The sequence below is a fragment of the Podarcis raffonei genome, chromosome 2 (genome assembly GCF_027172205.1).
Source record: "Podarcis raffonei isolate rPodRaf1 chromosome 2, rPodRaf1.pri, whole genome shotgun sequence".
Classification (NCBI taxonomy): domain Eukaryota; kingdom Metazoa; phylum Chordata; class Lepidosauria; order Squamata; family Lacertidae; genus Podarcis; species Podarcis raffonei.
This window is the reverse complement of record NC_070603.1, coordinates 87,801,120-87,862,067: the sequence shown is the minus strand read 5'-3', so window position 1 is coordinate 87,862,067 and position 60,948 is coordinate 87,801,120. Positions and strand designations below refer to the sequence as shown.

Below are 60,948 nucleotides of genomic sequence, written 5' to 3'. Positions count from 1 at the left end.
TCATTCAAAATGGCAACTTCAATTACCGTACTTTCATGAATCACAAATGTCGTTTGGAAATGAGTTTGAATGGAGATTTCCCCTGCGAATGAGTTCTGGCGCTGATAGTGTGTTGCAAACCAGCTGCATCCATATCTCCTAACTTGGGCAGCTCATGTAAGACGATTTCCCAAAGAGCACGTGAGTTGCCAGTTTGAAAGAGAAACTGTTATCTTCATTGGCTATCCTTGAAATACCACCCAGACTTGAAATACTGTATAAGCTGTTTCAATGTATTCATTTATCGCTTGCAACGGTATATCTCCCTTCGATGATGGAGAGAACAGCAGCTGGGAAGTTCACACAGCGTGTGTTGAGTTGCCCCCCTCAACTGACACCACCAATATCTATCTGTCGCTTAAATTGCCACCCCGGTGCTTTTGATATTGAACAAATTCATCAGCCCGATCCTTGGTCCATTCCTCAGAATTGCCACTGACTTTGAAGGCACATTTGCTTGAATAAGGGGAGGGGAAACCACTGAATGCTTGTCTTGTCAGCCCACACCTCCCAAAGTTAGGCTTCAGATGCATAAACAATCCTGGACTCTGCATTCATCCTCTGAGGTCCTTCTTCATGTGCCTCCTGCATGTGTGATCCGGAGGGTGGCAACATGAGAATGGGCCTTCTCTCTGGTGATTCCCCATTTGTGGGATGCTCTCCCCAGTGAGGTTTGCTTGGCACCTTCCTAATATAATTTTGGGCGCCAGGTAAAAACGTCTCTCTTCAACCAGGCCTTTGGCTGATTAATATAGTAGTATCTTGGTTGATGAACGCCTTGTGACTCGAACGTTTTGGCTCCCGAATGCCGCAAACCTGGAAGTGAGTGTTCTGGTTCTTTGGATCCTGAATGTCTGGGGCGGCTTCTGTGGCTTCCGATTGGCTGCAGGAGCTTCCTGCAGCCAATCGGAAGCTGTGCCTTGGTTTCCAAACATTTTGGAAGTCGAACGGACTTCCGGAAAGGATTCCGTTCGACTTCCAAGGTACGACTGTATTCTTTAGCCTTTTAAATGTGTCTGTGGGAAGCAGGGGTTATTGGTTCACTGTTTGGTTTTACTTATTTACTTGTTTTTATCCAGGGCTTTTTTTCAGCTGGAACGTACTGGAACTCAGTTCCGGCACCTTTCAGGTGGGCGCCATTGCCATTATAAGAGAACAAGGGAGGCATTCGTGGTGAGTTCTGGCACCTCTTTTTCTACAAAAACAGCACTGTTTTTATCCTGTATTTTGTTCTGTGAACCACCCTGAGATCTTATGAGGAAGGGCAGTATATAAATCTAATAATTAAATTAAATTAAACTAATGCAGGTGAAACTACATTGAGCCTCGGTAGGTCCAAGGCAGGACAATATTTTATTTTATTCATCTATTCGTAATTAGATAACCTGCTTTGCAGAGGGAAACCTGAGGCCCTTCAGATACCTCTGGCCCACAGTTGTCATAATCCCTAACTGCTGGCCATGCTGCCTGGGGCTGACAAATGTTGAGACTCCAACAAGATCTGGAAGTTCCACAGCCCTGCTCTGAAGGTTGTATACAGCACAAAAGCACCGATAACTATAAAACAGCAGCTTTTAAAGTAAAGTAAAACCTGAATAATATAGCAAAATAATGCATCGGATATGACATTTGGGTGGTGGAAATACCACCAGCCAAACCAAAAGCCCCCTGCAACAACCACATTTTCTGATGGCACCTAAAAGCTACCCTGGAGGCATCTGAGTGGATCTCTTGGGGCAGAGAGCTCCATATCCTGGGTAGCATTTCTGGAGAATGCTCTCCATTGCATCTCTCCCAATGTCTGGGAAGGTGAAGAAATGAATGGAAGACCCTTCCCTGATGTCCTGAAGGTGTGGCCAGTTTCATCTGTCAGGAGAAGGTCCTTCGAATAACAGAACCGTGGCAGTTTTAAGGCTTTATTTTTAAGTTTGTTTCTGACAGGGTGGCAGACTGCACTGCAAGTTAGGATTATGAGTAACAGGGGGAGAAGGAAACGGGAAATTCCGTAGTCCAGACTGTAATCCGAAGGAGAAGAGATTGGCTAAAAAAGAAGAAGAAAAAGAGTTAGGAAACACATGACTTAAGGTTCCTGTCCTTTCTTTTTTCTTTTTTCTTTTTCTTTTTGACACAGGTGATTCACAAGAAGTGAATCATCAAGTGCAATTTCCTTTGCTGGGTTTGCAGTGTTTTGTCTCTATTGGCAAGTCCAGTGCAGGCAGGCTTGAGAAAGACTTGAGAAAGCATGGGACAAGCTGTACATTTTCAACGAGGGACAAACTGATGTAAGATGATGCTGAGCTAGTGCTGTTCCTTACACGGTGCAGATCCTGATGCCTCAGGCATATCCATCTGCTGACTGCATGCATTGCTGTACACCAGTGCATATCAAGGGCAGGAAACTCACTGATTTGAATCAATCCACTGGACCATCTAGCTCAGCATTGTTTGCAAGTCTTTCCTAGACCATTCCAGAAATGTCAGGAATTGAACTTAAGTATTTTTGCATGCATATGCAGTAAATATATATATTGCTATGAGTTTGTGGGTGCCAGTCTCCCCTAAATTCCTGGGTCTAGTATGTGTTAGAATTTACTCAGTCCTCTGAGTGTTAACCTGGGTGCCAGACAATGAACTTCTGGATTCAGCAAGGGTTAAAATATAAGCCAGGCCAGTTTCCTAATGAGGTAATCACCTGGGAGATGAGCCATTAAAAAGACAAAGGGGAAGAGCCATTAGGAAAGCCAAGGAGAAGGGGCTCTGTGCCAGAGGGCAAATGGATGAGGCCCCTCCTCAAGCTCTGAGATAGTTTGAAGACAAAGGTAGAGTTTTGAAGTAGAATTTTGTATGGTCTTGGCTTTTCTGGTCAGAATTGACACCTGACTGAAAAAATGAGCTACAGAGAACAATGTTTCAAAGAAGAACAAGTTATTTGTCTCCCACTAGGATTATGGATGGATCCAGTTATTCTGCAAAGGACAGCCATTTGAAGTGTTACTTTTGTAATGATTTCTTACAATTTAGGAGGGTTTTCCCCCTAAATTATTATTATTATTATATGCAAACTTAATGGAAAATCCAGGGCAACAGAGTTACTTGCCAAGTTAGATGTTCCCTTTCCTCTTACCTCAACATGCCTAGTGAATAGCACGATCTGCCTCAGTAACATGAAAGTCTACCCCAAATCACCCCAATTCACCAGATATGATGCACACTCCTGGTCATATGGGCCAGTGGAAGTAAGAATATGGAAGGATGGGCCAGTGTGTCTGGCTGTTAACAAGAAGGCTAGTAACCCACCCAGGGTTATCTGTGGCAGGATTCTTGCATTGCAGGAGGTTGGACTAGATGACCCCTGGGGTCCCTTTCCAGTTCTACAATTCTATAATTCGAGTCTAAGTAAGCACCATTGAAATCAATAGGAACTGCTGCTTTGTTTCAGATTAATGTGTAAGAAAAACATTTTAGGAACTTATAGTGCGCTCACTCTAAGACGATCTAAAAATGATAGAAGCTAAATAAGGGCCAAACTCTGTGCTATTTAAAACTCCTAGTTTGCCATTGCATTCCCCCCCCCTTTAGAATACTAGCCATATGGAGTGATCAGGGCCCTGGTGTACAGGGAGGTGGGTGTTGTCCCCTCCCAACACACCATCACTGTGCTCTTAATGAGAATCACATAACCCAGAGGCTGCCATTTGCAGGGTGGGCGGAGCTTCAAGGAGGCAATTTTAATTTGGATTGCAGCATGGAGGAAGGAGTCAACCTAATCCTCTGTGCTGTGGTCCAGATCCACCTCACCCCAACTTTTATTTTAAAGGGAAAATGCGCCCCTATTCAGTGGCAGATTGTGCATTTAGAATGTATGATTTGCCCCTAAGGGTGTTGTCCTGCACCAACTTACTAGTGAGTAAGCGCTATGGAACAGAATGAGATCTACAGCTGAGAAAGCAAGCTCAGGCCTCCACTGCACAAGAAATTTGCTTCTGATGAAAGATGCATAGGATAGACACACCTAACTTTTGCTGGTTTAGGGGACTAAATCTTTAAAACAACAGTGAATGACACCGTGAGATTAGGTTTGGACTGTGTGAGCATTGCACCATTTCTTAACCTCTCCCCCACCACACACCCATTTCCCAGATCACTGTGTATTATGACAGTCTTAAAGTCATCTCTGTGTTCTACATTTTGGCATGTGTGCTTCCCTTGATCACACTGAAATGCTTTCATTCAGGCTATGGCCCATTTTGTTTGAAATCACCCAGCATGATTTAATCTTGCACTCCCCTTGCATCATGTCCAAACAGCAGCATTTGAGAGCACTTCACCCAGACAAGGGATCAGGCTACCTTAAAATGGGTACAGCAGGGCAATTACTCCACCAGTGGACACAAGGTCAATTCTCTTGAGTAAGCAGAAAAAAACAAAACCCAAGTCTATTATTTTTGAAGTGTGTGTGTGTGTATACAGTGGTACCTCAGGTTAAGAACTTGATTCGTTCCGGAGGTCCGTTCTTAACCTGAAACTGTTCTTAACCTGAAGCACCACTTTAGATAATGGGACCTCCTGCTGCCGCTGTGCCGCCGGAGTACGATTTCTGTTCTCATCCTGATGCAAAGTTCTTAAGAGCCAGTGTGGTGTAGTGGTTAAGAGAGGTAGTCTCGTAATCTGGGGAACCGGGTTCGCGTCTCTGTTCCTCCACATGCAGCTGCTGGGTGACCTTGGCCAGTCACACTTCTCTGAAGTCTCTCAGCCCCACTCACCTCACAGAGTGTTTGTTGTGGGGGAGGAAGGGAAAGGCGAATGTTAGCCGCTTTGAGACTCCTCAAAGGGAGTGAAAGGCGGGATATCAAATCCAAACTCCTCCTCCTCCTCTTCTTCTTCTTCTTCTTCTTCTTCTTCTTCTTCTTCTTCTTCACCCGAGGTACCACTGTGTGTGTATATATATATTATATGCAAGCAAGGTACCCCCCTCTCTCTATATATATGTATTTTAAAAATATGCAAGCTTTAGGATTTCAAATGAGCATGCTTTTTCCAACATTATGTCTCATCCAGGGATGATATGGGGTTTTCCAAGCCAAAGAAAATGACTGTGAAGAAGCCAAGGTGAATCAAAAGCCAAAAAGAGAAAGCACTGGGTTTTAACAAAGGAAAAGCCACCTGTACAGCTCTTCATAACAGTGAAGTATGGTCACCCATCCTGGAAGCAGCCTCCTGCTGAGTTAGACCCCAGGTCCTTCTACCTCAGTAGTGTTATGAGTTGGGGGGGGTAGGCTGTAAGTGGAGACCCTTATAATACCTGAGACCTCCTTCTAATTCCCTGATCTAGCACAGATTCAACTGCAGGAATAGCCAGACCAGCCAGGAAGTGGCTCTGTGCCAGAGGGCAAATGGGTGGGCTTCCCTCCTTGCTTAGTTAGAAAGACAGAGGCCAGAGTGGATGATCTGAGCTAGAAGATGGGTTCAAAAGTGGCAGGCTGGAAAAGGTGGAGGGAGAGCCATGGCTGAGATCTGTTTGTATCCAAACTTGCAGCTAGAAGAGAAACAAGACTCTCTTCGGAAGTATATGCTGCAAACGCCTCCATCGCAGACTCACGTTGCATATACGTGCAAATAAACCATATATCATCGAGACACCACCGTCTCTGCTGCCCTTCATTCCAAGGAGACCAAACCCTGGTAAGTACCTGGAACCCCTGGAATCTTTCACCCCTGGGAGACTGGGGTGGCCTGCAACAGTATTATCTAGCTGGGGCTCCTCTAGCAGCTGCGGGGATCACTCCCAGCTTTACTTGGTGACATCAGGAATCGAACCTGGGAAGAGGCAGATGCTACAGCCCTTTCCTAAAACAAGACCAATTCAAATGCCAAACTATTGTCAGAAGGACATTTGTCCCCCGGGCGGGGTGCTTCTTCCAAGTTAGAACAGCCTTCTAAATATACGCCTGAGGGATTTCTACCTCGCCTTCACATGATCTTCTTTGTCATGGCTCAGAGAGAGTAAGCAGAGGGGAGCAGAAGCCAAACATTCCTGCCTGGGCTTTGATACAAAAATGGACCGCGCGGTGGGGAAGGGGGGGAGTGGAGGGAGAGGAGCGGAGCGGGGGGGGGGGACCAGGGAGAGGGAAGGCGAACGGAGCGAGCATACCAGATACTTCCATTGACGACAAAACCTCAGGCCCGCCCCTTGCCTTTCCCTCAGCCAATGAGGGCGCCACTTTGGGTCGAGCCTCCTTCAAGCCTTCCCCTGCCTTTTACTGTGATAACCTCCCTGGCAGTCATGTGATGGGGATATAGTACTACGCGAGGAGAGCGAAAGGACACATCGCCGGCCGGGTTGCTGGCCGCCCATCGGGACCCTGTTTGCCTGCGGGAGATTCTCAAGGACGCCGCTTGCCACCCAGCCCATCATCTCCTTGGAGGGGTTTAATCTATCCGTTTTATTTTTTGCTTCTCTCTCTCCTCCCCCCCATCTCCTTTTAAAAAAAAAGAATTAAATGTCAAGAGGAGCTGCTGCCTACTGGGATCTTTTTGCAGTTTAAATTGTGGGGGGTGTGCTGTCCCCCTCCTCACGCTCACCCTCGGGGGTTGACTGAATAAATTCAGGTAAGAAGCAAATGACACGATTGTGACCCATAATAAGTGGTTGGTGGTGCACGATGCGGGACGGGAGTGGGGGGAGAAGGAAAGGAGAACGGGGCGGGGGGGGGGGTAAACCTCAGTGGAAGAAAACGAAGAAGCAGCCAGTTTCTAGTCAAGGAACCGGGCAGCATGCTTGCTTTATTCTGCGCGTGCAGGAAACGCTAAGCAAGAAGGCGATCGGTCGGCGGCGGCTCTAGCCTGGCGGATCAATATAGAGGGCCGCCGGATCGAAGGATCGATTAGCTGGCTTGGCCGCCGGGGCGACTTGCGCGCAGAATTCGAGGAATGTGGACGGAAGGGAGGCGAGGCGAGTCCTCTTTGCGGCAGCAGATGGAGGCAGGACGGGGTGCGTGTGGGTGCCTGGGCGCGTGTGCGCGCCTTCAGATGTTTACAGTGATCGGGGGCGGGAGGGAGAGAGGGCAGAGACTCCTATTCCGGATCCTGGCCGTGAAGGGCGAGAGATCCTCGCTTGTGCTGATCCCGATCTCCGCTTCTGGCGCTGGAAAGAGGCGGCGCTCCCCACCATATGCGAAGGCTGCCTGGCTGAGGAGTTTCAGCAGCAAGGCAACATGCGGCCAGCGCTTTCCCTTTAATAAGAAATAAATGTGCAGGTACTTCCCCGCTTCCTCTCTTAGCCCACGGCGTGCATTTCGCTTGCCACGCTGGAAAAGATCCGGTTACTGATCCTTCCTCCTGTACTGTTAGGGATGCCCTCCTTTCCGCCCCCCCCAAACCCCGCTTTGCCTTTAACTTGCACGCTTGACTCCTTCCAGCAGGTGTTGGTTTTTTAAGTGACTCTGGTTTGTTTCAAAGCTTCACCGCTGGCTTTCTCTCTGGACCCCCCTCCCGCTCCCCCAGGGGGTGAAAGGCAAATGCATGGCTATGGGACAAATGGATGGGCGCTGCAGATGGCGGTGGCTTCGGAACTTATGTTAACGTGGAGCGCCTAGACAGGGCAAGACAGCTGTGGTTGCCGTGTTAAGTCGAGAACAGGGCAGAGATGACGAAACCAGCAGGAGGCTGTCTTTGTACGTGGAGCTAATTTGTGTCGTGGTAGGGCAGCAGCTTCCGAGCTGCAAAGAACCTTTCGTTGGATGAAGGATTCTGTGCGATTCCAAAGCTTGCACAGTCTGACATCAATATTGGTATAACCGAATCAAGAAAAGAGGCCACATTTTCTCACTGGGAAGCAAAGCATGCAACCTGACAGCTGGAAGGGGCTCCATGTCCTGTAGTCAGTCCCAAATCCTGCCTTAGGAGTAGGCAAAGTTGGAGCAGCTGTATCCCAACACATACCTATTGAGTACTCCTCCCCTTCAGTGCATCTTACAAAAAGATACTGCACACCCTTCTTAGGAAGTCCAGGACTGTTTCCCATATGGAACTTCTCCATGGAGAGTGCAGGGCATGGGTATGTGAGACCACTGTATGCCATCATGTGAGAAAATCATGGGTTCATTTGGGCCACATGTCTATGGCATGGCTTTCAAGCAGATGGCAAAAAAGACACATTGACTTTTAGCACATGATGGCGAATCAAAAAACTTCCCTTGTTTTGCCTCTGAGGCACATGTGGGTAACCCAGGGGCCACATGATGTGGCCCTGGAAGGCCTTCAGCACTACCTGATGTGCATGCCCCAGCTGCTCCCACTGCCAACCCCCTCCCAAAAAATGCCACAAATTGCTTGAGAGCGTGAGTGTGATGTGAAATCATAGAATTGTTGAGTAGGAAGGGACCATGAGGGCCAATCTAGTCCAACCCCTGCAATGCAGGAATCTTTTGCCGGACGTGGGGCTCAAACCCACAACCCCAAGATTCCGAGTCTCTTACCAGTGGAGCTGTCCAGTTTGAAACATGCATCCTCCTCATGTATAGCCCAGCCTGCCAAACAGCTGTTTGGGTGACTGGAGGAGAGCATGACTCTAATGGGGACGAAGGGTGCAGTTCTGTTCCCGAACTGCCGTCAGAGTTAGGAAATGTTTCCCCTTCACTTGCAACGTTCTGCCTCTTCTGCCACGCTCTTTCTAACAGCGAAGGGGCATCTGCTTTGCAACCCAGCTTCAATCCTTGGCATTTCCAGGTGGGAATTGGGAACACCCCCTCTCTGAAAACCCTGGAGAGCTGCTGCCAGTCTGTGTGGCCAGTGCTGAGCTGGATGGGCTTGGAATACAAGGCAGCTTCCTATGTTCTCAACTTGAGGGTGTGAGATATTTGACATACTGGAGAGAGAGGGGGGGGGCAGAAGTTCTGCGGCACACAGCACGGTTCTGTTTACTGGTTTCCCTGAGCAACTTTTGAGTGGCTTGTGAGGATGTAATGTTGGGGAAGCAGCAACAGGAGGAGGCAGCTGTGCGCTTTGCTCTGCTATGGCTGTTATGGTAATGTTGAAAGAAAGGAGAGAGAGAGAGAGAGAGAGAGAGAGAGAGAGAGAGAGAGAGAGAGATGGTTGCAGGGTTACTGTCGGTCATTGCAAACTTCAGAGGCCAAAGGGAGGGAGAACTCCACCAGTCACAGTGTGTTCAGTCAGCCTCTTTAATACCCAGCCTTGTGAAGCTGAGGTTGGGTTAAACACACTCGGCTATTTAGAGGAAGCAAAAACAACCCCCCCCCCCGCTCCGACTCCTCGCACTAAAACCACAGCCTGGTTCTTGAAGGGATATGAAATGTATCCCTTCTCCCTTTCTGTGCCGCCCCCCTCCCATGCTTAGTGCAATGAATCCCGGAGCTTTTATCCATTCACCTCTTGACAGATTAGCACAGACAGGCTTGGGACTCCATGTGTGTGTGACCAGCATGAATGTCAAAGCGGAATGTACACAATCTACCGCCCGGATTAAAGTCTTTGGCCATTATTGCTGTAAACAAAGTCTTTCCTCCTCTGGAAAACAAAGGAGAATGGATGCGTTTTAAAGCCAGTTGGCTTTTGGAGAGAAAGGGGATTTCTTGCCCCCCCCATCCTCCTCTGCTCCTGCAGAAATTTTGACAAGGCTGTGAAAAAGAGGTGTGTGTGTGTGTGTGTGTAAGTGTGTGTAAACATGGCTAACTGGAGCATGTTTTGATCTCATATACTGGAGCACCTTCCTCTCCTTTATTATCAGGGTTCTTGACGTACTGCAAGGCTACCAGCCTATAGATAAGTTATGTATTCTTAATGTCTAATTGGGAATAGAGGGAATCAGGAGAAGGGAAGAGGTCCCAGAGAGAGAGAGAGAGAGTGCACTCAGCTGGTAGAGCATGAGACTCCTACGTTGGGCAAAAGATTCCTGCATTGCAGGGGGTTGGACTAGATGACCCTTGTGGCCCCTTCCAACTCTAAAATTCTATGATTCTTTGGTGGGCAGTAAGGTGAGATAAAGGTTCTGGGAGGGTTTTCCATGGAGATAAAGGAAATACTTTGAACCTTTTTGTGTGTGCAAGGAACTATTTCTTATACCCAGCTATCTCAGAGTAGATCCATTGGAATTAATGGACCTACGTTAGCCATATCCATTAATTCCAATGGGTCTACTCTAAGTAGGACCAACACTTTATACAACTCAATTTGCAGATGTGCTCCTGGTTTTGTTTGTTTTGGGTTGTGTTTTTTTAAAAAAATCTTTCCAGCCATGAGATCTAGAAACTTGCCCTGTGTTGTAAAATGATATTTGGTGCTGGCCAGAATCGAGAAGCTGCCCTTGGCACTCTCTGCAGCTGCAACCGTGTGCAGTGAGAGCAGACCCTGAAGTTGTTGCTGTGCGCTGCCCAATGTGCCTTTTCTCTTAAGCATTTAACTGGCACCACCAAGCAGTCATGTGCTATGCAGGCTGGAGGCTCCTTAATCAGGAAACCTTTCTTGCCGCATTTAACAGCAAGCGTATTTTTAAACCAGCCTGACGGCAGATGACAGTAAAGGATGACGACAACGCTGATGATGATTAGATGCTATATGCATCTCCTTCATCCCTTTATGCTGACCCAGTGCACACAGCAGAGCGTATGATGGGGCTGTAAACATACCTCTTTTGATGCCAGATTGTCAGCTAGGTTTAAAAACAACCCAATCTGTAGTCTGGGAAGTTCGATTTGGAACAACAACAACAACAAAAAGACTTTGGCTCAAAGCTCTGCTCAGCTGTGAAGTTCTCTGGGTGGTTTGAGGCACGTCCAGTCTCTTTTTTAAAGAAACAAAAGGTGCCGGTACTTACCATGACGTTGCTGTAGTAACTGCCCCGCTTTTAACATGGGGGGGGGAGGTGCCGGTACTGCTCATCCTTGAGTACCCCCAGAACATGTCAATATTGCTCAGACAAACCTACCTTTCAGGGGCACTGTGAGGATAGAATGGGATAACCTCATGTTTGCTGCCCTGAGCTGATGGGAATAAGGCCGGGATACAAATCAAGGAATTAAAACTGGCTCATCATTCGCAGTTGCTGCAACTCTTCTATCCTGTTGCATTTCTTCATTGCTGGTAGTCCAGTACTCCTCCATTCTGCACTTTGATCTGTAGGCTTTTTCTCAAGGTCGTAAAATCCTACAGAGCATTACAATAGCTGCTAATAAAATACGTTATCAAAGGCAAGATTATTTCTAGAGGGTCTGTGTTTGGAAAGATTCCTAAGAGGTCCACTCTGTCCTTGTGTCATACATGAACACATGTGCCTATGCACGCACGCTTGCCACTGTGTGCCTGCTCCCCAAGGAATCTGTAGGATCTCAGCCATCCAGGTGCAACAGCGGAAGAGAGCATTGGTTCTTACTGCCATGCAAGTGCAGCAGTTCAGGTGTCTCTAGAAGGAAACTGGTAGCTACTGAAGAATAGCACTCCAGGGTACATTGGTGTTTGGTGTGCACAGGACTATAACTGTTTCCTGCTGCTGGTGATGCCATCTTTGGAAATTGAGCCTACTTTTGTTTGCCTGGTCCCGCCTCCTCATTTGCATATTTCCATCCAAATGTTTGCATCTTGGTCATGCTGCAGATATCCCTCCAAATAACCCTATTTTCCAGGGATGTCCCTCATTTAGAGAAGCTGTTTCAGTTCTGATCTGGTCCCAGAATGTCCCGCTTTTCCTTAGGGTGTCCTGAGAGACCTACATTGGCTCCCAGTACATTTCCAAGCACAATTCAAAGTGTTGGTGCTGACCTTTAAAGCCCTAAACGGTCTCGGTTCAGTATACCTGAAGGAGCGTCTCCACCCCCATTGTTCAGCCTGGACATCAAGGTCCAGCTGCAAGGGCCTTCTGGCGGTTCCCTCATTGTGAGAAGTGAGGTTACAGGGAACCAGGCAGAGGGCGTTCTCAGTAGTAGCACCTGCCCTGTGGAACGTCCTCCCATCAGATGTCAAGGAAATAAGCAACTATCTTACTTTTAAAAGACATCTGAAGGCAGCACTGTTTAGGGAAGTTTTTAATGTTTAATGCTTTATTGTGTTTTTAACATTTGGTTGGGAGCTGCTCAGAGTGGCTGGGGAATAAATAATAAATAATTATTATATTATTTTCTTTGGAGAAACATTGGAGGGTATGGAGTTTTCTGACCCCTGAGCTGTCTGAAAGCAATCCTATATAGGGAAGTTTTTTTAATGCTTAATGTTTTATTATATTTTTATATATGTTTTATATATATACAGAGCATGTATGAGAAGGCAGAGAAAGAATTGAGACTGGGATGTGGTCTAAGGGCGTAGATCACAGGTATCCTACAGGCCATGTAGAATGATAATAGGCCCTTTTGTGCATGCAGAGCTACACACATAGGTCTTCTCCATGTGAGGGGAAATCCTCACGTGAAAGAGCCCTGTGGATGTTCACCTGTGCACAGATATTAGGGTCCAGTTAGGGCAGTGGAGGGAAGCAGAGCTAGCAATGCAGCACCCTTAGATCACAAGGGATGGAGGGAGTTAGGTCTACCCCCCTACAGTCAAGCAGAGGCTGGGACTTGAGTTCCCTTGGTGGAAACAGATCCAGCGTTGGTCCACACTGGCTTCTTGACTTGGCACTTTCCCTATACAGAAGCAATGACATTTGCATGCAAAGTAATTCTGCTGTTTATTGGGATTCCTGGGCTGTGGCATTCCAATGCCCTGATGCAAGGACTTTCTTGAAGGTGCATTGATGATGTCCCAATGGGACTTGTGCATTCCATCAGCAGGTATCCCTCTTGGTGCAATCGGTTGTAGTAGGGAGAACATAGGTTTAGGGGATTACGTTGCATCCAAGAGAGGAGATGTTGGCAACCCTGGAAAGTAGCTGTCAGCATATCCACAGCTGTTTAAAAGGCACCAAATCGGATTATACTGTTAGCAGCAACATCTCCCTGCTCCCCAGTCGTCCTCTAATGTTCCCTGGAGTGACAAGCAGCTCAAGTTTTGCATAGCTTTCTGCATTCTCCTCTGAATGCTTACTCTGAAATACAGCAGTGCACAGGCATGCAGTACATTTGCTGCCCTTTTAATATTTAGCTGGTGACCTAAACAGGCAACTGTTGTTCCCAAAACAAGGCAGCTCTGAAAGATCAGTAGCAAGAAAACAATATTGTGAGGATATTGCGGAGGTTTGGAGTACTGTGGGAGAGTCAATGTGCTTCACCCCAGAGCTGACTGCATTTCAGTTGCAGAGGGGGGAAAAAACCTTATAAAAATACATAATAAGAACAAGAACAAACCAAACCAAACCATAGCAATAACCCCCACAAAACTTATTCATGGATAAACTGTTGAAAGTGGGCAGGCCTCAGTAAATGAAAATACAGCTATGTATTTTCCCCATGACTCTAACATTACTATTACATACTGTATTTTTCGTCCCATAGGACGCACCGGCCCATAGGACGCACCTGGTTTTTTTGGGGGGAAATAAAGGGGAAAAAATTATTTTCCCCCCAGGCGCTTGTGGGGCCAGCAGCGGGGAGAAGCGCTTTTCTCCCCGCCGCCAGCCTTCAGACCAGGTCCGGGGACAGCGGGAAAGTGCGCTGCGCCTCCCCGCTGTCCCCGGAGCTTGTGGGGCCAGCAGCGGGGAGAAGCGCTCTTCTCCCCGCCGTCAGCCTCCAAACCACATTGGGAGACAGCGGGATGGCGCGCTGCGCCTCCCCACTGTCCCCCGAGCTTGCGGGGCTGGCGGCAGGGAGAAGCACGCGTCTCCCCGCCGTCAGCCTCCAAACCACATCGGGAGACAGCGGGATGGCGGCGTTCCGCCTCCCCGCTGTCCCCCGAGCTTGTGGGGCTGGCGCTGGGGCTCTCCTGAAGCCTGGAGAGCGAGAGGGGTCGGTGCGCACCGACCCCTCTCACTCTCCAGGCTTCAGCGAAAGCCTGCATTCGCCCCATAGGACGCACACACACTTCCCCTTCATTTTTGGAGGGGAAAAAGTGCGTCCTATAGGGCGAAAAATACAGTACTTCTTTAAAAATTTCCAAAAGAGAAAAGGAAAAAAAGAAGGATTTGATCATTAGCAGGCAAGTGATGAATCCAGCATGTTTCTCCAATACCCAGAATTCCCTTTGGCTCCAGTGACAGCTCTGATAGGGCAAGGAAAGTGGTATAAGTTCTCACATCTGCCTACTGACCTCTGTGCCTTTAGGGTTTCACCCTTCTGCCTCCTGTTGGCATTTCTTCTCTCACTGGAGGAGAGAGCACTGATTTGCGCCATATGGATATGGGAATGTAAGATGAATAGCAGCTGGCCCTGCACTAGAAAGCATTCTCGTCATCTGCCGACTCTCATGTCATTCCTCCCCCCTCCCTCCTCCCCCACCCCAGAACCTGATTCAAGGACCCTGCATTCTGATGAAATCACGGATATTAACATTGCCCTTATCACTGCTTGAAATGCTAGCTCCTGAGCTGACAAGGACAATTCGAAACAGCGTTGGCTGACGATTCTCCAGATGTGGTTGGCTTCCAAGTACCCTCAGTTCCTGCCAGCATGGCCAATGGTCAGGGATGCTGTGGGAGCTGTAGTCTAGCAACATATGGAGGGCCACAAATCAGCCATTCATGGTTTAAAATGTGCCCTGAAGGTGCAATCCTATACATATCTGTTCAGGACTAAGCCCTACAGCATTAGCTCCCAGGATTTGCAAACCTGATAGTTTCTGCCTGTTTTTCTACCTATTTCCCTGTCCATTCCATTCAGCTTTGTTCCATTTCCTGTATGCTTGGCATGCACACTTTCCTTCTAAAATGCTCCTTTTTCCTGGCCCTCTGCATAGCAACCTGTATACAGTGCTGTTTTCTGCACTTTGGTCATAGTCCAGCACAGAGTTAGGTAAGATTTCAGTCCGTTTGCATGAATGGGCATAAGCATGGAAGTCTAAAAGAGAGACGTGCAAACCAAATACCCTGGGACACATCGTAGGCCCTTGCCAGGAAATATTAGGGAGGCCACGTGTCCTACGGAGGACAGCCCTCTGTTGAAGGCGTCCGAGTCAAGTTTAAAGATAAAGAACCCATCAGAAGGAAGAGCAGGAAGAGCCTTGAAGTTGCCCGTCAACAGGGAATGCCTAGACAGCAGGCTGGGCAGGCAAACAGGCCACCTTCCCCACTGTAGTAAAAGGTACTGTATTTCTACTTAAATTATAGTACAATGGTTTATTACTTTGTATCTATGCATATGAATTGAATTCATGCAGATTTTATGCAAAGCAAATGCGTGCCCTCCTTTGGTGAGGCATAGACTGCCATTTGAGAGTTAAGGCGCCCCAGCATGCATTCCCTGCATTTTTGGAGACATATGTTTCCCATTTCCCCTCTCCCTCCTGCATGCCATCTGCAGCACACCCCAGTGGAACTTGTGAACTGTGCATTTCTGCTTGGAAGCAAGTGCCCTTAGCTTCAGTGCGGGGCTCTCTCCCTGGTAAGGTTGCAGCTTTGGACTGTGACCAAACTGGGGCAGGATTCATTAATGCATCTCTACTTTGAAATGCTTCATCCCACCACGTGGCACTCGAATGCCTGCAGAGGAGCTAATGAAGATCATATTAAAATGCCTAGCACTGCATTTTGATGTGTTTCCCTCCCAAAAAGCTTTGATTCAAAACGAGAAAAAGAACAAGCTGGCAGCTTGCTGGGCGTCTCTGGGGAGGAGATTCTGTAAGGAGGATGCTATTACTCAGAAGACCTTCCTTACGCCAGAAAGCATGGCACTCAGAGCAGGGTGTCTTCCAAAGATCTGAACATACTGAACTGGTGTGTGCATTCACTTGTGTATGCTGGCAAAGTTCCCTTAGGACATCATAGATTAAGACAATCCCTTGTACAAATTGTGCCCAGAAATCCCTGGTTGGTCAATCGCCTGCTTGCTGACTGATTTGATCAATTCATTGACGGCGTATTATCAAAACTTCTGTCAGGGAATAAGGAGGATATTACTCAGAATACCTTTCTTAAGCCCATTATCAGGGTGATTCCTCGTCCCCCACAATATTACAGGGAGTATGAGATTATAATTTTATAAGGAAATGCCATCTTTTGTATCCCCCCCCCAATATCCCTATTACACCAATATACCACAGCCTGAATAAACACATGTATGCTCACCTTTCCCTGCTGGTTAATCAGCTAAAGCTTTAGTTGATTAATCTATCAAGCTGATTAAACCTGCAGTCTTGGGGTGCAAATCCCATTTGATTCAATGGAACTCACTTATCAGTAGACATGAACAGGGTTAAACTATAAACCTAGAGCAGTACAAAGGAGAAAACTCTGGAGGTTCAGATCTGATCTGCAGCATCCTTAGGTAATTAACCTGTGTAGGTGAAGAATCCCCTTCATGGATCACTGCCTTGCCGTGGCGAAGGGGCTTGAAGAACTCAGAGAAGCTATGAACTACGCCGAGCAGGGCACACAAGATGAACAGGTCATAGTGGAGAGTTTTGACCAAACGTGATCCACCTGGAGGAGGAACCGGCAAGCCACTCCAGTATCCTTGCCAAGAAAACTCCATGGACAAAGACAACAGGCATATAAAAGTTATGACGCTGGAAGATGAGCCCCTCAGGTCGGAAGGCGTCCAACATGCTACTGGGGAAGAGCGGAGGGCAAGTACAAGTAGATCCAGAGCTGATGAAGCGGCTGGGCCAAAGCCGAAAGGACGCTCAGTTGCGGATATGCCTGGAAGCGAAAGGAAAGTCCAATGCTGTAAAGAAAAATATTGCATAGGAACCTGGAATGTAAGAACCATGAACCTAGGTAAGTTGGAGGTGGTCAAAAATGAGATGGCAAGAATAAATATTGACATCCTGGGCATCAGTGAACTAAAATGGACGGGAATGGGCGAATTCAGTTCGGATGACCATCACATCTACTACTGTGGGCAAGAAACCCGTAAAAGAAATGGAGTGGCCCTCATAGTCAACAAAAGAGTGGCGAAAGCTGTACTGGGATGCAATCTCAAAAATGATAGAATGATCTCGATACGAATCCAAGGCAGACCTTTTAACATCACAGTAATCCAAGTTTATGCACCAACCACTGGTGCTGAAGAAACTGAAATAGACCAATTCTATGAAGACTTACAAGACCTTATAGAAGTGACACCAAAGAAGGATGTTCTTCTCATTATAGGGGATTGGAATGCTAAAGTAGGGAATCAAGAGATAAAAGGAACAACTGGCAAGTTTGGCCTTGGAGATCAAAACGAAGCAGGGCAAAGGCTAATAGAGTTCTGTCAAGAGAACAAGCTGGTCATCACAAACACGCTTTTCCAACAACACAAGAGACGACTCTACACATGGACATCACCAGATGGGCAGTATCGAAATCAGATTGATTATATTCTCTGCAGCCAAAGATGGAGAAGCTCTATACAGTCAGCAAAAACAAGACCTGGAGCTGACTGTGGCTCAGATCATCAGCTTCTTATAGCAAAATTCAAGCTTAAACTGAAGAAAGTAGGAAAAACCACTGGGCCGGTAAGATACAATCTAAGTCAAATCCCTTATGAATACACAGTGGAAGTGAGGAACAGGTTTAAGGATTTAGATTTGCTGGACAGAGTGCCTGAAGAACTATGGATGGAGGCTCATAACATTGTACAGGAGGCAGCAACGAAAACCATCCCAATGAAAAGGAAATGCAAGAAAGCAAAGTGGCTGTCCAACGAGGCCTTACAAATAGCGGAGGAGAGAAGGCAAGCAAAATGCGAGGGAGATAGTGAAAGATACAGGAAATTGAATGCAGATTTCCAAAGAATAGCAAGGAGAGACAAGAAGGCCTTCTTAAACGAGCAGTGCAAACAAATAGAGGAAAACAACAGAATGGGAAGAACCAGAGATCTGTTCAAGAAAATTGGAGATATGAAAGGAACATTTCGTACAAAGATTACCATAATAAAGGACAAAAGTGGTAAGGACCTAACAGAAGCAGAAGACATCAAGAAGAGGTGGCAAGAATACACAGAGGAATTATACCAGAAAGATATGGATGTCTCGTGCACCCCAGGTAGTGTGGTTGCTGACCTTGAGCCAGACATCCTGGAAAGTGAAGTCAAATGGGCCTTAGAAAGCACTGCAAATAACAAGGCCAGTGGAAGTGATGGTATTCCAGCTGAACTATTTAAAATTTTAAAAGATGATGCTGTTAAGGTGCTACACTCAATATGCCAGCAAATTTGGAAAACTCAGCAGTGGCCAGAAGATTGGAGAAGATCAGTCTACATCCCAATCCCAAAGAAGGGCAGTGCCAAAGAATGCTCCAACTACCGCACAATTGCACTCATTTCACATGCTAGCAAGGTTATGCTTAAAATTCTACAAGGAAGGCTCAAACAGTATGTGGATCGAGAACTCCCAGAAGTGCAAGCTGGATTTAGAAGAGGCAGAGGAACCAGAGACCAAATTGCAAACATGCGCTGGATTATGGAGAAAGCTAGAGAGTTCCAGAAAGACATCTACTTCTGCTTCATTGACTATGCAAAAGCCTTTGACTGTGTCGACCACAGCAAACTATGGCAAGTTCTTAAAGAAATGGGAGTGCCTGATCACCTCATCTGTCTCCTGAGAAATCTCTATGTGGGACAAGAAGCTACAGTTAGAACTGGATATGGAACAACTGATTGGTTCAAAATTGGGAAAGGCGTACGACAAGGCTGTATTTTGTCTCCCTGCTTATTTAATTTATACGCAGAATACATCATGCGAAAGGCTGGGCTGGATGAATCCCAAGCTGGAATTAAGATTGCCGGAAGAAATATCAACAACCTCAGATATGCAGATGACACAACCTTGATGGCAGAAAGTGAGGAGGAATTAAAGAACCTTTTAATGAGGGTGAAAGAGGAGAGCGCAAAATATGGTCTGAAGCTCAACATCAAAAAAACGAAGATCATGGCCACTGGTCCCATCACCTCCTGGCAAATAGAAGGGGAAGAAATGGAGGCAGTGAGAGATTTTACTTTCTTGGGCTCCATGATCACTGCAGATGGTGACAGCAGCCACGAAATTAAAAGACGCCTGCTTCTTGGGAGAAGGGCAATGACAGGCCTAGACAGCATCTTGAGAAGTAGAGACGTCACCTTGCCAACAAAGGTCCGTATAGTTAAAGCCATGGTTTTCCCAGTAGTGATGTATGGAAGTGAGAGCTGGACCATAAAGAAGGCTGATCGCCGAAGAATTGATGCTTTTGAATTATGGTGCTGGAGAAGACTCTTGAGAGTCCCATGGACTGCAAGAAGATCAAATGCATCCATTCTTAATGAAATCAGCCCTGAGTGCTCACTGGAAGGACAGATCGTGAAGCTGAGGCTCCAGTACTTTGGCCACCTCATGAGAAGAGAAGACTCCCTGGAGAAGACACTGATGCTGGGAAAGATGGAGGGCACAAGGAGAAGGGGGCGACAGAGGATGAGATGGTTAGATAGTGTTTTCGAGGTTACCAGCATGAGTTTGACCAAACTGCGGGAGGTAGTGGAGGACAGAGGTGCCTGGCGTGCTCTGGTCCATGGGGTCACGAAGAGTTGGACACGACTAAACGACTAAACAACAACAAGGTGAAGAATCCCCTTTACTATTCAAAGTGATTATTATGCAAAAAGAGGTGAAAATGCATTGTGGAATGGATAAATTACCATACACTGAGAGGGTCAAAGCTATCTCTTGTGAACTGAACCAACACAATGGATTAAAAAATAAATAAATCACCCTACATGCATTATTTAACTATTTATATGTGTGAATGATCATTGTTAATAAAATGTCCTTTTTTGGGGCATTACCTTTCCTTCTGATCTCACAGTATACCATTCTGCTGCAACCACATATGTATCTAGAATTCTGCATAGCATTTAATGATAGTCGCCCATGAAAGCTTATGTCATAATAACTTTGTTCGCCTTCCTCTTTTTTTGCACCGTGAAGCCTAACCTTTGATTGAACTTCCTCCCGTTCAGCACATGTGAGCATTTCATAAGTGTAGTCATTTGACAAGAAGAGATGACTGGCGTTTGTGTGTAAACTAGGAAAGTGTGCAGCTTGGGAAGCCAACACATGCTTTTTTTGCTTCAGGACTCGCCATCCACGTCCCCAGCCTTGCATCAGTCAGGAAGCTGCTTTTCAAAGAAATGTACTTTCGCTTGTTCAGGCTTCCTGTGGAATGTCAGTGGGCTGGTGCTGATGGAAGATGTGTGCAAAATCCATCTTTTGCCATCTCAGCTGTGCGGTGCGTGCTTTGGATTTTATTTCTTTGAGCGGAACGAGACAAAGATGGGGCGAGTTAAAAGATGCAGTAAAAGCACAGATTATACAGGGAATAGTAAGCATCTTTTGCCTACCCCTGGACAATATCAGCAACAGTTTGTGGCAAAGCAGCTGCGGCAACAATACTAGACGAGCATGCTAGAAATGACTTTGCAAAAGGTGTGTTTGAGATCTCCTTTGTTTTCCATTGCCCCTTCTCACACTCTCACTCTTTCTTCCAAACCCAGGTTTTATAAGTTTATTGCATTTATATTGCACCTTTTCCTCCAAGAGGTTCTCCCTCTTCTCATTTCATACCCACAACAACCCTGTGAGGTAGGATAGGTTTGAGAGGCCGTGACAGACCCAAGACTACCCAGTGAACTTCATGGCCAAGTGGGATTTGAACCCTGATCTCCCAGGTCTTAGTCCAACACTCTAACCACTACACCAGCACTGGCTCTTAAAGGATCTGCCCCCACAATTCATATACCCTTCCCCAAGGCAAAGTAGGTTTGCCTTGACTGGAAGAGCAAATAATTGTCTGCCCGAGACTGTATCTTTTCCCTTTCACAACTGAGAGCATAAGCTTTGGGTGTTTTGCTGTGAGAGTTTTGCTTGGGGCAGCTAGAGCGGGAAAGGCCTGTGCATGATTTCAACCCCCCCCCTCACCCAGATGTGCTTCTGTAGGAAATTCACTCCCAGGCCTTCCTGAGGCTAAGTGAGTTGATGGTGCTTGTCAGGAACATGGCACAATGAGGCTGGTCACAATGCTTTGAAATCCAAAGCCAGAATTGAGATGCTAATTCTGACCGGAGTCTTCCAAATTTAGAAGCTGTCACATGCTTCAGTTCATCCCAAAGCAGTGCTTGAAATGAAAGGCAGGAGAATATGCTGGAGAGAAGTTTTTACACTGGACTTGTGGGCATGCAGACCAGAGCTAAAATGTGCTAGTAATCTTTCTTTGAGGGGTGGGGAACGGCCCCCTCTTTGCCAAGGTATGGCGATTAAATAATCAGGCTTGGTTCAAGCCTGTATCAAGAGCAGCACAACAGATAATGGCAGTAGAAAATTTGAATCATTAACCCGGAGAGGAAAATCCTCACTGTCAAAGTCTAGCCAATATTTTTAGCTCCTGCTGCCCCAAGCTTTGCATTACGCTGATTAGCCTATATTTGTATATGTGAGAAAGTTAAAAATAAAGCCAGTGGAAAGCGGCAACCTAGTAATAAACACTCTGCTTGATATGGAGGTTTGGGAATGGTAAAAGTTTCAACAGTTCTCCTCCCTCGGCCTCGTTCCCGGCTCTCTCTACCCTTTAGCATTGGCTGCAAGATCCACGGCTACGGAAAAGGACATTGAAGGACATATTTCTCCTCACCAGCAATCCTTTGGAAATAAGTAGGCTGTTGTAAATCTCCAGAACACATAGTTGTGAAATGGCGTTTCAGAGAGAATTCTTTTGCAAGCATGTGGTGCAATCTTGGAAAAAGAGTGCTCAAGAAATCCTCTTGGGTGATAACAGGCAATATCAAAACATGTAGCAACATGAGCACGCAGCAAGGATTGTGGGCCAGGCTAGAGAAAGCTTTGTAGTTTTAGTGCATTGAAATGAATGATTAAACCTGACTTCTGACTCTTGGTGTTTGTGTTTCCCATATCCAGGCTTTCGCTCTGTTGGTACATGCTGGTGGGAGACCTATAAAGAGATTATCCCGGGATGGTGGATCACTTGCTTCCTGCGGATGAGTCCTTCTCATCTGCAAGGCCTCTTCTCGGATACTTTGGGGACATGACAGCAATCGGCAGGTCGTACCACATGCTGCCGTCCCCCTTGTCGGAAGATGACAGCGACTCTTCGAGTTTTTGCTCTTGTTCCAGTCCTGATTCCCAGGTCCTTAGCTCAAGCTGCGGGAGCTCGTCAAGTGCCGAGAGTCAGGACAGCATCTTGGACTACTTGTTGTCTCAGGCATCCTTGGGGAATGGCCATGCCTCTTGGTGGGACAAAAGGAGACTTCAGCCTATTGTGAAGGAGGAGCATTATAGGATGCCCGAATTCACAGTGGAGATGGAGGATTCGGGACCATTTCAGCCCACCCTGGAGGAAATCGAGGAGTTTCTGGAAGAGAACATGGAGACAGAGCTCAAGGAAGGACCCAAAAGCGAGACCAAAGACATGAGAACTTGTGGCCAGATAACTGTGGCTTCCATGCAGCCCAAAGATCACATGGTACCCAGTAATAGTTTAAAAGATAGCAAAAGCGAACAGTCAAGCAGCACGATGGATGCATCAAATGGAGCCACGTCCCTTGATGGGGGGATCCCAGTCATGCTCCAAATCCAACCAGTGCAAGTTAAGCAAGCATCAAACACAAGCCCTAGTTCACAGGGACCTGCACAAGAGAACATTAAAATTGCACAGCTCCTGGTCAACATCCAAGGGCAAACGTTTGCACTTGTGCCACAGCTTGTTCCGTCGTCCAACTTGAACTCCTCCTCCAAATTTGTCCGCATAGCCCCAGTTCCGATCGCTGCAAAACCAATTGGGCCTGGAGGTACAATCCAGGGGCAAACAGGGGTCATCATGGGTCAAAAGTTTCAAAAGAACCCTGCGGCAGAACTCATTAAAATGCACAAATGTACTTTCCCCGGATGTACCAAGATGTACACCAAAAGCAGCCACTTGAAAGCCCACCTGAGGAGGCACACGGGGGAGAAACCCTTTGCGTGTACATGGCCCGGTTGCGGATGGAGGTCAGTATTGGGGTGTTGTGGCAGGCTGGGTCGCATAATACTGCCATTCTTTCCACGTTATTTGCCAGCCGGTGATTTTGAACCAAATTAATTGAAGCATGTGCCTTCTTCTCTAGTACCTGGCGATCATTAGAATTTAAGCACGTTGTCTCGAAATGAGATGACTCTAGGAACATCTATGAATCAAATGGCACAACCTCTTGGGCTTTAGTGGCAGAAAAGGTTTTGTTTTTCAACAAAAACAGTTGTCATCTCAACTCATAAAAGAGAGATTGAACTTGTCAGAACAGGCATTGCGAGCTGTATACTATGGGCTTGGTTGCGATGCATTTCCCGCAGTCAGCACCAAAGGAAAGGATAGGTGCCAAGAAGAGTTCAGTGGTGAAGCACAAGATTTGAATACAAAAAAGTCCCAGATTCAGTCCTCTCCAGTTAAATGGTTGGGTGGCAGGTGAGATGACAATACTAGGCTAGATGGGCAAAGTATTTTGACAGCTTCATATGTTCCTATAATTGCAGTTAGTGACAAAAGAGGGAGGGGGGAATTATCAATTATCCACACTCACTATCTTTAAGTGAATGCATACAATCAGACCCATGGAAATCTCTGCTTTCTGAATGGCTTCTGACTGAATCAACACAAATTCCACAAGACTTTGCAAATCTGGTCTGCTAAATGTCTGTTGACCTGCATCTCATCCATGTGAGATCTTTGTTGCGGCTTCCACCCCTGCACTTGTGAGGCGACGTCAAATGCCATCTTGCAGTGGGTGGTGCCTACTACATGTTGCAGTTGGGCATGGATACTTGAGGATGAAATAGGCATGCTTCTTTTCAGGATGGGGAAGGCTTAGTCAAAATGCCTCCAAACCCTCTGTTTTCCGCAGGCTGTAAGTAAGAGAGACTAGGCAGATGAATCGCTGTGTAATCGCTGTGGTTTTCCTATGGCGTAGGATCCAATGTTGGTCATGCCTGGAGGCATGAGATTCTTGGTTGGACATTTGGCTTGACTCAGTATTTATGTTCTTCAATTTCCATATCTGTGACACTTCCCTAGGTTGATTGCCCTATGCCTGCAAGGAACGACTCATAACATTTCTCACCTGTGGTTTTTAGGGAAATAGTTGATTATTAACTACGCAGTTGGCCTCCCGTCCTGGTGGCTTCCTGTCATGGCATTTAGAATATTTGCTCTCCCTAACAGTGAACCCTAATGCAAATATTTTTGTGGAAAATTTTGTTTCTGTGAGCGGGGGATGTGAGGAAATTATGACAAATGTTCAGATTTTTTGAAAATGCTGGTGAAGGAAAATGATTTTGGTATTCTGTAGCCAATGGACTTGAAATCCCAGCAAGCCTATCTGAGGACTCTCAGTGACTCTCCAGTCCTCTTTGCTTTTCCATCCTTTCTTCTGAGGATGTATTTTATGAAAGCCACAAATGTATGTCATTTCCCTAACTTCAAGGGAAGTGAGAATGGATAGCATGAGCAGAAGATGTCAAGAGGGCAGTGGGTGAAACTGTCACAAGTCATAGAGAAGAGCCTGAAATCACCAATTTTTAAAATTTATTTTTAGTATGCTTTAGGAGAGGGTTTCCCAAACTTGGGTCTCCAGCTGTTTTCAGACTACAACTCCCATCATCCCTAGTTAGCAGGATAAGTAGTCAGGTATGATGGGAATTGTAGTCCAAAAACTGCTGGAGACCCAAGTTTGGGAAACTCTGCTTTAGGGCATAGGTGGGGGACCTTTGGCCTCCAAATGTTGTTGTACTGCAGCTCCCATAAGCCTTGAGCTGGGGCTGATGGGAGTTGTAGCTCAGCAACACCCAGAGAGCCCAAAGTTCCACACCCCTGCTTTACAGCAAGAGTGAGGAACCCTTTTCAGCTTGAGGGCCACATTCCCTTCTTGGCCACTGTTCAGAGGCCACATGCAAGTGTTGGGTAAGTCTGGAAGCGACTTGGGTGGAGCAACAAATGCAAATATTACCTTTGTGGAGTAGGTGAGTTTCTACACCCGCTTACACAGCACAATCTATCCTCCATCCAGACAAGCAAGGGGCATTGACAGAATTCAAGGATACTTTCCAGCCCTGTAAAAGCACTCATGAGAAGATGAGCCAGCGATGACTTGTGGCTAGGGCAGGATGTGTGGCCTGAGGGATAGAGAGAGAAGCCCGGAGTGCCCAACCCTTGAACAGAGTAAGAACTAATATCTAAGATACCTTCTTTATGAGGTTCGGCTTTGTGGAATGTCACAAAGTTCAGAAAATGGCAGCTGTACAGTTATCACAAGAGAGAGGGCAGTGGATATGGCCCAGGCGATATGTTGCATTACTGGGATGGGGAATGTGCTTACATTGATGACTGTCTGCGTCCTTGTGAGTAACAGCTGACTAACATGAGTGATGTACACCAGCCATGGATGATTGTCCACCAGAGGTTTGATAGACCTCTCATGTTTTTGCTGCCTCTGCAAAAACCAGGGGAAGGGACAGCATGCACCTCGTAGGCCACAGTGCACAGCTGTGATCTGATTTGGTGTATTGTGAGTTGTGTAGGCCTGGTACTGTGGCATCCAGGGTCTAAGTGCTGTGGAGATCAATAACATACATCACCAGAGGTCTTCCCCTTTCTTTACTCGAGAAACTACACATCCTGCAGATCCTTATGCCCTTTAATCTTTTTGGGCGGGAGCTATTATTTTGAGGCAGTGTCTTTGTTAACTGCATCAGCTGATATGTACATTTGACAGCTCTAGCTCATGGTCAGTATGAGGAGGAGACTTATGGAAGACAGCAGATCAACAGATCAGAGGCAGATTGCAGGTAGGCAAGATTATTCAAGGAGATGGCAGAGTACGGCCACTGCAGGGTGTGGATTGCGTGTGAAGGGCAGGGCTTGCGTGGAACATAGCTTTCAGAGAGTCTTGAGGGCCAGAGAGGGCTCAGGGTTTCCCACCCCACATTTGCAATGGGTATTTGTTATTAAAAGGAAGGAAGAGGCGGCCGCCCATTTTCCAAGGAGTTTGTTTCTTCCAGTAGACCTCTCTAGGATTAGTCCAGGATTTCAATGCACACTTATGTGGTGTTTTTGGCCATCAAAGTGAGATTGGCAAGTGGCTGGAGGTAACTGAGCCCAAAATTGCACAGCTTCCCTTTTATCAGCAGAGAATGTTTACTTTCCAGAAGTTCAGAGAGAGCTGGGACCTCACATGACTTGTGTGTGCCGAGTACACCTGGAGCTTCTGTTCTTTTCCATTTTTCTTTATCGCCCTGTATTGAACACACAGGCCCAAGAGATACACTTCTGGTATTTTTCCTTTAGTTGTTTTCTTTTCCTCTTTGTGTAGGATTCCTTTTTCCAAACAGATGCATTTCAGGTGTTTGTTTGTTTAAAAAACCCTGCATCGAGAGCAATTAAAGAAAATTGCCCTGGTCTGTGTAAATGGAAACACAAAACTTAGAATCAAAGAACTGTAGAGTTGGAAGGGACCTGAAGGGCCTAAGGCATCCATGACAGATGGCCATCTAACCTCTGCTTAAAAACCTCCAAGAAAGGAGAGACCACAACCTCCTGAGGGAGTCCGTTCCGCTGTCAAACAGCTCCTACTGTCAGAAGGTTTTTTCTGAAGTTTGGTCGGAATCTCCTTTCTTATAACTTAGCTATGGACAGCACTAAAGCTGCTCCTTCTTTTAGATGAGACAGTGAGGTTAAAAACAAAATGTCATGCTGCTGAATAGCTTCCCTCAAAAGAGAACCTGGGTATTCAAAATGCACAAGGAAATCTGATGTGCCTATATTCTAATACATCTACTACAGATTGGCTTCTCCATTTCTCCATTCTTCTGTTGCAGGGGTAGTCAGTGTTGTGCCTTGCAGATATCCTTGGACACCATTTCCCATCAGCCCCAGTCAGTCTGGCCAGTGCTCAGGGAAGTTGGGAGCTGGAGTCTTACAATGCCTGGAGCCACCATGTTGGCTACCCCATGCTGCTGTGTGGTACCACCCTCCTTCTGTCTGTAGTATGATGGCTGCAGCAACAGCAATGACTTTGCTTCACAGGCTGTTATCTAACCACACTTGCTCATCTTACAGTAGTGCATTACTACCGTAGTAGAACATCAAAACACATTTAAAGTAGGCAAGGCAGAATCAAATGCATCTTTCTCTGCTCCTGCTCCATGGGGAAGGACCAAACCTCAGTAGAGTCAAGTAGATGCTGAAGGAGCCACGTTTAGTGCCTGGCACCTCCAGTAAAGGCCCATCAGGTGATGGGAAAGGTCTGTGTCTTGAAAACCCAGAGAGAGAGAGAGAGAGAGAGAGAGAGAGAGAGAGAGAGAGAGAGAGTCACTGCTAGCCAGACAATGCCAAACTGGTAGGATAAATATATGGTCTGACCTGATGCAGGGCAACTGAAAGGTCTTGCCTGAAACCCTGGATATCTTCTGCCAGTCAAGAGTAGATAATACTGAGCTAGGCAAAACATTGGTCTGAATATAAGGCAGCTTTCTATATTTAGAGCCAGACCAGTTTCGCTTCACCCGGGTGGTAGCTTCCCTTGCCTTCAGACCATACCCTGGGACCATTTATCGTCGTTGTTACTGTTGTACCATTATGAGAGCCTACAAAATAAATAACCTGTTGTGTAAAGCAACCAAACAAGCCCTGCAGGCAAATGACAAATATCTCCCATTGGAACGGACGCTTTCCCACGATTGCACTGCATCTCCTCTATGAATGCAGTTCAAGGTGTCTGTTTGCTTATTTATTTTATTTAACAAAATTTATATACCACATGATTGTAAGAAAACCTCTTATGCAGTTTACAAAAAATATAAAATAAAACATTCAAATTATCATTAAAAACAATTTAAAACCGGCATTTAAAAATATTATATTAATGCAACACGTGGTTAGCAAGAGCTGAGTGTTACCAGAACTTGGGATGAAGCAATCGGCAAACACAAAATGTAAGTGAGCTGTGGACTTATAATTTGGAAAGCCATCAATACACTTATAATGGCTGGACCACCATAATTAACTCAGAAATGCATTTTTCATTCAAAAATCCAATTTGGAATCTGCTACGGTTCACATAGTTGAACTCAGATTTCATGCTGAATGCAGATATCCAATTCCTGGGTTGGTATTTGACCTATGAAATCGATATTTAACCCCCCATCTTTGATATTTTAGGATGTGTGATACCTGAAATTCTATATATCAGTCCTTGGAACTTGAAACATACCAGCTTTTCCTTCAGAATACCATTCCTTTGTGTGTATATAAATCTGATAAGAAAATAAAAATAAAATAATGTTTGTCAATCAAGGTGCTATAATTCAAGGGTGGGAAACGATAATAGTTTTAACTGAGAAGCATTTGAACCTGGGTCCTCAGATGCTGTTGAACTACAACTCCCATCACCCTTGACCATTGGCTAACCTGACTAGGGATGCTGGGAGGTGTAGTCTAACAAATGCCTGGGGATTTGAGGTTGAAGAATACTGATGTAGGACATATGGAGTCACAGCGATGCCTATTGGCTACTTCTTGTACCTTTTCTTTTATGCAAGGCATTCAGCACAGCTGCACTAGAAAGCAGACACAGTCCATTAGCTGCAGTCTGCACACTTCTAAAGCACCCGCCATCACATAAGAAAATGTAGGCAGGTTTTTGAAAAACAAGGAAGCTGGACTGGCGGTGCATAATATGAAGGTGCTAAAGAATACTGCAATTGACCGACACAAAGCAAATTGTGTCTCTTGATGTAAAGTTAAAGATAAAGGTAAAGGGGCCCCTGACCATTAGGTCCAGTCGCGGACGACTCTGGGGTTGCGGCGCTCATCTCGCTTTATTGGCTGAGGGAGCCGACGTACAGCTTCTGGGTCATGTGGCCAGCATGACTAAGCTGCTTCTGGCGAACTAGAGCAGCGCACAGAAACGCCGTTTACCTTCCCGCCGGAGCGGTACCGGAGCGGTACCTATTTATCTACTTGCACTTTGACGTGCTTTCGAACTGCAGGGACCGAGCAATGGGAGCTCACCCCGTCACGGGGATTCGAACCGCCAACCTTCTGATCGGCAAGTCCTAGGCTCTGTGGTTTAACCCACAGCGCCACCCGCGTCCCTGTCTCTTGATGTGCCTTACCGTAATAAAAAAAATTAAAAGGTGTGGGGGTATCTGTCAAGTAAAGAAGATATATGTGGTATGAAGCACATTTCTGCATGTGAATAATGTGGAGCACTCCCTCCTCCAACAGTTCCAGAGGGTTCTCCCCTCTCAGTCAAGGTGCTTTAGAAGTATCCGAGGCACTTGAGACAGAAAATCCACAAGTACCTCTCCCTGGGAGTAAAGGCACAACATCCAATTAAATAACTAACAAATTGCTGCCCTTCTATGACACCCCTAAACCAACCTGAGGCAGTCGCTTCACTCTGCCAGCAACCCTCCATTGAAGCATGCTTAAATCCCCCTGAAGCACTTTTTACTGAGCAATTAACATATGGGAAGAGATCTCCCCATTTCTCACTTTCTGGGCTCAGCTAATTGCTGTGAAACTCAGGCAGCTTGCTACCATGATTCCAGGGTATATCACGTGTCCTGCTTGTTTGACCCGAGAACCACCGGTGATTGAATCAAACTCTTTAAGGATATGTTACATCATTCCATGTGCACCATGACACGAAGGCCAGCCAAAATGATCAAACAAAAGTTGGTAAGTCTAGTGTGTGGCGATCGCAAGGGATTCTACGTGCTTCACATGTTCACCTTCCGAGTCTTTTCTTTTGTATAAACACGCAGGGAGCAGGGAGTGTATTTCTGCTGGTATAGTAAGCTGATCTTTCCCAGCAAGCTGGGCAACAGCATAGCAACATTGTTACCTGATCAACTGCAGGGTTTAGTCATGAGGTAAAGAATATTCTTATCATATTAACTCACGCTGCTTTCCATGGCTCAGATAGCACATATCTTTGAGGTGCTCATGCATCTGCCCCTGATTTTGCTAATAATAAAAACTCATCCCAATGGACTCAGCATTTATGTGTGTGTGTGTGTGCAGAAATAAATCCAAGCATCACACAATGATGGCACAGCAATTTGGCACACCTGCATTTCTCTTGAGAAATTTTTTAGAATTATTATTTTTTTGCTTAAAAACAAAACAAAATGCATTTACCTAAACACAGCAATCTACTATCTTTTCAGGCAAACACATTTTACAGATTTCCTTTCTCTTCCAATTTGCATTTAGTAAATGACTGCAGCTTCATTCATTTACTACAAGCAAACAGCTGACAGCACTTCTTAAGAATTCTTTTCAGTGCCAACCTTTGCTACTGTTCCAGCTGACACCCACTTCATGACACCATCTTTCGAAAGGGGCAGTAGTCTCAGTTGTGCATCCTGAACACTTGGGGTTTTCAGAGGAGTTTCAGCATTATGCGGAGCTAGAAATCAGCATTGTCCTGCCTTGCAACTCTATGAATTCATCTCAGAATTGACAGTACAGTGGTACCTCAGGTTACAGACGCTTCAGGTTACAGACGCTTCAGGTTACAGACTCTGCTAACCCAGAAATAGTACCTCAGGTTAAGAACTTTGCTTCAGGATGAGAACAGAAATCGTGCAACGGCAGTGCGATGGCAGCAGGAGGCTCCATTAGCTAAAGTGGTGCTTCAGGTTAAGAACAGTTTCAGGTTAAGAATGGACCTCTGGAATGAATTAAATTCTTAACCCGAGGTACCACTGTATTTAGGGTTTTTCTTTTCTTTTCCCCTTTCCTGATGTTAGGCAGGAGCTGCCTAAGGTATAAGCTCAGAGAGTTATATTGCTAGCTGAGGGTCTCTCTCTCTCCTCTCTCCACAATCTGACTGAGCTTTGTTGTGTTCAAAATGGTGTCGTTCTGTGCCTTCCGATATGAGAGGAACATTTGTATGAGACAGTGTCACAGTCTTCCTCCTTTGAAATCAGTGCCAGTGGATATGAAATGACTACTTTTAACTATGCTTGGTGGCCGACATCTGCCTCTGTGCTGCTAGTAGTTCATGGATAATGACTTTGTCCCAATGTATTGGAGAATTTCCCACATGTTGCCACCATTTTGAGGACAGGTCTGCTAGAGCATGTGGGAAATAGCTTGATGTCGAATGTGAGTCACTGCATTTATTGATTGATTGCTTGATTGATTCCTCTCCATTGAATTTGCTTGACAAAGGTGTTTGGCATACGAGACCTTTCTTCTTCAGCAGGCAATTGAAGGGGAACTTTTCAGTTTTTACGAGTAATTTTAATCAATCCTATCCATTGCATGCTTTTTAATTTTTATGTACACCACTTAGAAACATTGGTAATTAACTGGTCTACACATAGCTTAAACAAATGACTCAGTAAGAGATGCTTGACAGTGGAACAGACTACCTCAGAAGGCTGTGGACTCTCCTTCACTGGAAGTTTTTAAACAGAGGTTGGATGGCCATCTGTCAGGGATTCTTTAGCTGTGATCCCTGTCAATCAGCTGATTGTCAGGGCTTGCAAAGCACCATGCACTGTGGTGTGCATACCCTGATGATCACTGGGGTTTCCGTACACAGTGCAATGGAAAAACAGATCACAGAGTGTAATTGTGATGCCAGGTGACTGACAAGTGGGCAGCCCTGGCCCATAGGGGAATGGTTTATGGGCAAATGCTACTGTTACCTTGATATAGGTAGGGTGGATTGAGTCTGCTCAGTGCCTTGAGGGGAGACTGCCCAGGAAATCCATGTATATCATGTTGAGTTCCATGTTGGGAGAAAGGCAGGATATCTACTAAAATAAATAAAATTATAGGGATTACAGGATAGAAAGTACCTTGGTTAAGCTTTTGTGGAAGAACTATACCATATGAACAAAGATTTCAAAAGGGGATTTGCAGCTGCCATCTGTGAGAAATTCTCCATTTTGTTCTGTTGAAACTGGATGAAATCCAGGAGATCTTGTCATAATAAGAGAATAACCTGAGGTATTTGGAGAAATGGTTGGAATCGTTGCACAACAGCGGCCAGCTCTGCTATTCATGTATATGTTTGTTTTACATGCAATTTTGTTCTGTCTGCTTATAAATAACTTTTTGTCCTCTTTTCATTGTTTGACTTCGTCCTTTGGTTTTTCATGCATTGATGACAACCAAAGACAACAACCTTCTGATAATCCTTCCTCTCCCCTCTTACTGACTTTCAGGTTTTCACGATCAGATGAACTATCCCGGCACAGGCGCTCGCATTCTGGAGTGAAGCCGTACCAGTGCCCCGTGTGTGAGAAGAAGTTTGCTCGGAGCGACCATTTGTCCAAGCACGTCAAAGTCCACCGGTTTCCTAGAAGCAGCCGCTCGATGCGCTCAGTGAACTGAGGGTGGGAGGTCCTCACATGCTCCTTTCCACCCCTTCACCCATGAACAGGAACTGACAGAACTTTGTTCGGTATCCTCCTCACGATAATTTATTTGTCTCCCTGTAACAGCTGATGCCATGACTTCACATACATCTATTTTTTTTAAAAGAAAAAAAAAAAACCACCCACCACCTTTACCTTATTTCTTTTCCTTTCCTTTGCTGCTGCTTCTTCCTTTTGAAATTACAGTGTTTTATTTTTAGCTGTTTTCTCCTGCACCATGATAATTTATGGGCTACTTGCTGCTAGTTAATTATAGTTCTGGCATTCCTGAAGGCTTTGCTCATGTACAGGGCTATTCGTTGTGAGGGGTGATTTTTTTTTTAAAAAAGCATTATTATTAAGTTGGCCTATTTGTCCAGTTTGGAAACAGCAAATTCCTTTTGAAATTAAAACAATGCCTTTTTGGCAAGGTTGGGGTAGGGTGGTAGGCTTATATATTTTGTTGAGGTGATGGTGTTCCTTAGCTAGGAATTTGTAGAGGCCTAGTAGTCCTGTCAGGGCAGAGGCCTTTGATGGCTAAGGCCCACTCAGCAGTAGAAGCATGGAGAATAAAGCTATCAATGACTATTAGCCATGGCGGCCATGTTCCATCTCCACTGTTGGAGCTAACACATGCCTCCAAATACCAGGTTTTGGGACTCGTAGGCTGGGAGAGTGCTTTTGCACTCCGGTCCTCCTTGAGGGTTTCCCACAGGCATCTGGTTGGCCACTGTGAGAACAGGATGCTTGGACCTGATCCCACAGGGCTCTTATGAGCAGGAAGGCCCCCAAATGCAGCACACATTTTAAAGTCATACACACTGCCACCTAAAGAGGGATGCCTCATGCGACCCTTAGGTCCAGATTCTAAAATGATCTAGCTGCCCCACTGTAGAGGTTATCAAATGAGGAAGGGCAAAAGGAGCATATTGGTTGTATGATGTGTGTATTTGTGTTTCTGTGTGGGAAATTGCAAACCAGCTGGTATTTTGCTGCTCTTGAGCAGAGCTGCACAATATCCTGTCAGCTGCCAGAATTGTGGCCTGAAAAACTCATAAGGTCCAGATCCTTCCTAGTTCTGCTGGAGTCTTGTCAGGGCCTGTTCTCATAAGCCACTAAATTAATTCTCCCTGGTTCCTTTCCAGGCTGACAAGAGTCTAACATGTTATCTCCTATTCCACCAGTGTGTATTGGTTCCACCCCTTGCCCCTCCTGAGGTCAGTATTTTTGAAATCAAAAAGCTGGCAACCAAAGGAGGAAGAAACAAAAGGATAAAATGTGGAATGTATGTCCTTTGCCCAATCATCCAGATTACTAAAACACACCAGTCTCTTTTAGTTATTCAGTTCATGGATGATAAATATGTATAGGGTGAGGTGCATCTCAGCGACAGACTCTGCCCCCCTCCAGTCTTTGGGAGCAGTTCTTGACTGCTGCTTCATAGGTCTCAAAGTCACAGTCCAGCCAGAATCCAAAGCAGGCTGACAGTACAATAGCTGATCAGTGTGTTTGTGTGTGAGTGTAGCTGGTGTTAAGGCAGAGCGTTGAATGTTGGCTTCCGATGGAGCCCAAAATATAGCCAGGCCAATGTGCTCTATAAAAGATTTTTCATTGGAGAGGAGTGATGCTCACAGGCCTGTAGAAATGATGCTTGCTCTTTGGCAAAGATTCATAGTCCGGTGATCATGATGTGGCAGGACTGGATGTAAGAGTGATACCTTGTTTTTGCTGCTTATTGGGCCACTGCGTTTTCACCATGTAATACAGCCTGCATCACGTACCATTCCTGTAGGAGCCTAAGGTACCATGTAATACAGCCTGCATCACGTACCATTCCTGTAGGAGCCTAAGGTACCTCCTGCCAAAAGTTACAACCTCCTCCTCACGTGGCTTTTGATGGGCACAGAAGTAACTGGGATGGCTCTTTGCATCTTCCCACATGGATGTGTGAAGAAATGCTGGACTCAACCCCCCCTCCCCCGTTTACAGCATGGAATGAAATCCTTATCCCCCCCCCCTCAGTCACTGGGGAGGGAGGACTTAAAAGACTTATTGAATGTTTTGCGAAAGCACTTTTTTTGAGCCGTAGGAGGCAAGCACCCCTCAAATGTGGAGTATCCTCATGGGCTGCTATTCGGAGAGCAATGCAACTGGGGCATCGTGCATTTTAGCCAGCTGGTGCAGTAGCTGTCTCAAGGGCTAAACAACAACAACAACAAAAAAGGGAATACGTACATACATATATATATCAATATATATATATACTTATAATGCAATGCTGGCAGCAAAATTATTGTGTTAGGAAACATTTCCCCCTGCACCCCCTCTTTTTCCTTTATTTATGTACTCAGCTGATCGTAGGAAGCTTTCTAGCAAAATAGAATCTGGTAATTAGAGAATATTTGTTTAAAGCAAAATACAGTTGAGCGTGTTGCATCTCTTCTCTGATCATAGATGGTGCCTGTGTCCGTCAGCACAACTGAGTAAACGTTAGCCGTGACTCAACCCCTCTGAAAGCAATGGGACAGGATTAGTAGCTCCTACCTGAAGATCCATTGGTTTCAATGGGACTTGGTTGCAATTACCTTCTGTAGGATTAAGCCTGTCTGTCTTGTCAACTTTTTTGTTAGCCAAATGGGAAATAAAACACTGCAATTCTAGCGTTCGTACCAGGTCAAAATGCAGACCACGTCGCCATGTTTGAGCAAGAGCTCCACTCACTACCTTCATCTAGGAATGCATTCCTTTTGTCGTCTAAGAAACAAGTATAAACAAATCTTTCTTATATTGACTGGTTTTTATCTCACATCCTATGAATGTATGTAAATAAAACTGTACATATTGCATATCTATATAAAATATCTTTTAATAACGTATGAGAAAATTGTGTAAATTTGAAACAAAAGAATATCTTTAAAGCCAGTGTACATAAGTTACAATCCTGTATATTTTTTTTCTTTTGTTCTTCATAAAATATATTTACTTTGACAATAAAAAGAAAATTGAAATTTTACAAGTGATGTGATGCGCTTTTCTTGCTTTTCACAATCATATTCTTCAGGAGTCCATGGAGCCCCTTGGCAGTGTGGATGGGAAAGAATAGTAACGTCTAGCATTTTGAAACATAGGAAGCTGCCTTATACTGAGCCGAGCTGCTAGGAAACTAACTTAAATGATGCAAAATCCAGAGAGAAAATAAATCCTGATTACACTTTACTGAGAAAATTGAACAAGAACAGAGAGGTTTTGTCTTTCTTACTTCAGGCCTTGTGCATAGCAGGGAGACATACAACCAAACATACAGAGGAAAAATCCCTCAGGACCACACAGACAATCAGAGCACATGCAACCTTGGTAAACATGTCGTTCTGAATGGTTTCCAAGTAACACCTCCACCCACTCCCCTCTTGGCTAGCTGACTTTAACATTAAACAAAATTAACCATTAATTTGCACACAGAATGATCTTTGCTGTTTCACTTCCGGCACAGGCCATTGGTCCATCTTATTTAATGTTTCTACTGACTGGCTGCAGCTCTTCTGGGTTTCAGACAGGGAACTTTCCCAGCCATACCTGGAGATGCCAGTGATTGGCCTTCTGCATGCTAAGCAAATGCTACAGCCCATTCCCCTTTGAGTGTGCTGGTATGGCCACTGGCTAGCACTGGCATTTGCACAGAAAGCAAAACTATAACAATACAAAGTAGACAAGCATAAGATGATGCATGTCAGGGCTAAGTTTCCCATGTCCAGGAAATCGCATGGGAGACAAGCCATTAAGACTACAAAGGGTCAAAGGAACTCAGTGCGAGATGGCATATGGTTGGGACACCTCCCTCAGCTCAGAGTTACAAGATGAAATCAGAGCTTAGCTTAGAGAGGTGATGTGACTGAGTGATGCGACTGAGAAGCAAAGCAGCAGGCAGCACCATATTGGATCTCTGCTGGAATCCTAGGCTGCGCCTATGGAGGAAGCAAGACGCTCTTGGGGTATTGACACTGTGAACCCCTCCATCGTAGGCTCAGGTTGTAAATATGTGCAAATAAACCATATCTCATAAAGACACTGCAGTCTCCGCTGTGCCTCATTTCCAGAAGGAAACACAAGGCCTGGGTAAGAGTCCGGAACCCCTGGAATCTTGTACCACCCAGAGATTGGGGTGGCGGGCAACAATAATATCCCGAGCATATCAGCATAGCGATGTCTTGAGAAGAAAGAATCACATCTGAACTGTGAGTTTTCTCCAGGGCATTCTTGTTCAGAATACAAAGTGAGTTTCCTCCTCACCCACCCACCTTGCCCAGGAGGACACATTAAAAACTTACATCTTCTTGTAGGGGCACAGACCAGAACTTAAAAAATTACTACTGCTACTCTTCGTACAAATTGGCTCCAACAGCAGCCTATTGGCAGTTGCCTTTTCATCAAACATCGTTTTTCTTAATAATAATAATAATAATAATAATAATAATAATAATAATAATATATTTTTCCCTACCCCTCCCCATCTGACTGGGTTTCCCCAGATACTCTGGACGGCTTTCATTAAAAACAGAATAAACAGAACATTAAAAACAGAATAAAACTTCAAAAATTAAAAACGTCCCTAAACAGGGCTGCCTTCAAATGTCTTCTAAAAGTCAGGTAGTTGTTTATTTCCTGGACATCTGCTGGAAGGGCATTCCACAGGGCGGGTGCCACTGCCGAGAAGGCCCTCTGCCTGGTTCCCTGTAGCTTCACTTCTCACAGTGAGAGAACCACCAGAAGGCCCTCGGCGCTGGACCTCAGTGCCTGGGCTGGATGATGGGGGTGGAGACGCTCCTTCAGGTATACTGAGCTGAGTCCTTTTAGGGCTTTAAAGGTCAGCACCAACACTTTGAATTGTGCTTGGAAACGTACTGGGAGCCAATGTAGGTAAGAAGAAGAAGAAGAAGAGTTTGGATTTGATATCCCGCCTTTCACTCCCCTTCAGGAGTCTCAAAGCGGCTAACAATCTCCTTTCCCTTCCTCCCCCACAACAAACACTCTGTGAGGTGAGTGGGGCTGAGAGACTTCAAAGAAGCGTGACTGGCCCAAGGTCACCCAGCAGCTGCATGTGGAGGAGCGGAGACACGAACCCGGTTCCCCAGATTAGGTGACTACCGCTCTTAACCACTACACCACACTGGCTCTCTTTCAGGACTGGTGTTATGTGGTCTTTCAGGACTGGTGTTATGTGGTCTCGGTGCCCACTCCCAGCCACCAGTCTAGCTGCAGCATTCTAGCTGCAGGATTACGGTAGTTGCAGTTTCCTATCCTTACTCTATGACCCATGCCTTGACTAGCAACACACACACATGAATAGGATGCCAATCAAATGCCAACAACATTCCTGTTCTTGCTTAAATGTTGCTAATGAGCGTTTCCGATCTTTCCAGTGATGCAGCTTTTCTTTATTAAGGTAATTTCCTGGGGAACGTATCCAGGCATATTGAAACCATTGGAAGGGAAGAAAGTGGATCTTGGTCCTTTTTTTTTTTTTAAGCCACCTTTCCTGGGAATGCCTGTCCTTCCTCCCTCAAATTCCATGCCTGGTCAATAGTAGGAAGAACACTGTGGAGCTGCTTCTCCTTCTCTTAACATATTGCTATATGTTTAATCCAGGCAAACAGGTTACTTGAGAACAAAGTGAACTAGAAAAGGGGCAAGGTTAATGATTACTCTGACCCTTTGCTGTGTTATGCAAGCTGAAGCCTTGGGGTTTTATAAGACCTTAGCAAGCTGACAGAGGTACCCTTGTTGTATGTTAAGTGCGGAAATGGTTCATGATATAGAACTTGCAATCGAGACTAAAACTGCAGCCCCTAGTGCATGGGTAGGCAAACTAAGGCCCGGGGGCCCAGATCCAGCCCAATCGCCTTCTAAATTTGGCCTGTGGACGGTCCAGGAATCAGCGTGTTTTTACATGAGCAGAATGTGTCCTTTTATTTAAAATGCATCTCTGGGTTATTTGTGGAGCATAGGAATTCGTTCATTCTTTCCTTCAAAATATAGTCCGCCCCCCCACAAGGTCTGAGGGGCAGTGGACTGGCCCCCTGCTGAAAAAGAGTCGGCCATGACTGGACATAATGGTCAGGGGTCCCTTTACCTTTACCTTTAAGTTGAATATTGTGGGCCAGAGAATTAATATAAATAAGGGTTGTGGAGTATGTAGTGGCTTTGGGGCATTAGATTAGGAGCAAAGGGGTGACAGTCTTACTGGGTTTTCCAACGGCAGTTCCAAAGAAGGAAGGACCGTTTGGTGGTAGGTGGCATACACCCACCCAACACAAGTGGGAGACCACATCTCCCCCCAGACACAGTCCTGCCCCTCTCTTTCAAGTTCTCAAAAAGTTCTCAAAAACCCCTGTCCCTCATCTCTCAAGTGGTTAAGGCTGTGCCAATCCATACCAACCTGGGAATAAGTCCACTGAACTCAGTGGAATTTACCTGAACAGAACTTACCTTGCACTGCAAAGATGCCTGAAAGAATCATAGAATCATAGAGTTGGAAGAGACCACAAGGGCCATCGAGTCCAACCCCCTGCCAAGCAGGAAACACCATCAGAGCACTCCTGACGTATGGTTGTCAAGCCTCTGCTTAAAGACCTCCAAGGAAGGAGACTCCACCACACTCCTTGGCAGCAAATTCCACTGTTGAACAGCTCTTACTGTCAGGAAGTTCTTCCTAATGTTTAGGTGGAATCTTCTTTCTTGTAGTTTGGAACCATTGCTCCGTGTCCGCTTCTCTGGAGCAGCAGAAAACAACCTTTCTCCTTCCTCTATGTGACATCCTTTTATATATTTGAACATGGCTATCATATCACCCCTTAACCTCCTCTTCTCCAGGCTAAACATGCCCAGCTCCCTTAGCCGTTCCTCATAAGGCATCATTTCCAGACCTTTGACCATTTTGGTTGCCCTCCTCTGGACACATTCCAGTTTGTCAGTGTCCTTCTTGAACTGTGGTGCCCAGAACTGGACACAGTACTCCAGGTGAGGTCTGACCAGAGCAGAATACAGTGGCACTATTACTTCCCTTGATCTAGATGCTATACTCCTATTGATGCAGCCCAGAATTGCATTGGCTTTTTTAGCTGCCGCGTCACACTGTTGGCTCATGTCAAGTTTGTGGTCAACCAAGACTCCTAGATCCTTTTCACATGTACTGCTCTCAAGCCAGGTGTCACCCATCTTGTATTTGTGCCTCTCATTTTTTTTGCCCAAGTGCAATACTTTACATTTCTCCCTGTTAAAATTCATCTTGTTTGTTTTGGCCCAGTTCTCTAATCTGTCAAGGTTGTTTTGAAGTGTGATCCTGTCCTCTGGGGTGTTAGCCACCCCTCCCAGTTTGGTGTCATCTGCAAATTTGATCAGGATGCCCTTGAGTCCATCATCCAAGTCGTTGATAAAGATGTTGAATAAGACCAGGCCCAAGACCAAACCCTGTGGCACCCCACTAGTCACTCTTCTCCAGGATGAAGAGGAACCATTGATGAGCACCCTTTGGGTTCGGTCAGTCAGCCAGTTACAAATCCACTGAGTGGTAGCATAGTCAAGACCGCATTTTACCAGCTTCTTTACAAGAATATCATGGGGAACCTTGTCAAATGCCTTGCTGAAATCAAGGTAGGCTACATCCACTGCGTTCCCTTCATCTACCAGGCTTGTAATTCTGTCAAAAAACGAGATCAGGTTAGTCTGACATGACTTATTTTTCAGAAATCCATGCTGACTATTGGTGATCACAGCATTCCTTTCTAGGTGCTCACAGACTGTTTGCTTAATGATCTGCTCCAGAATCTTCCCTGGTATTGATGTCAGACTGACTGGGCGGTAATTATTTGGGTCCTCTCTTTCCCCCTTTTTGAAAATAGGGACAACATTTGCCCTCCTCCAGTCTGCTGGGACTTCGCCTGTTCTCCAGGAATTCTCAAAGATGACTGCCAGTGGTTCTGAGATCACATCTGCCAGTTCTTTTAATACTCTTGGATGCAGTTCATCTGGCCCTGGAGACTTGAATACATCTAAACTAGCCAAGTATTCTTGTACTATCTCCTTAGTTATTCTGGGCTGTGTTTCCTCTGCTGAATCATTTGCTCCAAATTCTTCAGGTCGGGCATTGTTTTCTTTATCGGAGAAGACTGAGGCAAAGAAGGCATTGAGGAGTTCAGCCCTTTCTGTGTCCCCTGTTTGCATTTCACCATCTTCTCCTCTGAGTGACCCCACTGTTTCTTTGTTCTTCCTTTTGCTACGAACATACCCATAAAAGCCTTTTTTGTTGCTTTTAACCTCTCTAGCAAGCCTGAGTTCATTCTGTGCTTTAGCTTTTCTGACTTTGTGTCTACACGTGCTGGCTATTTGTTTGAATTCCTCTTTGGTGGTTTCCCCCCTTTTCCATTTTTTGTACACATCCTTTTTTAATCTTAACTCAGTTAAAAGTTCTTTAGATAGCCACCCTGGCTTCTTTAGGCACCTTCCATGTTTCCGTCTCATTGGTATTGCCTGAAGTTGTGCTTTTACTATCTCCCTCTTAACAAACTCCCAGCCATCATGAACTCCCTTTCCTTTTAGTATTACTGTCCATGGGATCTCACCCAGCACTTCCCTAAGTTTTATGAAGAGGTTTATGCTGTGCTGGCTTGAATGCTTTTGGGAGCACTTTTTGCCACAAGCAAATTTGTCTCTCGTAATGACTTTTTTAAAAAAACCAAGACCACAATTTGAAACTTTGGGCCACTTAATTTTTTGAAAAAAATGGCACCTGTTTGGGAATAATTTTCTGTGTTTGCCTTTGTGAAGGTGCCATGGAGAAAAGTAATCATTCTAAAATAACCTTCTTTTAGTGTGTTTTTTTCTTCCAATTCTTGTCCCATTCCATCACTACCACCTTGCCCTTGAGGGCAGACTAAGAACCAGGGCTGATCCATGACATTTTGCTGCCTGAGGCAAAGGTCAAGATGGCGTCCTCTCTCATTCCACGGTCAGAAGCTGACTGGGCTGGCAACTGAATCTCCCTTTAACAGTGATAATGGGACAGTGCTTTCAATTACACTTGAGGGCAAATAATGGTGCCTAGGATTGCAGCCTAATCACACTGCAACGAACGAGAGCAAACTAGGCAACATCCTTTTGACACACATGGATTTCGTGCTGCTCACTCTTCCTACAGAACATAACGAACACCTCACAGAACATTCTGAGCTTCCTGGACATCCATAGAGCTGAGCACTACAGTTGCAGTGTTTCTCTTTTCTCATTGGTTTTCACACAGTGAAACAACAACAACCCCCAAACCTCAAGCACCTTGTTTGTCAGCATCCACTGCCCCCATTGTCTTCAGCCGCAGCTTGGCTGAGGCCCTGGAGCATAATTACAATATCAGGGGATTGTGCCAAATGGACGCCAGGCATTTAATCAACCATCCCATAGCAAATGTAAGAGGGACATAAACACCAGGGCTTGGCTGCTTTCAAATTGGCACTTATTCAGGATTCTATAAATGGCAGCCAGGTAGTCGCCTCGTTTTCTCTCCTGCTCTCTCTCTCTCTCTCTCTCTCCCTCTTTCTCTCTCTCTTTCTCTGATGAGTGTGATTTTTCCATGGACAGCATGTCCCAGGCCTTACTGAGCGGAAAACAGAGAGATGGTCCCTGGTGGCCGCCTGGGTTGAAGGGGGGGGGGGAGGGGAGCAAAGTGTTTTGCAAATATTATTATGCCAAGGGATGACAAACACAGGTCCACCAGTTCAGACTGAAGAGTGGGTCTGTGCTGGTTGGAAAGAGAAAAGACCCAGCAGCTGGGAGAGGTGCCAACCCCCTGTCGTTTACAAGCTGAGAGCACACAGTTGGATCTGTATGTGCTCTGGACCAAAATAACCCTCTCCGCCCAGTATAAATCTGGGCTCCCTATAAATCATGCAAATTAATTGCCTTTGCATCCTGGGGCTTCCTTCTTTGCATAATTTGCTCTTATGCTATAGGGGGTCCATTGATAAGAACGGGAGGTTTGGGGGTAAAGTAAGTGGGGACAGGAGTCAGGAAGAAATGGAAGCCAGCACCTATGGGGGAGCAGGGAGTCGTGCATGGAAGAAACATGCAGAGGGTTTTTAATGCCATGAGTGCTCGTTCTCTGGCCGCCGGGTGTTTGGCCCATGATGGTTTCTGGTGTGAGGAACCCCTAGCACAGCACGGATGGGGTGCCCCCTCTCCTGCTCCCACCCAATCCCTCCATGAAAGTCACATTTTCCTCAAGGTCATTAGCAGCACCCCTTCATTCTCATTCCAAACTGTGAGCAAGCTTAGGTACATGAAAAGGTTCTTGCTCACATTCCTCCCTCCCTTTGGGCACTTGCAGACAACCTGTTTATTGAGCATCCATTCTGATTTGCTTCTGATTTGAAGCAAGTGTTCTCCCACACTGTCCAGGGCAGTTCCCTGTTGCTTCCCTGAATGCAAGAAGCCTGATCTTTCAGGGGAAGTGGGGTTGTTTGCACACGACCTCCAAATTAACTAGAATCACACAACCTGAATTTGCTGGTATGAGATTGAATCCCACCTGAAAATAGTGGTGTTAAACTTAAGTTCCTTGATGCCGGGAGCTATCTCTTTTTTTGCTGAAGATGTCCTGCAGTCTTCACCAGTGACTTGGAACTGCAGCTGGGGAGCAATTCTCTTGTGCTGAGGGTTTCCCACAGGCATCTGGTTGGCCATTGTGAGAACAGGATGATGGACTAAATAGGACATTGGCCTGATCAATTAAGCTCTCATGTTCTTATGCTATAAGAGGCAGAGATAGAAGGTGCTTCTAGATGGGGGACTAATTACCAGCCTTAGCTGCTGCTGCTGCTGCTGCTGCTGCTGCTTCTGCTTCTTCTTCTTCTTCTTCTTCTTCTTCTTCTTCTTCTTCTTCTTCTTCTTCCTTGGCGATCACTCGTAGCCGAGTAATATTGTCTTCCATAAACACGGTTTTAACAGTGAGTTCATAAGTGACTGTGGAGGCCAATTCTGGATCCACACATCCTTCCACAGTAGGGACATAGGTTTCTGGGCAGGAGTTGATCGTGGTGAGGGTTTGCCAAACATGCCTTCCTCTTAGCACGTTTCTCTCTTTCGTCCTGAGTTAGAGCATCTTCACAACCCTCTTAGTTGGTCTCTAAGGTGCTACTGGGAGGAATTTTTTTATGGTTCGTGTCAGCAACATAACTAGCCGATTGTATCCAGGTGAGGAGCAAATGTAGAGGTGTGATATGAGATGCCACCCGCCAAAATGCCACCCACGCCTGTTAAAATCTACCCTCCCAATGTGTTTTCACACAGGCAGTAACTGCCCATGTTAGTTATCAGATTTCCAACAATAAAGAGAAATTCAGATTAAATGTTACAAAAAGAAGTATTGTGGGTAATTTGATGACAATGAAGCCATGGGGATGCCACACTTATGTGCCTGGGCAGTACCTATTCTATAACCAACTCCCCATCTCAATGCAACCATATAGACTGAGGCAATCCAACAAACATATCTTTCCCAGACTTTGTGGGTACTACTTACCCAGGGAGTTATCTGAAGCCATAACTAGAACTTTAAAATCACATGTTTCACCATGTCAATTCCCGTGCAAGGTACCAGACCTCAAGCTTGCATATTGAAATTGGAGACATGTGCCAATACAGGGACTGTGTACCAGACAGGAACTTCCTGTGGTGGGCCCTCAACTGGGTGAGGAACTTGGTTGCTTGTAGGAATCGCCCATGTGGTGAGGAGGATTTGACCATGTCTCTATTGACTCAGGTTTTTGTTTGTTTGCAGGTGTGTGGTGGAGTTCTCTAGACAATGTGACCGCATTCCAGTGTGGTTTTATGCCTGCCTCTTTCTATGTGGTCACCTGTGTTCATGAACCCTGCCTCCCTCAAACACTGTCTAAAAAAAGACCGGGTTATTGATTTCCTTTAAATCCTTTTGTTTTATCTAGTTCTTTATATGGTTTCTGTATCTAGCTTTGGAGTGCAAATCTTGTTCATTTTTTTAAAAAAGAAGAAATGATGGACACTGTAATAGGTCTGTATTCTGTGCTCAGGAGATGCAGCCCAAACCATTTTTGGTAGACTGGATGTGTGTACAACCATCACCCGAAGGCTAAAATGTCAGGTGGCACAGGAGATGGATAAGGCAAGTTTTGATCACCTGGACAAGCTCTTATAGTTCACTCATCCTTCCTTTTAGTCTGCCAATCATTTCCAGCCTACTGTCTTTGCATAACTGGAAACTCTCAAAAACACATATCTTTAGAACAGAAGCAGTGGTCATTCATTCACTACATCTAGTGACTGAAACTGTCACCCATTAATATAGGATGCTGTGTCTGAATAGGGTTGGCTTCCTATTTCTGGAAGCTAGTTGTAAAGTGGTCCTCATTTGGTCTGTTCCTGTTCATTTAGTCATTCATTAATTTCCCCCCAGACCTCTGGAATTAAACAGGGTATGTTAAAATGCTCAACATTCTGTCCTTTTAGTTTGAAGGGTTCTGTTTTTCAGCAGGTTTAGTGGGTCACTGAATCGTTGAGGAGCAAAATTTAACTTAGAGCCAATAAACCTATTTAGGCAGAGTATTGCCCTGTTTGGGAACTGGGATGGATTTCTGGTTTTCTGTTCCATCTGTTTCACAGTTCTCAAGTTAAAAGTCCTTTCCATTTCTGTAGCATGGAGTGTTGCAAACTCTCTGGGAATAGGTACACTAAATTATGTATAAAAGGTATATAGTATATAGGTATGTATATAAGAATATAAGATTTGCTCAGCTTCAGCAGAGTAGTGGCCTCATGTGCTGTCAGGCCACGGGTGGCACTGTAGTATAAACCTCTTGGGCTTGCCAATCAGAAGGTCAACAGTTCAAATCCCAGCAATGGGGTGAACTCCCGTTGCTCTGTCTCAGCTCCTTCCAACCTAGCAGTTCGAAAGCACACCAGTGCAAGTTGATAAATAGATACCGCTGTGGTGGGAAGGTAAATGGTGTTTCCATGCATGCTGGCACTAGTCACAGTCCTCCATATGCCAGTAGTGGTTTAGTAATGCTAGCCTGTGGACAATCGCCGACTCTCTTGGTTTGAAAGCGAGATGAGCGCCGCACCCCATAGTCGCCTTTGACTGGACTTAACCATTTAGGGGTCAACAGCTAGAGGGCAGCACATAAACTACCCCATCTGTTCCAGTCTTCTGCAAATGTCCTGGTGATGAGCTGTGTAGCAGAAAACTCCACTGGGATTTATCCAGATGCTTTGCACCTCTGTGTTCTTGGAATAGTCACTGCTAAATTTGGATGCTTTATTCTCTCTTCTTTAATAGTCCCCCCCCCATTCCTTGTGAGACTAATGTCTGCTATTATAATACAATGTAGCTCTGGTTTGTTAACAGGAATAATGTTCAGTCCATTAGAACCAATTGTTTTGTCCGTAAATTACAGGTTTTTCACAGGAAAGTACGCATTTATCATTTTCAAGGAAGGATTATGGGGCATTGCTTTATGTGACAGAATCGTTTAGAAACGCACAATTTAAATCGATTTACTAGTGTGGCATTTTTGCAGCTTGATTATGGCTGAGCTCCAAAAATATCACCTGTGCATGCATGCGTGGAGTGAATGTTCCTTTTGGAACTTTTTTACACCACAGAAAATAACCCCGATGTGATAAGCTGCTGTTCAGTTTTGAAAGAAACTTGTCTCAATATCTGTAGGGATCCAGCTTATCATTTAATGGTTCACAACGGGTCTTGCAGACTTGTCCTCTTGTTTGATGTGCTTTCTCTATCCAGGCCTGTGAATATTTCAGCTGGATGGGATCTACGGCAAAGCCTAGTAACGTAGCTATTTCACATAGTGTTTGTGCATAGAACAACGTTCCCATTTGGGTGCCTACTACAATCCTCTGTGGAGACTCTGTGAAGACTATAAGCTCCCTTTTGCAATGGTTCATGCTGCAATTGCACAAACTCAATTTCACCATTCTAGGCTGCTACACCAATACAATATCTGTGGCATTATTTGATATGTGTAATATTACACAGATCTTATTTTTCGTCATCCATAGCAGACCACAGGATTTGACTGTACGGCTTAAAGACTGCAGTTGGTCAACAGAGACTTGTGAAAAGCAAATTATGTGCAATTAACCTACTTTCTTTCTTCAGTGGGATAAATGGATTAGTGGTTGAAGAGATTGTTGGGGATATAACACAGACCAAAACAATACCCTATGCAAACTAGATAGAACAACCTGAATAATAATAATAATACAATTTTGATTAATAATTTTTTTAAGGAAAGAGGAGAGGTACTGAGTAGGGGTCAAAAGGGGTCTTTTGAGGGAGTTTGCTGAAACTGTTATGCCTGAAACACAGAGGTTTGGCACCCACACTGCATTTAATCAACCTAATACTAGAGTATTTAACTTTTTCACGCAGTGTGTAACTAAAAAATGGAATTTTATTCCACTAGATGTGGGGGTGGCTGCTAAATAACCAACCTCCCTCCTTTCAATACAGCTTTACTGTGGATTGTGGAGGCTCTTTTTTCCTTTGCAGAGAGTGAGAGGGAAAACTGAGATTTTTGTGAGTTTATGGTTATGACACTGCACTGCTCAGACAAGTAGAGCGCTCATGCGAGTGTGACTTCTTCTCAGTGAAAAATTCAGCTGGCAGGCATCTCACTGGAAGCAACTTTGAGAAGCAGAACCTAGATCTGAATTGGGATTTGGTGTGTTTGCTGCATTTGAAGTCCAGTTTGAACAACTTTTCCGCTCCAAAAGGGCCTGCAGAGTGCAGCAGCTTGCCAGTTGGCCATGAGTTTCTTAGTATAAACAATAAAACATGTGTTTATTTATTAGTTTATTTATTGATCTGGCAAACTGCCCAGTAAACAAGGCAGATGGTGGCTCTGTGTGATTTAAGAATTAAAGCAATAACCCAAAGGCTGTATGAGAACTGAAAATTCAGGTAGAGTTTCAATTCCGCTTTCATTATGCTCAGAGAAAGGCCTTGTGGAACATCTTACTTATTGCATTTGTTGTATTTTTATCCTACCTTGTTCTCCAAGGAGATCAAGGTGGTGAACATGGTTCTCCCCCTCCTTGTTTATAATCCCCACGACACCCCTGTGAAGTTGGTGAGGCTGAGAGGCAGTGACTGGCTCAAGATCATGCAGTGAGCTTTATGGCTGAGTGGGAATTTGAACTCTGGCTTCCTAGAGTCTAACCACTACACTGGCTCTCTTTCATATGTTCCAAAGGAGCCACTGGACTGGCAATGGATTCAATGCTTATGCGTAGTGCTGAATTTTGTATGGGAGGGGAACCATCAAAGGTTTTCAGTGAGTGAAAACATCATCTACTTTCAGTGGTGGCCATCCAAGATTGTGAGAAAGCTCCCCTCCCATAAAGGCACCACAGTAATGACCATACCCTTTGGCTTCTGATACTCAGAGGTATACAGCTTCTAAAGAGGGGCCTTCCATTTTTAACTCTTATGGCTAATGCTCATTGCTAGGCCTATCTTGTGTAAATGTGCCTAATCTTCCTTTAAAAGTCTTCACTTTCTCTAGGCTAGGGAAATTACTGTGCTAGTTCTCTAGCAAAAGATGCTGTTTTGGCTGTCAAGGTATAAATAATAAAATTCTTCTTCTTCTTCCTCTTCTTCTTCTTCTTCTTCTTCTTCTTCTTCTTCTTCTTCACTGGAAGCATGGACTTGGACCTCATGCTTTATAAATATGGAAACAAGGCGCAGAGACTTCAGCTTGTTTGGAGCCACTCTGTGAACAAGTGCCTGGTCTGAGTTATCAATCTATGTCTCTCACATCACATTTCATCTCTGCTCTACCAATGGCTCCTAGCCTTGGTGGTTATGGAACCTCAAAGTCAATATACTACTACTGAATACCTCTCTCTGGGTCAACAGTGGTGGAGGACTATTGCCTTCATCTGCTTAAAGACTTCTCAAATAATAATATCAATATCAATAAAAATAAAATAATTTATTATTTATACCCCACACATCTGGCTGAGTTTCCCCAGCCACACTCAAAGGCAACTGTTGGTCCACTGTGGGGAACAGGAAGCATGATAGGCCTTTAGTATAATCCAGTGGGCCTCTTCTTATAAGAACATAAAAACATGTGCTTTTAACATACTATTCATTACTCTGTTCTGGTACCAAGGGAACCCAAAATATTATGTGCCCATTTGAAAAGTGGGCAGGGTTGACTTAAGTTTTTCTTATGAAAAGCCATCATCTATTTTCTCCTCATGAAGAGCGATGGCTGGTGCCCTTGGCACCATGAAGCACAGGGCACCAGACAACCCTCCGTCTCTTTCCAAACATGTGTGGTGTTGTGAGGCAACCCAGCCTGCAGTTCAGCATAACAGGCGTGAGTCCGCCCAACTGGAAAGAGATCCGCTGTGTAGCAACCTCCAGATTTTTCCACCTTGGGGCTTGAGCCCAGACATCACCCTGACAACTTCCAATAACATAAATAAAAGCAACTTCCAGGCGAGAGATGTATGTAATGCTTTGTTTTGTTGGCTGTTGGGCTTATTTGGCTGAAATCCCCTATGCAGATTGGCTTGCTTCAATAGCATAATAGTAATAATGACAGCAAGCAATGCGGACCATTTAAATCCTCTTTCACCTCAAAAGATACAGGAACACTGGTGCCAAAAAGGCTAATGATCACGCCTCTCTGGAGAGCAATTTGGGGAAGGGGGAACCGCAGCTCTGAGCCGTCCTGCATAGCACTTACACTAACTACTGTATCCAGAGGAATTGGCCATATTTTTCTATGAGTTACACAGAATCACTTGCATGTCCAATTGTTCATCTACCAATCTTTACAACTGCCAATTGTAGAGAGAATGTGCCCAGTGTAATTAGGGGTGTGTGTCCACTTTATCTCCTTGACAGTGGCTCTCCGTGTAATGTCAGGCTGGCTTCAAGGACATGCTTGTAGTAGTAGTAGTAGAAGAAGAAGAAGAGGAGGAGGAGTTTGGACTTGATATCCCACCTTTCACTCCCCTTAAGGAGTCTCAAAGCAACTAACAATCGCCTTTCCCTTCCTCCCCAACAACAAACACTCTGTGAGGTGAGTGAGGCTGAGAGACTTCAGAGAAGTATGACTAGCCCAAGGTCACCCAGCAGCTGCATGTGGAGGAGCGGGGAAGCGAACCCAGTTCACCAGATTACGAGTCCACCGCTCTTAACCACTACACCACATTGGCTCCCATTGTACCATTCAGGAGCCTGAAGGCTAATGTGGTCACTGTCACATGTGGCTCAGTAACATCCAGGCTGGATTACTGCAATGTGCTGCCTTGTCAAGATGTGGTGATAGGTTGCTCTGTGGCTTGTAAGAGTAGGTGCAAGCAGATCAGTTAGGTCTAGGGCAGTTAGGCACTGTAAATAATATGAATAATATCATATGAAATGTCTCTGAGGGAGGTGCAGAGGGTGGCAACACGAGACTGGGCCTTTTCAGTAGTAGCTTCCCATTTATGGGATGTTTTCCCTGGACAGGCATGCCTGGAGCCATGCAAAATGTTTCTTTTCAGCCAAGCCAAGACTTGGGGAGTCTTATACATGGGTAGGCAAACTAAGGCCCGGGGGCCGGATCTGGCCGAATCACCTTCTAAATCCAGCCCACGGACGATCCGGGAACCAGCATGTTTTTACATGAGTAGAATGTGTCCTATTATTTAAAATTCATCTCTGGGTTATTTGTGGGGCCTGCCTGGTGTTTTTACATGAACAGAATGTGTGCTTTTATTTAAAATGCATCTCTGGGTTATTTGTGGGGCATAGGAATTTGTTCATATTTTTTTTTCCAAAATATAGTCTCCCCCCCACAAGGTCTGAGGGACAGTGGACCAGCCCCCGGATGAAAAAGTTTGCTGACCCCTGGTCTTGGATATTGTGTTCTTTAGTGGGTAGGATGTGTCCCAATTTCTGGGACACTGGACTACTTACCCACAGTGCCTCCATCTTGCCAGGGTTCAACCTCACCTTGTTTTTCCTCATCCATTTCACCACTGCATCCAAGAAGCGGCCCAGGGATTGTACAGTACAGTCTTCTGGCTTTGAACTGGCTTTGAACCATCCTGGTCCTGGCCTGGTCTGTTCTCCTAGCCAGCAAGTGTGTGTGCTTTACACTGCAGCAGTTGTTTGACCTGTGGAATACCTGGCTGCAGGTCAGAGTGTTTGTTCTCCTTGTCGCGTGGGTTAGGCTTTGATTGCTGGCTGAGTGAATGCAACCGGGGTAGGAGTTTGGTCCAGGGCCTGCCTTATCATAATAGCAGGATTTTGCTTTATATTTGTTTTGGTTTTTGGTTTTTTGCATGAGATTGCAAGTCTCTTTGAGTTTACTTTTGCAACAAAAAAGCAACTAGTAATAAGAATGCAATTCACATGTATTGCTCCACCCACTCTTGACTCTTGTCCTGCCCCCCACTGGGGATTTAGGGGATGTAGCTCTTAGACTGAAATGATTCCCCATCACCAATGTACAGAATTCACACATAGCTTCATTTGGCTACATAGGAGCCAACTCCTAGGGGCCAAGGTCCCTTCAGCTCCCCAGACATTGTCTGCACATTGTCATTCAACTGGTGTGCATGGACTGTGTCTTGTGATCATTTATTTAGGATGGGGCTGACTTGGGCTCCCCATACTTTATTCAAGTTGGCACCCTTGGTTGGCTACTAGCTTAGACTGTTTTTAAGGAATTACACAAGTTCCTGGAGGGAGTATCTGTCAATGGCTACTATTAGCTATAGTATGTAAATGGAATGCCCACTTACTTCTGCGATACTCTGCTGCTGATAACCAGATCAAATGAGAGAGAATAGCTTTCTTCTTGGCTGTGAGTGTCTTGGGTTTAAGCATCCATTCTTGAAAATCTCCAAGTTTAAATCCAGGGTAGGGGAAGAACCACCACTGTATTTTAAGAACATTTTTGTGGTTCCTTTTTTTGTACCTTATAATTATAGCAATTTCAACAGCACAGGTCAAATAGTTGCCCTATGCTTGTTTGTTTTCAAGCAAAGGGATTTTTTTTTTTTGCCTTTGGAATGTATACCTCTTACACTCACGCACTTAATTGTTCATAACCATTTCCCTGGGGAAACTGTTCCCCTCTCTGTGTGCTTTGAAGCACACTTTGAAAACTTATTTAATAGTTGGGAAAGCCTTTTATGATTTGATTTTTTTTATAACCCCCCTCCCAAAAACAACTATGTATATACTGACCGGCTTTTAAAAATCCTTTTAGCTGCACTATTTTAATTATATATGTGTTTCATTGTTGCTTTTATTCTCATTGGCATTCTATGAAATACTTCTATAAAAATGTACTTTTATTTTAAAAACCCAATAAGACTTTTAAAAAGGCAGGGTATATATAAATCCACGAAACAATCAAGATAAAGAAAAAATAACAGTCATTAGCGGTGAATCCAGCACTATTTTCTGAACTAATGTTGCTTCCGGATGACCTGTTAATTGAGAATCCGTTCTGATTCGTTTGCTGAGATGACATTGCATTTCCCTGTCCCTTTCCTTCTAGCAAAAAGTCTGATCTTCAGGGGAAGTAGGTTTGTTGCGCAAGAGCTCCAAATCACCTTTAATTGCACAACCTGTATTTCCCTGTATTACTGTTTACTCCCATCTGCAAATTGTGATAGTCCAAAGGTGCTTTAGGTACCACTGTGTCCAGTGTAGCTTATTCTCTAGTAAAATCATATTCAGGCATCATACTCAAGTGTAAAATGAGCTTGGAAGCAGGGAGAATGAGAAAGAGAATCCCCTCCATCCTGTCAACCTCCACAAGTTGGAGGGTGACAGGGTCAGTGACAGCTAAATCAGGACGAATGCTCAGTAAACAGTTTGCCTGGAAGTGCTCAGGGTCCAGGACAGAGCGCATGGACATTTGATCTGGCCCATAAAAGCAGCTCCCACATTCCTAGAGGGATTGCAGGGATTCTGCTCTAACCAGGCAGTCTTGCAACAGGCATTCTGAAACTAGGAATATATGAAGGTCCTGCTAGATCAAGTCAATGGGCCATCTAGTCCAGCATACTATTGTCACGGTGGACAACCAGATGCCTGTGAGAGGCCTCTAAGCAGGACATGAGTGTAACAGCACTCTCCCCAGCAGCTGGCATTCAGAGACACCCACACTTCCTCTTTTTTTTAATTATTTTTATTGGTTTTCATTCATTTTGCTACATCAAACGTTAAAACAAACAAAGAAAACATACTTAACACATACACACAAAAAAGAAATACATTAAAAAAGAGAAATAATAATAAAGAAAACATAAGAAAAAACATCTCTTAACATAAGATACCAACAAATTAACTTACATTAACTAAATAACACACAACACTGATTGACTTCCCTTCATCTCGGTTTCAGAATATATTATATGATTTTTTATCTGCAGTTTCTTTTCCTCAAATAATTCTTTACACCGCAAGTGTTACATCACACCTACTGTGATTTTTAGATTTTTTACCTCTGTTTCCATGTATGTCATAAATTTATTCCATTCTTTATTAAACTTTATGTCATTTTGGTTTCTTATTTTCTGTGTCATTTTTGCCAGTTCTAAATAATTAAATAGTTTGAATTGCCACTCGTTTATAGTTGGGATTTTTGATGTCTTCCAATTCTGCGCTATTAGAGTTCTGGCAGCCACTGTCGCGTACTGAAAGAGTGTTTGATCTTCCTTTTGGATTTCCTCTCCAATTATCCCCAGCAAAAAGGCTTCGGGTTTTTTTATAAAGGTGTATTTGAGAATTTTTTTTAGTTCATTGTATATAGATTCCCAGAATTTTTTGATAGGTTCACATAACCACCACATATGATAGAAATCACCCTCCTTGATCTTACACTTCCAACATAATTTATCACCAATTTTATATATTTTTTCCAATTTTACGGGCGTTACGTACCACCTGTACATCATTTTATACATATTTTCCCTGAGTGTTGTACATGCCGAGAATCTCATACCTTTATTCCATAATGCTTTCCATTTGTCAAACTCTATGTTATGTCCGAAGTCCATTGCCCATCTCACCATTACCTCCTTTACTTCTTCATCCTTGGTGTCCCATTCAAGTAATAGGTTATACATTTTCGATAGGAGTTTTGTTTTGCTTTCTAGTATTTCAATCTGGAATCTAGATTTTTTCTCACTTATCCCATTCTTTTTATCTTCAATCCATATAGAATTAATTTGGTGAAATTGGATCCATCCTGTCAATTTGTTCTTTATTTCTTCATAAGGCCTAATCCTTCATAGGTCCACCTTTCTCCTTCAATGTTTGTTTTTTTTATTGTCAGGATATCAATTGGCGATAGCCACCAAGGGGTCTTCTGTTCCAATAATTTTTTGTTTCTTTCCCACACTTCCAGCAGTGGTCCTCTAAAAATGTGGTTAGAAAATCCTTTATGAACCTTTCCCTTGTTGTGCCATAGGTAAGAGTGCCAACCAAATCTTATATTAAATCCTTCTAGATCTAACAGGTCTTTATTTTTGATAACAATCCAATCTTTAACCCAACAAAGACACGAGGCTTCATAATACAACTTTAAGTTTGGAACTGCATATCCTCCCCTATCTCTTTGATCTGTAAGTAATTTTAATCTAATTCTTGGTCTTTTTCCTTGCCAAATAAATCTAGAGAGTATTTTCTGCCAGTCTTTGAATACTGAGGTTCCCCTAATTATCGGTATATTTTGGAATAGGAATAGCAATTTCGGTAGTAGACTCATTTTAATAGCCGCCATTCTCCCCGACCAAGAAAGTTTTATTCTGTTCCAAGTATCCAGGTCCTTCCTTATTTCTTTCCATGTGGTTGTATAGTTATCTTCCATCAGATTTATATTCTTTATCGTTAGCCAAATTCCAAGATATTTTACTTTTTTAGTTACTTTAATCCCAGTCTGAGTTTCAAGATGGTTTTTTACCTCTTCTTTCAGATTTTTAGTCATCATTTTAGTTTTTGTTCTATTTAGTTTAAAACCAGATAATTTTCCAAATTCCTCTAGCAAGTCTAACACCTTACCGACACTATCTTTTGGGTCCTCCAAAGACAACATAAGATCGTCGGCATATGCTTTCAATTTATATTCTTTCACTCCAATTTTTATTCCACGAATCTCTGGAGTTTTCCTTATCTTATTTGTGATTATCTCTAGCATCGTAATAAACAGAAGAGGTGACAGAGGGCACCCCTGTCTTGTACCCTTCGAAATTTCAAAGGAGTCTGTTAAATTGTTATTAATAATTAATTTAGCACTTTGTTGTGAATAAATTGCTTTTATTCCTTCCAGGAATGTGCCCTCTATCCCTGTCAATTCCAAACATTTTATAAGAAAACTCCAGGATACATTGTCAAAAGCCTTTTCGGTGTCAATGAACATTAAAACTGCGGGAATTTCATTTTTGCATTCTAAGTATTCAATGATATTTATGGTATGTCTTATGTTGTCTTGTATTTGCCTATTAGGTAGAAAACCAGCCTGATCAGTGTGAATAAGATTAACTAAACACTTTTTGAAACGGCTCGCCATTACATCTGCGAATATCTTATAATCATTATTCAATAATGAAATCGGTCTGTAGTTCTTAATATTAAGTCTATCCGAGTCCGGTTTTGGTATCAGTGTAATGTGTGCCTCTTTCCAGGACGCTGGTATTCTTCCTCCTCTTAAAATCTCATTCATTACTTCACATAGCACTGGTGTTATAAGTTCTTCCAGGACTTTATAGTACTTGGCCGATAAACCATCTGGGCCTGGGGCTTTCCCCAGTTTCATCCTCTTTATCGCCTCTTGAATTTCCTCTGCTTTTATGGGTTTATTTAATGCATTTCTTTCCTCTTCCGATATGCTGTTCATTCTATTTTCTTCTAGATATTTTCCTATTTCTATTGCATCTTCTTCTTCACCCACACTTCCTCTTGTCCTGCTGCTCTTCCTTGGGGGAAAACTGCTCTTTAGCGTTCAATCAGAGCAAACAGCAATTTGGGTTTTCTCCAGATTGATGTATCCTCCAGTTTAGCACTAAACAGTGGTTTTTCCATGGGAAAGGAGCGGGGAAGGGGGGAAACCACTTGGACCCATGCCTCAGCAGCGTGGGTCAAGTGGAAAACCTCTCAGACCCATGCTTAATAATAATAATAATAATAATAATAATAATAATAATAATAATAATAATTATTACTTGTACCCCGCCCATCTGGCTGGGCTTCGCCAGCCACTCTGGGCGGCTTCCAACAAAGATTAAAAATACATTAAAAATACATCAAAATGTCACACATTAAAACTTCCCTGAACAGGTCTGCCTTCAGGTGTCTTCTAGATGTCTTCTAAATGTCAGGTAGTTGTTTATCTCTTTGACATCTGACATGGGACAAGCAAAAGTGTGGACGAGCTCATTCAGTGCCCTTCCTACTGCTTCTGATCCTCTTCTGCATGTAAATGGTGCAAATTCAGCAGCTAGGAAATCAACTCGGTGGGGTTGTTCTTATTATTTGAGCATTTATGGTCTGCTCTTCATTGCACATTTTCTGTTGCGTATTGAAACAAAAAGAGAGCCCTGGGGTTGTGAGCTAGTGGTGGCCAGCCCAGAGGTGCTCAGAATTCAGAGCTCTCTCTGCCTGCAGCAGAAAGGGAAGCCCTTAGCACCTCTGAGGCCATGTCATATGAACGACACTCTGGCTTGCCTCCTGATCCTGCTAGCTCACATGTCGTCTTTCCAACCCATCTAAAAATAAGTGAATAAATCAGCCTAATGAGACAGCGGGTTTAAGTATCCCTCCATCTGCCTTAAATAAATGCCCTATACCGCTACGATCTCAGAAGAGCAAGGATCTGTTCCTTGTGGAGGTATAAAAAGAACAAACACATGGCAGGGCACCGAGTGCAGTGGTTGAAGTGCAAAGTTTCTGCAGTAAACATATTTTGTGTTTGCTGAGTGAGGGTTGCTTTCAAAATGCAGAGGGAGGTAGAAGCAGGCACTAAGACTCCGCTGCTGCTTCTGGTGTTAAGTTGGAGATAGGGATGGAGGAGACATCTGATTCAACACACATTTAAAGCTGAATCTATCAAATTTGCACCTCCCAGCTACCCTTTGAAATTTGCACATCGCCGAATTTTGCGATGCAGTTGTCTGAGTAACCAGTGTTTACAAAAATGCATACACTAGGGGGAAGTGTGATTAAAAATGAAGGTTTTAGTGAAACCGTCATACAAAAATGAATTATATTGGGGAAAATGTGTACACTAGTTAAAACTGAAGATTAAAAATATGTGTTTATTGGGGCCAATTTGCACTAAAATGCGGATGGAGGAGTTGTGAGAAATTCCTGCATCCACTGGAGCTAACAAAAACTGTCGAAATGTCTGCTAGAGAAGATGGCTGCACTTGGCTACACATCTTCTGTTACTCTAAAAAATAAAACAAGACTGTACAGCTGAGATCATGTTCTTGTTTTTGCTTCTAGACTGCATGTCTGAGGCTTTGCTGAATAGGAGACCAAGGTATAAAGAGCAAAGAGCAAGTAATTTCCAGCGAACAATTCCACATCTGTGTTTCACCTGTAAAACATTTAGGATTCACAGAACTTTTAAATGCAGTCATTCACATCAGAACATGGGTGATAAATAATGGCTTTTTACCAGTTATAGCTAGTTTTATTTGTGAACATAGTTTTCAAAAAACCCTCTATATTTAGTGCTTCTTTGGAATGGAGAGGCACTGAACTCTTGGCACTTCTCTCCTTTTTCTTTCTTTAAAAAAATGGGTTCCAGGAATGGATATCTTTGTAAACAGTAGGCTGCTTCTTGGTTCTTCTTCCAAAAAGCACCACAGATTATTTTATACTTCCTATATGAAACAGTCTTATCTAGATGGAGATATGAAATTTGGAAGTCCTGGGTTCTAGCTATGTCCTTTAAAAAACAACAACACCCATGTAAACAGAGTTTTAGCGCTGGGAAGGAGGGTGGTCTCATAACTATCAGCTAAACATTTCTCCCTAGTTTTATGAGAAAAGGAAGAGCCAACAGCTGATAAGGGCACATCTGTTTGTCGGGCTGCTAAGCTGAACGTGTTGGATGTGCAGTGCTAAAATGAGAACCATGGACAGGGCATGAGGAGAGTACCACAGCAGCAGAAGGAAGACCTCTCTTTTCTTTCTTGATTTGAAACTGATGGGCGTTGGCAGCAGACTGCCTAAAAATGCTGGACTGAACTGCTAGGTTGGAACAGGCATACTTTCCAACCCTCCTTCTCTAAGTGGGGACACCTGACTTAAAAGGCACGTCTCCCTCATTCCCACTGAAGAAAGCTGGCTTTTGCCTTTGCTCTGGTCTGTTTACTCAGCAGTGTAAGCTAAATTGCACCAAGCTGAGTCTCACAGCCTTGCTTCTCCACAAATTATTTTGCATTGTATATTGTTTGCAGACTAATTCAAATAGTTCTGCTTTATCAGAGTTGATGGAAAGCTGGTTTTTATGACCTTACTGTCAGGAACGATCTGGGAACATCCACAGTACTGACCCTTAGGTAGCACTGCCACCAGCTTGTTTATAATCCAATCCAATCCAATCCAGATCTTTATTATGGCCATAGACCAGCATGGCCTGTTTATAAGTCTCTAAGTGAGTTGCTTGTCTCCAAGGGTAGCCCTATGCAGTACACATTGCAGTAGTCTAAATGTGAAGTTACTTGAGATCATGCACCAGTGTCACAAGACCATTTCAGCCCCCGTTGAACCAGCTGCACGTGGAAACAGGTATTGTCACTTAGGCCTCCTGGGTTTCCAGTGACTAGTGATGTTAAATTCTCGAGAATAATCTTTCGGGGAATATTCTCAATTAATGAGGTGTGTACATTTAAAGCAGCTATGTAGACGATACAGAATTTACAGTTTGTGGAGAATGTTCTCTGGAGAATTTTCTAGCAGGGAATATTCTCGGGAATATTCTCCGGATAATATTCTCACCTCACCTCACTGCCAGTGACAATGCTAGAGCAAGGAGCACCCATAAACTACTAACCTCCTCCTTCAGAGGAGGCAACTACAAAACCTAACATGAGAATAACCCACTATCTTGTTTTGTGAGGACCCAGCTTCACACGCAAATAGACCTAATGGTCAAGGTGTGGTATGGGGCTTAGCCCTCAGCTTGACAATACTGTGGAGTGACATCTCCATGGATGTTGTACTGACTAAGAGATGGTCTTTGACAAGAAAGCAGGCAACCACTCAGCATATGTGTGGAGGCTTACAAAACACACCCTTCAAACTGGTGCCAACCACCTTCATGTATCTCTTATTAAGGGTTGGATTCCTACATGACACTGCAGTGCGCAAGCATCGCTTGGCCCTGTGCTGCTGACCCTGATTTTGTATGGGGGGAAGTTTGGATTTCTACATGGCATTGCAATGAGGCTACAACTGCCTCCAAATGATAGCCCTGAGAATCAGGAGATGAAAGGCCTTTCGATTATTAAGTAAGCAAAAAAGCCCAGGATGAACCTATACACTTTCCTGTCAGCTACCTTGCCATGTATGGCACATTGATGGAGCTGTATGCATTATAAAGTTTGTGACAGCGCTATGGGAGTGCTAGCAGTGGCTATAGCAGTGCTGGTAGTGTCCCTAACTGTTTACCGTGCATATAGCTCTAGCAATGCACACCATATGGTGCTGGAAACATCAGCAATGCCCTTTCGCTTAGCAGGATCTGCAGGTAATCAACTGATCCTGAGAAGATGTGAGGCCTCCATAGAAGATAAGGAATGGATTATGTTTCTTCATATAGCTGTCATTCTCAAATCCCTCACAGAAATGCTCCTAAGATAGAACATTATGAAATCCCCGGCTTGTGCTATAGGGCATAGCTGTCATAATTCTCACGTTTCATTTTTATTGCATAACAGTCCATTATGGCTATTTTTTGCACCTTGCCATGCAGTATCTGGTTACTGTCACAGAGAAGATACCTGAGTAGTATAGTCAGCGGTTAGTCGTTCATATAAAAATTCCTATGGTCATGTTTTCCACAGCTCTTTCCAAAGTGGTTCCATCGAGCAATTGATAACTAAATGAATCTGGACTCTCTCTCTCTCTCCCTCTTTTTTTTAAAAAAAAGCAAACAGAAGATTGAAGTTAACGTTTAACTTTTGGCCATTTCAACTCTGATAGCTTTGGCATTGATGTTGATCATTTAATGCGTGCGCCCTTGTGTCGCTACAGCAACCGCAGCCCTGGAAGACCTTGACGTTCAGTCAGCAAAAAATAATAAAGTTAATTTGTTTAGGCCTTTGCCGATAAGTGTCTGCGCTCAGAGTCAATTGTTCTGGCAAACAAGAGCCAGAGCTATCAGAAATGTACTGGATGTTTTAACGCAACTGTTGCACAATATCACCTCCTAGGCTCACCAGGGGCCCAAGCCGGCATGCAAACAAACAAAACTATATGCTAACTTGCATGTTTGATGTAAAAAAAAGAAAAGAAAAAGTAAGAATACTTGCCAAGTGACTTAGCATTTGTGATATCGTTATGCAACAGAGCGCAATTGTTGGTTCACCAGCAGCATCTGAAGCAGGCACGGCGGCATTCTGTGTTGAAGTTGATGGACTAGCACACATCACCCCTAACCCTCAGCCATTTTGGCTGAGGCTGATGGGAACTGAAGTCCAACCATGCCACCCTTGATCTAAAGCACCAGGGTATATCCAGTCTTATGTATACTGTCAATGATACTAATGAATATGCCTACTGTGTGGAACAGGCTACATTTCGGATAAAAGATTTATTCAAAATACAGCCTCTAACTCAGCACACTGAAGAAATCCACAGCCACATTAGAAATGCACTGCAAAGCACAGAGGATCCCGAATTGTTTATCGAAGAACAATGAACAGGAGTTTTTTTTAAAAAAGATATAGATAGAATTGATTAAAAACAACAACCCTGAAGAGGAGAGGTCAGTTTCTGATAAACGAAATATGAAAACACAGTAGAACCTCTCTTTTTTTCCACCCAGACTTATGTTTGTCATTTAAATCAGGGAGTCTTTGGAACTCCCTGCCCTGGTAATTTCATTTGGACCTTTTTTTGGTGATATTCTGCTGCCACATGAATATGTTGCTGCTGCTGCTGTTATTGCTGCCATTTGACCCGAATGCTGTTTGATATTATCTGGCTACCACCCACCGACACCCATTCCATTTTGACTATATGCTTTTATCTGTCACTCTGCCAGTTATAGATAAAAAGGCTGACTAATTATGTGCAAAATTGTATGAAAAAAAGCCACATAAAGGAGTCAAGCCCCATGCTGTGCCATATTTCTGCTGCATAATTTT

The 60,948-nt window shown here is 44.4% G+C and overlaps 1 protein-coding gene across 3 annotated transcripts; it reads left to right on the top strand.

Moving 5' to 3' along the window:
- The first annotated feature begins 6,332 nt into the window (after positions 1 to 6,332).
- On the top strand, positions 6,333 to 32,651 carry KLF15 (KLF transcription factor 15). Of its 3 annotated transcripts, none has more exons than XM_053378029.1 (3): positions 6,333 to 6,648; positions 22,000 to 23,088; positions 32,314 to 32,651. In XM_053378029.1, the coding sequence occupies exons 2-3, from the start codon at positions 22,055 to 22,057 to the stop codon at positions 32,480 to 32,482; spliced, it is 1,203 nt and encodes a 400-aa protein (XP_053234004.1). In that variant the 5' UTR covers positions 6,333 to 6,648; positions 22,000 to 22,054; the 3' UTR covers positions 32,483 to 32,651. The 3 variants fall into 3 exon arrangements, with proteins under 3 accessions (XP_053234004.1, XP_053234005.1, XP_053234006.1); XM_053378030.1 differs by lacking the exon at positions 6,333 to 6,648 and adding an exon at positions 14,098 to 15,218; XM_053378031.1 differs by lacking the exon at positions 6,333 to 6,648 and adding an exon at positions 19,880 to 20,317.
- Positions 32,652 to 60,948: the final 28,297 nt, after the last annotated feature.

What these genes read in the sequence shown, in the direction of transcription:
- KLF15 (XM_053378029.1), top strand. Translation starts at nt 22,055, where the DNA reads ATGGTGGATCACTTGCTTCCTGCGGATGAGTCCTTCTCATCTGCAAGG. An exon ending in TGGCCCGGTTGCGGATGGAG is followed by an intron (nt 23,089 to 32,313) that starts GTCAGTATTGGG and finishes ACTGACTTTCAG; the next exon opens with GTTTTCACGATCAGATGAAC.